Source organism: Euprymna scolopes, chromosome 9 (assembly GCF_053919585.1).
Source record: "Euprymna scolopes isolate OS-2025 chromosome 9, ASM5391958v1, whole genome shotgun sequence".
In the NCBI taxonomy this organism is placed as follows: Eukaryota; Metazoa; Mollusca; class Cephalopoda; order Sepiida; family Sepiolidae; genus Euprymna; species Euprymna scolopes.
The window spans coordinates 158,714,898-158,786,986 of record NC_136490.1 but is presented as its reverse complement, the minus strand read 5'-3'; the positions used below and the strand labels follow the sequence as shown (position 1 = coordinate 158,786,986).

The 72,089-nt window shown below is 32.4% G+C and overlaps 1 protein-coding gene across 1 annotated transcript; it reads left to right on the top strand.

The window, feature by feature from the left end:
• Nucleotides 1–38,584: 38,584 nt before the first annotated feature.
• Nucleotides 38,585–71,588, top strand: LOC145284944 (metalloproteinase inhibitor 3-like). Its single transcript, XM_080134042.1, has 5 exons — nucleotides 38,585–38,978; nucleotides 48,244–48,314; nucleotides 60,011–60,128; nucleotides 67,293–67,414; nucleotides 71,300–71,588. The coding sequence occupies exons 1-5, from the start codon at nucleotides 38,864–38,866 to the stop codon at nucleotides 71,444–71,446; spliced, it is 573 nt and encodes a 190-aa protein (XP_079990168.1). The 5' UTR covers nucleotides 38,585–38,863; the 3' UTR covers nucleotides 71,447–71,588.
• The last annotated feature ends 501 nt before the right edge of the window (nucleotides 71,589–72,089 follow it).

Sequence of the window (72,089 nt, the reverse complement as noted above, 5' to 3'; positions counted from 1 at the left end):
AATTATATATGACAAAATTATATATGGCAAAATTATATATGACAAAATTATATATGACAAAATTATATATGACAAAATTATATACGACAAAATTATATATGACAAAATTATATATGGCAAAATTATATATGACAATATTATATATGACAAAATTATATATGGCAATATTATATATGGCAAAATTATATATGACAAAATTATATATGACAAAATTCTATATGGCAAAATTGTATATGACAAAATTATATATGACAAAATTATATATGACAAAATTATATATGGCAAAATTATATATGACAAAATTATATATGGCAAAATTATATATGACAAAATTATATATGGCAAAATTATATATGACAAAATTATATATGACAAAATTATATATGGCAAAATTATATATGACAAAATTATATATGACAAAATTATATATGACAAAATTATATATGACAAAATTATATATGCCAAAATTATATATGGCAAAATTATATATGGCCAAATTATATATGACAAAATTATATATGGCAAAATTATATATGACAAAATTATATATGGCCAAATTATATATGACAAAATTATATATGGCAAAATTATATATGGCAAAATTATATATGACAAAATTATATATGACAAAATGCAAAAACAAACATAGGCTTAAATTTTAGGTATGACAAATGAACTTTTTGTTTTCAACTTTTAGAAACGATTTCTATTTCCTGTCAGTGATTTTCTATTTATTAATTATTTAATGATGCATGAAAACTATTGCAATGAGAAATAAAACATTAACAAATTGTTAACATTATAATGATGAGCAGAAAAAAATGTAAAAAAAATAACATTTCTGCGTTAGGCCACTCAGTTTCAACACTAATATTCAACAAAACCCATAAAAAGCGTGAACACATTATTCAATCCATTCACAGCACAACACTAAAACCTACTCTACCTTACTTTGATAAGCTAACCATAGCTAAGTTCCAGCATTACTGATCTTGTCTTACAATCTACTTAAAACTTAACCCTTGTCATAGAGTAGCTTTTTTGTCACGGCGTTTACTTTTGATTAGCTTAGGTCTCTCGAAAATCACGAATAAAATTGTTTTAGGGTAAATAAATTGTTTTAAAAACATAAGCCGACCGATTGGAATTAACAGATCGATTGAGATAAATTCAATAATTTTCTCATATTCCTTCATACCCGTTAAAGTATTTACTAATAGTAAAAAAGTGATAACTACTTATATGTACTATTGATGAGTTTAAGAGCTGGAGACCATTAAAACAAATTCTGAAACCTCAGTAAGAGTTCAATGTTGTTTCAGTATCTTAAATGCTGTTAGATGTGAGTTGGAGAATTATGACGGACATATTATGGCAGTAGCAAGCAGAAAATATTACAGCAGCGTTTTGTACTGTATGCGCTCAAGGTAATTTCTCAAAAAGCTAAGACAAAATATGCTAAAAGATCCCGTTAAGAAAAATCGACTCTTGACGATTTTGAAGAAAGTGCTGATCGAGGATTTTCTGTACTTCTCAAGGCAAAATACTCAATCCATTATGAAATCCAAAAAGCTCCTTACTGGAGTTAAAAAGTTAGTCAAACAGGTCATGTTTTAGTTCGTCTCAGGAAGTGGTTACTTTATAAATTTGATGATCTTTGGATGTGTTTTCTGTTGAGACAACGCTATTACAATTTTGTGAAAAAGATCCAAGCTTAATTTAATATTATAATCTATTGTTGTGGTTGCAGAACTCAGTTCCATATTATACCGGAAAAATGTAGGAGTGATTGTCTCGATTTCACCAGCCAACTATCGGACGCCCCAACCCTACTTATTGCAACCTCATGGAGTATTTGGTTTGGAGTGAAATAGCGAAAGATACCAACCGTTTCGAACATCAAGACCCAGCTAAGTAACATGATCAAACAAGCGTTTTTGTAGGCCGCGATAAAGGCTGCCATGAAGGCCGCTATGAAGGCCGCAGGTTTCAAATTCGAGTCACACCTGGATGCCATGATGAATACTCATGACGGCTTCTTCGATGTAGCTGTATTCTGCAAAACTCAGAGCTATCATTTGGATGTTTTTACAATACACCAAGACATAACGTTTAATTTTTTCCTAAATGAAAATACCTCACCTGTACTTGTCTCTAAAATCGTCTTATCGCCAGATTAAAAATTATTTATTTGTCTGCTTTGGTTTTGTCGTGTTGATCGGATTTTTATCTATGCATACATTAAATGTAGACAAAACTCTTTGACATATCATTCACTATCGCGTGTGAATGATGTTCTGACGGCCACCGTTTTCTCAATTATAAAGTTAGATATGTTTATAGGTATATATATTTTTGTATGTACAGGGTTCACTCCTACAATAATAAATCATTATTTCTTAAGTTTGAAACAGAACTGCGTAGTGTAAAGTGTACAAATGTATACTATGTTTAGTTCAATTTAATTTCTATAAAATGTTCGTCGTGTGTGTGTGTGTGTGTGTGTGTGTGTGTGTGTGTGTGTGTGTGTGTGTGTGTGTGTGTGTGTGTGTGTGTGTGTGTGTGTGTGTGTGTGTGTGTGTGTGTGCATGTTTACACGCGTTCAAACAAATTTCACAAAACATGGTCAAGGTAATAGTCATTAGTTTGGAACGGGTTCAATAAACATGACACGTAATCACACACAATTAATAATTTGAAAACGGACTACTAACTTTAGGTTGTGGCTCCCTTAGTGATTTGGACATTGCAAGAAAGCATTTCACTGTGAAGCAGTAACAACAAAACTTCTTTTTGTTTTTCCTCGTTTATTCTCATTTTCACAGTTAGGTGTTTCCCTTGGGGATTTAAAACGTTTTATCCCTTTAGTCTTTACATCGTCTCTTAGTTAACCTAATCGAATGCTTTCACGACTGACAAAGTCAACCTCCTCTCATGAACGACTCCCACATTCTCTCTGACTCTTACTTGTATCTCTTGTCCATATATCAAAACCTATTCTTCTTTTGTTATCAGGTAAATTCCATTGTTTATTTTTCATAAAATTGAATTCCTAAATCTTTTTATTACATAAATATCACTGCAATATTTTATTCATAAACATTCCTAAATCTAAGTTAAAATCCCTTCGTAAGATTTTAACATAAATATTTTAGCTAAACATTCCCCTCTTTCAAAACATTCTCTCCGCATATCGTTTTCTATATAAAAGTTAACAAATTAATAATAATAATCTTTCAGACCTTTGGCATTTACCCACAACATAACACAGATACTACGCTGTGATCATAACCAAAAGACCCACCAAGTGATGACTCATTTGTAAAAATTCACAGGATATTTTTAGGTAATAAACACAAATTCACCTTTCCCTCTTTCGTCCATACCTCACATAGCACATCAAATTCAGGCCGAGCCTCGTACACAGAATATATTATCAAAGGAATAAAGGGGAGAATTTTATGGATTCAATAGAAAATGCAGAAGAGTTGTTTGTTTTATTTGATATCTAAATAAATAAATAGGAAAGAATATATTTGACGTTAGTCGAACAAAAAAGCTTCGATGCGATCCCATTAATCTTATATATAAATGAACAAATTGATTGATTGGTTTAGAAACGAGTGTTGCGTTAACAAAGAAGTTACGAATGCTTATATAACCAACTTTAGGGACAAACCACGTTTTTTTCAATGACCTCATTTTTCTATTCTATTTGTTGAGGAATCATTTATTATACAAAAAGCAAGAACATTCTTACGATACGGCCATTCAATAGAAATAATATTTCAAGCTTAAACGCGACAGGCAGACGAAATTGATTTGTTAACTAAGGTCAATGAAATGCTATTTCAAACATAAGCTGAACTAACGAAAATGATATTAAGAAAAAATAAAACGTTTAAACGTAAGAGTAATTAACATGCTAGTAAGTAAAACTAACAGAAATGGTATTAACAATATAAGACTAACAAAAATATTATATTCTATACTAAAATAAATGCTATTTCATACATAAATAAGATTAACGGAAATGCTATTTCAAGCAAAGCATAACAAACCGGTGTAATCTTGATTGCACAACACAATGCTATTTAAAGCTGAATCATATCATATAAATGCAAAACAATATGTTAATATGTGTGGCCGACAAAGCAAGGCAAATAAATGAAACTGATATTTCAATATATGCAACACACAACCAAAAATGTTATTTCAAGCAAAATGTGACAGACCAATGGAAGTGTCATGCATGACCGATAAAAATACAATTTCAAAAATTAGTATGGTATTAGGTTGCTGCAAAAATAATGTCGTTTTTTGAAGTTCAACTTTTATTAATCGAAATAAGAACCATTAGAATCAGCACATTTTCCAGCGTGAAACAAGTTTATTTATTTCATTAGCATAGAAATCCGGAGTTCTGGAAGCGATGAAGTCATTGAAGGCCGATTCGGCATCAACTCAGCTGTTGAAGCATTTTTTGTACAGTATGTTGTCGAGATGCTTGAATAAAATAATCGGTGGGCGAGAGGTCCGGTGAATATAGCTGATGAGGCAGAGTCTCGAAGTCCAATTCGTTCTTCTTTTTCAGGGTCAGTTGAGCAACATGCGGGCGAGCCTTGGCTATGAAGGAGAATTGGTCGCATCATATTGACCAATCTTGGTCACATACGTCGGAGCTTCTGACTTATTTCTAAATTTCTTGATTGTAAAGCATATTTGATTCATTATTTGATTGTAGAAAATATTTTATTTATTATTTGTATTGTAAAAAGTATTTGATATATTATTTGATTGTAAAAATATTTGATTTATTATTTGATAGTAAATAAAATTTTATTTATTATTTGATTGTAAAAATATTTGATTTATTATTTGATTGTAAATATATTTGATTTATTATTTGATTGTAAAAATATTTGATTTATTATTTGATTGTAAAAAATATTTGATTTATTATTGGATTGTAAAAATATTTTATTTATTATTTGATTGTAAAAATATTTTATTTATTATTTGACTGTAAAAATATTAATATTTATTATTTGATTGTAATACATATGTGATTTATTATTTGATTGTAAAAATATTTTATTTATTATTTGATTGTAAAACTATTTTATTTATTATTTGATTGTAAAAATATTTGATTTATTATTTGATTGTAAAAATATTTGATTTATTATTTGATTGTAAAAAATATTTGATTTATTATTTGATTTTAAAAAATATTTTATTTATTATTTGATTGTAAAAAATATTTGATTTATTATTTGATTGTAAAACTATTTGATTTATTATTTGATTGTAAAAATATTTTATTTATTATTTGATTTTAAAAAATATTTTATTTATTATTTGATTGTAAAAATATTTGATTTATTATTTGATTGTAAAAATATTTGATTTATTATTTGATTGTAAAACTATTTGATTTATTATTTGATTGTAAAAATATTTGATTTATTATTTGATTGTAAAAATATTTGATTTATTATTTGATTGTAAAAAATATTTGATTTATTATTTGATTTTAAAAAATATTTGATTTATTATTTGATTGTAAAAATATTTGATTTATTATTTGATTGTAAAAATATTTGATTTATTATTTGATTTTAAAAAATATTTGATTTATTATTTGATTGTAAAAATATTTTATTTATTATTTGATTGTAAAAAATATTTGATTTATTATTTGATTGTAAAAAAATATTTTATTTATTATTTGATTGTAAAAATATTTTATTTATTATTTGATTGTAAAAATATTTGATTTATTATTTGATTGTAAAAAATATTTTATTTATTATTTGATTGTAAAACTATTTGATTTATTATTTGATTGTAAAAATATTTTATTTATGATTTGATTGTAAAAGATATTTGATTTATTATTTGATTATAAAATATATTTTATTTATTATTTGATTGTAAAAAAATATTTTATTTATTATTTGATTGTAAAAAATATTTGATTTATTATTTGATTGTAAAAATATTTTAAATTATTATTTGATTGTAAAAAATATTTTATTTATTATTTGATTGTAAAAAATATTTGATTCATTATTTGATTGTAAAAAATATTTGATTTATTATTTGATTGTAAAAAATATTTGATTCATTATTTGATTGTAAAAAATATTTGATTCATTATTTGATTGTAAAAAATATTTGATTTATTATTTGATTGTAAAAAATATTTGATTTATTATTTGATTGTAAAAAATATTTGATTTATTATTTGATTGTAAAAATATTTTATTTATTATTTGACTGTAAAAAATACTTTATTCATTATTTAATTGTAAAAAATATTTTATTTATTATTTGATTGTAAAAAATATTTGATTTATTATTTGATTGTAAAAATATTTTAAATTATTATTTGACTGTAAAAAATATTTTATTTATTATTTGATTGTAAAAATATTTGATTGTAAAATACTTTATTCATTATTTAATTGTAAAAAATATTTGATTTATTATTTGATTGTAAAAATATTTTAATTAATATTTGACTGTAAAAATATTTTATTTATTATTTGATTGTAAACATATTTGATTTGTTATTCGATTGTAAAAAATATTTGATTTATTATGTAATTGTAAAAAATATGTGATTTATTATTTGACTGTAAAAAATATTTGATTTATTATTTGTTTGTGAAAATATTTGATTTATTTTTTAATTGTAAAAATTTTTTATTTATCTGCTTGTAAAAATATTTGATTTATTATTTTTTGTAAAAATATTTGATTTATTATTTGATTGTAAAAATATTTTATTTATTATTTGATTGTAAAAATATTTTATTTATTATTTGACTGTAAAATATTTCATTTATTCGATTGTAAAATATATTTTATTTATTATTGTTTTGTAAAAATATTTTATTTATTATTTTATTGTAAAAAATATTTGATTTATTATTTGTTTGTATAAAATATTTTATTTTTATTTGATTGTAAAAAATATTTTATTCGTTATTTGATTGTAAGAATATTGTATTTATTATTTGATTGTAGAAATATTATATTTATTATTTGATTGTAAAAATATTTTATACATTATTTGATTGTAAAAGATATTTTATTTATTATTTGATTGTACAAAAATATTTGATTTATTATTTGATTGTAAAAAATATGTTATTTATTATTTGATTATAAAGATATTTTATTTATTATTTAATTGTAAAAGATATTTGATTTATTATTTGATTATAAAAGATATTTTATTTATTATTCGATTGTAAAATATATTTTATTCATTTGTTTTTTAAAAATATTTGATTTATTATTTGATTGTAGAAAATATTTTATCTATTATTTGATTGTAAAAAATATTTGATTCATTATTTTATTGTAAAAAATATTTGATTCATTATTTGATTGTAAAAAATATTTTATTTATTATTTGATTCTAAAAAATATTTGATTTATTATTTGATTGTAAAAATATTTAAAAAATATGTGATTTATTATTTGATTGTAAAAAATATTTGATTCATTATTTGATTGTAAAAAATATTTGATTCATTATTTGATTATAAAAAATATTTGATTCATTATTTGATTGTAAAAATATTTTATTTATTATTTGATTGTAAAAATATTTTATTTATGATTTGATTGTAAAAAATATTTGACTGTAAAATGTATTTTATTCATCATCTGATTGCAAAAAAATTGTATTTATTATTATATTAAAAAAGTATTTAATTCATTATCTAAGTGTCAATAATATTTTAACTATTATCAGGGTGTGAAAATGTATTTAATTCAATATCTACATATTAAAAATATATTCTATGTATTATCTAACTGTAAAGAATATTTATTCATTATATGACTGTAAAATATAGTTTGTTCATTATTTAACTGTAAAAAAAACTATTTCATTTTTTTATCACTGTAAAAAATCTTCATTTATTATCTGACTGGAAAAAGTATTTTTTCATTTTCTGACTGTAAATAACAGTTTTTTTTCTTTTACATGGGTGTCACCACTGATCAAGGCCCAGAAGCCACTCGAGGATAAGGATTATTTTGTGTACAATAATCGGATAGTGTTGCAGTATTCATTAATATTGGAGATTTGATAAAGTGTCATTACTTAAGTGGGCGGTTTATCAGGAATTTGTTTATATTGGACTTGAAGACATCAATGTTGAATTCAGAGGGGAAACAAGCAAACGGAAGAGAATTCAACAGGCTTGCACTTCTCAGAAAAAAGCTATGTTCATGGAATCTACGTTTTGATTTAGGCACAGATAAAGAGTACGGGAAATTACTGACAGTGGTTTTAGCTAGACGGGTGTTTATCATGAAAGATTGGCGAGGGGAAACCAGAGATTGGAGCTCAAACGAGCACCTGTCATGGAAATAACGATAAAACAAAGACAGGCTCGCAACGTCTCTTCTGTGGGAGAGAGGTTGCAGGGAAGAGAAAAGGCTCCCCACTAAACCACGAAGTCTATTTTGTAGGCAGAATAGGCTGTTTTTAGCAGCTCCTGCCTAGATGTGGCAGCAGTATTCCATCCTTGGACGTACTTGGCTTTTATATAGATAGAGAGTTGCATCAGTAGTGAGATATCTTCTGGGGCGGTAGAAAGATCCCACCATTTTCCAGCGACCTTGGCAACAGACTTGATGTACATGTTCCATTTCAGATCAGGAGTAAAAGTCAAACTCAGAAGCTTGTCAAAACATGGGGCTTCTCCTAGACGAAAGCCATCCATTTGAATTGATGCCAGATGGGGATCAGAGCGTTGCTGATGTAAAGATAGAAGCTTGGTTTTAGATGCATTAAAAGTAACCAGCCACATCTTCCCCCACTGAACCACGCGCTCGAGATCAGCGGAGAGAAAATCAGAGAGAACTTTGTCGTTTACGGCCTTTGATGTGTTGCCGTAGATGGTCGTGTCATCAGCATAGATGTCAACGAATGATATGAGTATGTGTTTTGGGAGATCATTGATGTAGATCAGGAAGAGAGTTGGGCCCAGGATGGACCCTTGAGGGACTCCAGCATTAATATTGTGGGCCTCTGATTTCTGCCCACCAACGACTACTCTTATGAGCCTATCGGAGAGAAATGATTTAATGATTGAGAAAACATTTCCAGTTATACCGTAGCTGGAAATCTTGTGAAGTAGGCCCTTATGCCATACTTTATCGAATGCCTTTGATATGTCAAGAGCAATGGCCCTAGAAAGGAAGCCTTTGTCAAGAGATTCACTAATCCTATCAGATATAACCTTTAGTACATCTGCTGTAGATCTAGCAGAACGGAAACCATATTGCGTGTCATTAAGAAGGTTATTTCTGTTGAGGTGGTTGACTACTTCTCTATTTAATATGGATTCCAGCAACTTACTCATGACATACAGGAGACTTATTGGTCTGTACTGAGAGGAAGACGACTTATCACCTGAGTTCTTAAACACAGGGCATACTGATGAGGTTTTCCAGGGTGTTGGGAAGCACTTCTCTTTAAGGCAACGCTTAAACAGTTTTGTAAGTATGGGAACAAGTTCTGGTTGAAGCATTTTTAACAGTATAATTGGGAGTCCGTAAGGGCATGTTGCTTTAATGGACTCAAGGTTCTTGAATAGCTTGGCGACTTCACGCACAGATATTTGTATGTTACCTAGCGTGTTATGTGTTATAGGAGGAAATACGTGGAGTCATTATACGACTGTAAAATAGTTCATGCATTATCTGACTCTAAGACATCTTACTGTAACAAAGTATTTCCTTCATTTTTCTAACTGTAAAAAAAATTTTTCATACATTATCTAAAAATAAAAAATATTTCATTCCTTTTCTAACTGTAAGAAATATTTATTTAACTATGAAAAAGTGTTTAATTAATTATCTGAATAAAAATATTCATCGATTATCTGACTGTATAAAATATTTATTCATTATCTGACTGTAAAAAATTGTTTATTTATTATCTGACTGTAAAAAGTATTTCATCTATTATCTGATTGTAGAAAATAGTGTATTCATAATCTTCCTGTAAAAAAAAATTGCTGCCATTATCTTACTGTAGATAATTCTTTTTAGTATTTGACTATAAAACTGATATTTCATTCAATATGTGATTGTTCAACAGATCTTACTAGCTTGGACCTCAGAAATGACGTTATTTTAAAGTAAATTAGGTAGTTGCTATGTATTTTGCGTCAGTCATGGCATGTATTACCGATTTAGATGACACCGTGGATGAAGGATTTTAGCCCGAATGCCGGTGCTAACCATTAATGTATCTTGTAATAAGACGCTTCAACTTGAAATTGAAACATTACAAGCCGTTTGACTGACAAAGCCTCTACTGTAAATAAGGAGACACTTTTTTTAAAACTGCACACAATTTTAATTGGAAAACTTGTCTGGTTTCTTATAAGCACAGAACAATTGCTGCACTACGGATTCCGTTACTGTAAAAAAAAAAGATGTTGAATTATTATAAATGTCGTCTGCTTATCGATTTCCGCTCAGGCGTTTTACCTTCTTTTCTATCTTTTCAAACATATTTTATCTCTGGTGTCAAAGGTCAGGCAACGCAAGGGACGATTATAAGAAAACAAATCCGAAGTCCCAGTCAAGCAGTGGGCGGTCGCTACTGTCAAATTGGCGGATGAACTGATTACGAAAATAAATATCAAGTCCCTCTTGGCATTATTTTTCGTACGCTGATAACACCCAGCGCCTGTGCTAACAATCCATGCTCCTGATCTATGATGGGTCCCATTTTATTTTTTCTATTTTGTAGACGCTCATGTTTCCTAGCTATGTCATCGGATTACGTGTATTTTAAGTCAAATTTTAGAAATTAAAGTTTCTATTAGTTCTGTTTTACGTACATTTTGAAACATTATTGATTATTAAATAAACTGGTATGCTATAAACGTATATATGTTTAGCTCTGTTTATCACCTGAACCAATATCTTCTCTCATTTTGAAAAATTAAATAAAATGTATAAACACTAGCAGGCTGCCTGGCATTGTCCGGTCGTAAAATATGCTTAAATATGATATTATGATTAATGCAAATTTCGTATTTGTTATTATACCTGCTGTACCCGGCCACGTGTTGCTGTGGCTCAGTTTGTTTAAACTGGAAACAAACAACAAAAATAGAATAAAATGTATGTTTTGTTATAATAAGGAAACATTGAGGCAAACTATTTTTTATTATAAAAAGTTATTCTTACGTTAATTAATAAAGATGATAGTTTAATTGTTTATTTGCGAACTGTTATCCTCATCTTCATAGTTATTGTTTCACGACGTTCTGACCAACTATTCCTCTGGTTTTCGTCAGGTCGTTAACCGCGACGGGATAGGAATGTTGTACGTCTTAACTGCATCCTCATCAATCACTGCCTCCATACATGTTGTTGTTTCAACACGTTTTTAGCCAACTAATCCTCTGGCCGGCTTTTTTTTTTCTTTTTTTTTTACATTTTCACCCGAAACAAGGCACATTGCCACTTTGGTGTAGGGGGCTACTATCAGGGGAAACATCTACTGGGGTACTATGTAGGGATTTGGGCCGCAAGATGTTGGTTCACGTTGCACTTGAACTTATGCATGTCAGTACAGTTGGGGAAACAGTGACCTGGAATGGAATTCCAAAGTCTAGCAGTTCTGGGGAAGAAACTACTGGAGTAGAAAGATCTTTTACATCTAGGGATCTCTACAGTGTGGGAGTGGGATTTTGCAGCTTGTCGGGTCTGTCGAGGGTGTTCACGTCGTGGGGGCACAAGTGCTTGCAGTTCATCAGAGCATTCACCATTAAAATACTTGTAGAACAGGCAGAGGGGTGCAACGTTTCGTCGATGGGACAGAGGCTAAAGCTTAGATGCCAGTTTAGGGCCTATCAGATTTGCGACTCTCTTTTGAACCCTGTCAAGGAGCGAGAGACTAGTAGCCGATGCACCAGCCCAAATATGGCTTTGGGTGAGATTGAAACCGCTATCTTCAGATAATGCTCACCTGGAACGGTAGAAATTCAATATTACTATCCACTGCGTCAAGGGCCAATTCGCTAGATATACGTGGATCTAGGTCGCCTTATGCTCGTGCTCGTGGATAGAAAGCTAGACGGCACCTACACCTACGGCCGTGGCCTTCGTTATAAAGATGGCCGGCCAGCTGAAAAAATGACGTCATCGCCGAGGTCCCAACAAGCAAGATATGTGGAACTCTTAGACTGTCAATAATGAACAGTAATTTTTACAGACAGCGTTACAAAACTTCAAAATTGGATTAAAATAAAGAAATAAAGAAAGAACACGATTTATACTGAAACTCATCTAATATTAATAATAAAATAATAATAAAAAAAAACAAGTTATTTGTTTAAGTATATTATAAGCAATTGAATATTTCGTTGTATTATAGATTTTAAAGATTAGAATGCGTTCTTTAATTACTTATAAATTACATTTTAAAAAAGTGAAGGAACACGATTTGATTTGAACTAAACTTGAAGTTTATTTAATATAATTAAATGAAAATTATGCATGTAAGATTATGAATATTTGAAGCAGAACACAAGCAAAACATTTGATATGAGTTAAGACAATAAACAAATATTAAAATTAAACTTTTTTTAAAGCAAAATGAATATTTTTTAAAATCAAAATGAATATTTTTTAATCAAAATGAATATTTTTTAATCAAAATGAACCACAATATTTTTTTCAAAATCAAAAACAATATTTTTAATAAATTCATGAAATATTGCACAGTAAAAAAATTAACCTAAAGAAAAAATCATGTTTTTTATTTAAGATTATTTCACCACATAACAAAAATAACATGCAAAATCATTTTTTTATATCCATATTTTCAGTTTGTTAAAATACGTGGGTTTGTATTACTGTACACATAGATTCGAAAAAGTTGTCAAAAAACAAATATATATCAAATAAATGTTATCAAAGGCAAGATAAGTTACTTTTCTACCAAACTGGATATATTTTTCGTGTTTTTATTCAATGTAACATGTTTATTCAGCTCGAAAAACATAGTGTTTACCGATGTATTCGAAAATTCCAGATGGCGTCTGATTCTCTCTTTAACACGGTAAGTTTGGGAAAATGTGTTATAAATACAAAACCGGATAAAATACTGTTAAAAACTCGCTCAATATATGTTTCCGTGACATAGGTTGACATATATTCGGCGGGTTTTTAATAGTATGTTGTATAGTTTTTTATTTATAACACCTTATCCCAAACTTACCGTGTTAAAGAGAGAATCAGACGCCATCTTGAATTTTCGAATACATCGGTAAACACTGTTTTTCGAGCTGAATAAACATGTTACATTGAATAAAAACACGAAAAATATTTGGTAGAAAAGTAACTTATCTTGCCTTTGATAACATTTATTTGTTATATATTTGTTTTTGACAACTTTTTCGAATCTGTGTACAGTAATACAAACCCAATTACGTTAATGAAATGAATTGTACTTATTTACTATGCCTCCCCACGGGACAGAGTTAGACACCAGGGTCGTTTTTTAACGTGGAGAAAAGGTACAAAAATAAAAATTGTCTCAGTCGTGAAGGATTTCTCCTCCACCGAAAGAGAACAAGAAATAGAATGCAGCATCTGGAGAACAGATACTACACTTTGATCTGGTCCCGAAGGCCAAGACTGTTTAAAACCACGAGTGAACGCGCGTTTTTTTTTTTTTTAGTTTAGTTTCATATATATATACACATATATATATATATATATATATATATATATATATATATATATATTATATATTATATATATATATATATATATATATATATATATATATATATATATATATATATATATATATATATATAAAATAAGTATTTTTAAATTTTATCTTTCTAGCTTTAAAAAAAGTTTAAAAATTTTATCAGCCGGCATAATTTATTTTTAAATATTGAAAAATTTCAGGAAAATTAATTTTTGTTAGATTTTTAAACGTGTGTCAACAGCTTAAAAAAATCGTGTTTTAAAGAGTCGATGTTGTCTCGCATTTTCATTAGTTTTGTATGCTGTAAAAAATTTTTTTTTAATATTAGCAATTTATTTGAAGCTTCTTTTGAATGGTAGAACATTTAGGATGATAATATTGAATTAAATTATAGTTACATCGTGTTAAATACAGGGGGGGGAGCACGTTAAAACTTACTTTGCTGAATGGAGATGGTGTAAAATCTTATTTTTTTTACTGCATTATAATTCTTTATCTTTCGGAAATGAAAATACTGTCACTTTTTGGTCCTTTACGATAATTTCCTCAGCAAGTTGGAACGACGCACCGTGAAGGCATTTTAATAAAAAAAGAAATATTACACTGACTTCAAGACGTTACGAATGCCTACCGGTGACTACCGGTGTCACCGGTATGGACTATCCGTGATGACGTCAGCAGATTAAATTATTTTTGCTCACCGGCCATCTTGTCTTTTAAGACGGTCTTGCCTACGGCTACGAACAGCTTTACAAGATCATCCCACGAAGCAGTAACTTTATAGCAACCTACCTGCTACATCTACTACCATTAGGGAGTGACGTGTACAATTTGACTCTGCGGGACGCGCGCACGAGCATAGGACGACCTAGATGCATGTACATCCAGCAAATTGCACATGACGCCAACTGTGATCCTAATGAGCGGAGGCAACTCATGAAATACAGTGAAATCTGGAGAGAAAGAGAGAATCACATTCATCCGGGCAAGGAACCCGACGAGATAGATAGAAGACAGGCTATCAAAATCAACTCTAGTAAAGATATCCTCTTTTGGGAGCACAATACTCTGGCCCACAGCGCAAATGTCGTCAGAGTATAAGCACGGGCGTGTGACTATGAAATCTCCCTCTATCTTTACTCTCCACAGATTAAAAAGACTTCTCTTCCACGATTGAGGACAAAAGATAAAGTGTAGTATCAGAACAAAAACATTTTGAATTTTCTATTTGTTAAAATGTATATTTTCATTAAGTTGGTACAAGGATGTTATTATTCGTTATAATTTTGCGGGCGAAAGAAATTCACAGTAAAAATAAAAATGAAATGAAATGTTATGACTTATTGAGAAAATGTCTTCTTTTCTTTTAATTAAAATATGCCCGATAAGTAAAGTTACTATTCGATTGGCGCCATATTTTTCTCGAAGTCATTGTATTTCTGTGTTAAATAATACGTAAAAAAACACGTTTTCTTAATATTTAGTCATCTATTTTTTTTAGATTTCTTTTTAAAAACAAATATCATTAAATTTAAGAATTGTTATCTTTCTTTTTCTCCCTTTGGATTGGTTGTTTCTAATAAATATGAAACATAATCGATTATTGATTAATGGTTTTCTTTTATCTACGAAAACAATACACATCTACACTTTAACAATGAAAATAAGCAAATAAACTTTTTTATTTCTCGCTTTAGATTCATAACTTAAAAAGATCATTGTTTCTACTAGGTGGAACTGGTCGTGAGTTTTCGTTACGCACTTGAATTAGGGAGAATTAATTAAATTAGGGAGAATAAATTATTAGGGAGAATTAACGCTTCAAACCACAACTTTCGTTGTGGTTTGAAGCCTTGATTCTCCCTAATAATTAAGTAAAAAAAAAATAATCTGTATCGAAATACATACGGTTTGTTAATTATCTAACATACTTAATTAATGAGAGAGAAAATTAGTAAAAAAATAAAAAGGAAAGAGATAGATAAATACTGACTACGTCTTCATACGTGTACGTCGTTTCGCTTCTTAACAGATTCTCTAATATTATAAAAACAGTTTTACAGATCTTTAAAGTTGAAAGACTAACTTTCACCACATTACCGTAGCTACAAAATGTTGAGTTCTGTTTATTTTTTATTTTTTTAGTCACATTCACTCCTAACAAAACATACCCCCACTTGGACGTAAGGGGCAACTATTTGGGACAATGCATAGGAAAGATTAACAAGATGTTAATTTACGTTACATTTAAGCTTCTGCATATCAGTACAGTCAAGCAAACAAGCAGCAGGAAGCAGCTTGAGGGAAGAAACTATTAGAGTAGAAAGTTTTCTGGAATTTAGGGACCTCAACAGTGAAGGGGTGTGATTTTGTCGCTTGTCAGGGATATGTACGTCGAATGGACACAAGTGCAACGAGTTCACGAGAGAACATTCCATTAAAATACTTTTTTAGCAATTACGGGTGTCGTAAACTCACACTACATCCAGGTATATCAATACGATTTATTTTTTATTGCATTTTACCCCAAACAAGTTACAGTGCCATTTTGATGTAGGAGGCTACTATAATTTGGAGGGGTATTGTGTAGGGAGTTGAGCAGCAAAGTGTATGTTTAGGGAGGAAACTATAAGAGTATAAGACTTTCTTACATCTAGGGATTTTTACTGTGTAGGGGCGGGATTTTGCTGCTTCTCAGTTTGTTGGGGTATTTACGTCAAGGGGGTACAAAGCCTTGCAGTTCATCAGCACACCTACCATTAAAATACGTGGATAATAGGCAGAGGGATGCAACATGTAACAAATATTCAAAATATAATAATTAACCAATAAATGCGCATCATGATGATGAGGGGAGGTTTTGTCACGATTTTTTCATTGCTTATGACCCCACTCAGATGGTTGGCGAACCCACCCGAGTACCCGATAGTGACGGTCAGTATGCAAGTCTTCTAGATCTTTTCCTCACAATTTGCCCTGAGCTATGTTCATCTTTCGTTCTGTCTCCACTGGGATCTTCCGACCACTCTGTTGTGTCAGTTAAAATATAAACGAAATGTAATAAGTCCTCTCCATCGTACAGTATATCGATACTCTATGGTTGACTGGGATAGCTTCCGTACACTTATATCAGTTCATCTCTGCAGTCCATGTTTAAAAAGGATGTGTCCTCTGTAGTATCAGACCTTACAGAATGTTTAATTGTAAGTAGATACCGTTTTATACCCTCGAAAAATTTCTAGCTAAAACCTAACAGCCATCCGTGGTTATCTCCGGAATGTGCTGCTGCCATTGCGCAAAAAAATCAATTTTTCTATTGCTTCCAACATAACAGATGCACTGTGACTTAAGCCGCTTTCAGGACTGCCAGTAACTACTGTAAAAGAATATTGAAGAACGTGAGAGATTTGTATGGTCGGTTTGTCAAGTCCAAAATTGTATGCTCAGTCAGTCAACTCCCACCAGTTTTGGAAAATAGCAAACAGAATCATAAACAGACGCGTGTGCTCTATCCCAATTATCATCAGCGGACTCGAGGTAATCTTGTTAACATCAGACAAAGCAAAACATTTTGCCAAAAACTTTGCAGCCAATTCTACCCTATGCGACCAAGGCCACCATCCCCCAGTATTTCCTCCTGTATCAGAAAACATACTATGCGACATAAAAATATTTGTGCGTGATGTTGCCAAGCTAATCAAAAACATTTATTCCAGTAAAGCAACTGGCCTTGACGGCATTCCAATTATAGTGCTGAAAAAGCTTCAACTAGAACTAGCTTCCATACAAATTTGTTTAAGCGTTGTCTTAAGGAGAATTGCTTCCCAACACTCTGGAAAATCTCATCAGTATGGCCTGTATTTAAAAATTCAGGTAATCGCCCATCTTCCAATAAGTCTCGTGTGCATCATGAGTAAGTTATTGGAATCTGTGTAAAATAGAGAAGTAGTTACTGGTTACTTTAAATGCATCTTAAACCAACCTTCTATTTTTACATCATCAAGGTTCTGATCACCATCTGGCATCAATTGAAATGAATGGCTCTCGTCTTGGGGAGGTTGCATGTTTTCATAAGCTTTTTGTCTTGACCTTTACTCCTGATCTGAAATGGAACACATGCATCAAATCCGTTGCCAAGGTTGCTAGAAAAATGATGCGATCCTTTTATCGATCCAGTAGATATCTCACTGCTGATGCAATTCTCTACCTGTATGACAGCCAGGTATGTTCAAGGATGAAGTATTTTGCCACATCTGGGCAGGAGCTGCTAGGAAGATTTTATCCTGCTTTGATAGAGTTTAAAATAAACTACGTAGCGTAGTGGGAGTGGCCTTTTCTCTTCCCTGCAACCTCTTTCCTACAGAGGAGACGTTGCGAGTATGTCTCTGCTTTATCGTTATCTCCATGGCAAATGCTCGTCCTAGCTGCAATCTATTGTCATCCCTTGCCAAACATTCACGAGCAACACTTGTCTAACTGAAAACACTATCAATAATTTCCCCCACTCTTTATCCGTGCCCAAACCTAAACGTAGATTCCATAAACAAAGCTTCTTTCTTAGAACTGCACATCTGTGGGGTTCTCTCACATTTGCCTGCTTTCCAGCTGACTACAATATGGTCGTTTTCAAGTCCAATGTAAACAAGTTCTTGATGGGCCGTTCTCCTGAAGTAATCCAATTTACCCAATTTATACTTCTAACGATTAATATAATGCTGCCCATTTGACTACTGAACACTTCTTTAACCCTTATCCTCGAGTGGCCTCTTGGCTTTGCTAATGGTGATTTCTTTGTAAAAAGAAAAGCTGTGGATAAAATCGGCGACAGATTATTGTTCTGTCACATGTGTGATGCACATCACTCGTTCCGCTTAGCACTAGACAAAAACTTCCAATGAAGCATCCAACTTGAGAAGGGTCTTTACGTTGTCAAATATTTGTCTTTATCAAGATGTAGATCAAATGCATTTTTCTAAGAAACAGAACAATTGTGAAGCCAACAATTGTGACTCTCTTTAGGCAATCTGCGTTCTTAAGTTATTCATGTTGAACCACATTTATCATTAAAACATATTTAAACAAGGTCCAACACTTTTAGCGTATCATGCCACGTCACCATAACGTAATGATTTTCATAAGTCTAAAAGCCTAAAATTAATAAACAGATAAACAAACAGACAGAACCGTTTCTCATCCATAATAATAAGAGATGCTTGTCATCAAAACTATTTTTAACCAATCAAACGCATGTTTCGGATATTTTTGATTATCTATACTCCTATGAATTTGAGTTTTTTTATGTATTGATATCAATATTAAAAACCCTTTTTAATTATTTAAACAAAAAATACTTTATTTTATATGGGTTGCGGAATTGCATTTATCTGCAAAAAATCTAGCTAATTTGCATATTCTTTTAAACATTCATTTTAATTAATTACTTATTAGTTTTTTTTCGGTTTTCTTATGGGATGATCATCTTTAGTTAAATATTCCGTGTAATTTTATTCATGCAGATATTCTACATGATTTATACTTGCGTAATATTTGCGTAAAAAGCTTATAGTAAACACAAACCTCTTTCTATATTTTTATGTATGCGTAATTATATTTGTTTTAAAAAATTACCTACCAAACTCCACTGTCAGTCTTTGGTCTACAGATATAAAACTTAATATATAGGGTATTCAAACCCATGCGAAATTTGATATTTGGATTTTAGCCGGGGAAACTCGGTGCAAAAGTGTGAAAATCAAAAAAGTAATTTTCAAGGTGAAGGTCGAACGACGGCATTACGAATATGCATGTGTAACGTAATAAATATTGCAGAAAACATGTCTTCATAACTCAAGTAACGTCAAAGGAAAAAGAAAATCGTCAACTAAACGTTTTGGTTTCGATTCTCAGTGGTGGCGCACGAGTTTTTTTTTTAACTTTTTAAATCATTACTATATATTGGGTCAAATATAATATAATAATAAATAGGAAATCTGCATTAATCGAAATATCATATTTAAGCGTATTTTACAACCGGGCAATGCCGGGAGGCCTGCTAGTTTATATTATTTGTATTATATGTATTACTTTTCTCATAAAGGATTTCTGATAAAATGGATGAATATGATCAGTATGATAAGTTTTAAGTGGCAGTCCTCTAGAGATTGAAGGTTCAATCCCCAGTGTGGGCAATATAAAGAATACAATTAAGAATTGCTTCATACTTGGTCATGGTTAACAGTATGAAAGCGAACTACCGCCGTGATTAAAATATAAAGAGTTCTGTTCGAAGTTCTGCACAAATTCTCGAGGTCGAAATAAGGATTCCTGAATCTTACAAGATGCAACTGAAGAAGCTCGAAAGTTACATTAGTCGGAACATTGCGACAATAATATCTAAGAATTAGTCGAAATAATCGCCCTTATACAAATGCAAATGCATACTCCTTACTGGGGAACTGTATAAAAATCAGTCTGAGACTTTTGATGATGTACTCTTTCGTAGTTTCATTTTACTTCAGTTGAAGTTCTCAGAAATCAAGAGACCCCTTCCTGGAATTAACACTTGATCTCTATATGAAATACATAGATATTCGAATATTGCATTGAAGTTTTTTTCACATCTCAAACAATGGGTAAAGAATTTGGAAATATAATTTTCCCCTCTCAGTTGACCATTTTAGTTATAGTGTACTTTTCTTGTGGTCTAATAGTCTTGCTGGAATCCAGGATAACAATTCCTTTCGTCTGAAAGAGTATCCAGCTTCGTGCTGTTATCTGAGGTAACATCATTTAGAGAAGGTGTACCATTCCTCATTAAAACGAGGAGATGTTATTTGGGCCGTGAATACTATTAGATTTTGAATATTTAGTCAGGGATTATTTGTAGAAATGAAAATTCTCATGTCAGGTTTTCCTGACAAACTTCTGTATAGAGAGAGCTTAGACACTCGAGGATAGTGTCTAGTAGACATTCAAGTTCTCTCTTTCAGAATGCAGCTCAAATCTTACAAAAGATCGGTTTTCCTCCACAAACTTTCTTTAAAGTAATGCAAGATATTTGTAAATCCCATTTCATATCCAAGCGTAAATGTCGATATTAAATAGTTTATCAGTTGACCTATAGCAACAGCAATCAACTGAAAAAAGCGAACTTCAATCTATTATCAAGTCACCCCGGTCTCTGTTATTTATCTTGGAAACCTTCTAGATATGCAAACAGAAGCGACTTTGTTTTGTTTTTTTTTCCTTCTTGTTGTTTGGTAGTCATAAGACACAGATCATCTGTACAGTGTCACACTATATAAAACATATAAACCTGAACAAAAACAACGATAAAATAAATATCCATTTTGAATTGTTTGCATAGAATGAAACGAGTTCCCCTTGAACGTATTTCGTAGCTCTGTGTTAAGTACACTTCAATGCGGTGTTAACAAAGGTTTAGGAATTAAGAACGCCAACAAACTGAGAAATGATTGTAAAAAATGGTGATCCAGGATTAAGCAAATTTACTAAAGCTTAGTTATAAAAAAACGGTGCATTGCAGAAAACGAACCATGCTATTTCGTGATATTTCATCGGCCTATTCCAACAGGTTATGTAAACTGCTAGGCGGTGCTGAGACATCTAGCTAATGAAATCGCAAAAGCCAATAAATGGCAAGGGCGGTGAAAATATCGTGAAAACTGAAATTTCTTTGAATTGTTTTTTTTTTTTTTTAAATCAACATGAATCTATCTGGGGTAGATACTTCAGTTTCTTGAATCGCCGATTAAATTTTGTCTTAAAACGAGGAACTGATGGGCTAAAAAAGAAAGAGTTGCCGAACACGCGCACATACTATAATGTTATAAAAAAATATATTTAAATGTAACAGATGTTAATAGAACCTAACGCTAACAGAAAAGCAACATAACCTTAATACTAATATATATTCGGTACGGGTAATAATAAGTAGGTGAAAAATAAATACATTTTTTTTCAGAAAATTCATTTTAAAAATCATTAAATATAATTTAAAAGTCATTTAAAAAATCAGTAAAAAACAATTTAAAAAATCATTCAAAATAATTTTGAAAATCATAAAAAATAATGAAAAAATCATATTAAAAAGCATTTTAAAAATCATTAAAAAATAATTAAAAAATCATTTTAAAAAATCATTTAAAAATAATTAAGAATAATTTAAAATATCATAAAAAATAATTTTTAAAAGTCATTTAACATTATTTTAAAAATTACAAAAAATAATTTTAAAAAATCATTAAAATCATTTTTAAAATCATTAAAAATAATTAAAAAATACTTAAAAATAATTTAGAAAATCATTAAAAATAATTTTACAAATCATTAGAAAAGGTGTTTGCAATCAGTTGTTACATTACATTTTCTTCATAAAAATAAAACAATAAATATCTATCTATTGAAGCTGCCATACAATAAGTGTTTGTTTTTCTTTGATATTTTCCTTTAACTTTTTTATTGTATTTTCTTTGTAACAAAAATATGTTTCATTTAAATTACAATAAGATGTTTGTGTGTGTGTGTGTGTGTGTGTGTGTGTGTGTGTGTGTGTGTGTGTGTGTGTGTGTGTGTGTGTGTGTGTGTGTGTGTGTGTGTGTGTGTGTGTGTGTTTAAATTTTCATTAATGTGTAACTGTTTGCTAGCGTTTTAACCATTAGTCAGCGTTTTGATAAAAGAAAATCCCGAAGTCTTCGTTCGGTACCTTCCGGCAGTAAACGTAACCTCCCAGAGTATGCCGACGTATTCGTCATAAGTATCAAAGAAACATATGAATAGATAATAATGATAAAAGAAAATAGTATTACATACCATTAATTCCGTGTTATTTTTATTGCCCTCATCCCCCTTCATGTAAGTAGATGATAATGCAATCTACCTTACTCTAACAGAGCACATATCGGCGGGTGTGAAAGAAGGATATTAGCAGTAGCAGTCGTTAAAGCACGTATGCAAATTAGCAAATGGGTGCAAGCTTGCGTCATGAAAAGGAGCGAAAGTGCACCACATTTTCGAGGATAGACACAAGTTGCGACCGGGCAAGATGGACATGTAAAGTCGAGAGCGAGAAGGCGTTGGCTGACGAGCAGCACAAGGTGGCGAGGAGAAAGACTTTTAAAAAGCACATGTGAGTGTGAAAGGACTTTTGCAAAATAATGAAGTGCATAGTTTTGGGGGAACCACGAATAAATGCATTCCATTAAAAAAAATTATTTATTTCTTATTTATTTATGTTTGTTTGTTCCTACGACGCTACTATTTTTTTTATCAATTTTCACCCCAAACAAGGCACAATGAAACTTTAAAGTAGGGGTCTACTATCTGGGACATAATTTGCAGGGGCATTATGAAGGGAGATGAGTAGCGAGATGTTTGTTCACATTACACTTGAACTTCTTCCAAAGACTTGCAGTTCTGGGGAAAAACTATTGGAGTAAAGATTTTTCTTAAACCTAGGGATCTCTACTGTAAAGGGGTGGGACTTAGTTTCTTGCCGGGTTTCTTGGGGGTACTTTTTTTTATCTCGAACAAGGCATAGTGTCACTTGGAACTGTGTCCAACATTAGACTGCAAAGAGTTAAGAAGTGAAATTTTTTGCGCACTTTACATTTAAACTTCAGCAGATTAATACAGTCAGGGAAGCAGTAAACATGGAGGGATAAAGTCTAGCAGTCTGAGGAAAAGATATCTGAGTAAAAGATTTTCTGGCATCTTGAGACCACAACAATGGTCGGATTTTGTTACTTTTCGGGTTAGTCGGAAGTATTTTCGGCAACGTGGGACAAGAGGCATGCGTTCATTAGAGAAAATTCAATTAAAGTATTTGTAAACGGAGGACGGAAACGCGATATTGCTGCGATGGGACAGAGGTTGGAGCTTCAGCGATAGTGTGGGACCTATGAGATTTTAGACTTTTTTTATCCTATCAAGGAGTGAGTAACAAGTGGTAGATGCATCAACACAGATGTGGCATCAATATTCCATGCATGCGCGAATTTTAGCTTTGTAAAGATATAAGATACTCTCTGGTGTGAGTAATTTTCTTGCGCGTTAGAGAGAGTTCACCTTATTTACAGCATCCTTGGCAATGTCTTCACTGTATTTATTCCAATTCATGTTATCTGTTAATGTTCGGTAGCTGTAGCTTTGTTAACATGCATATTACCAAACAGCCTTTTATTTGGCAAGAAAACCATTTCCTTGACATTAAAACAAAAGATATTTATATGACTTCCGCGACCTTTAAGGATTGCAAGAAATAACACCAACAGAATGTAATTAACAAGTAACTGTATTAATAGAAAGAAGTGAGAACTACTTCATAGAATTAAGAATAGTCCATAGTGACGGAATAAAGTAGATTATTGTAACAGTTTTGGAGATAGACATTCATAACTCTAACATACTGTTGAATAGCGGAGGTTATATATCATGAGTTTATATACTACGTACGTGTCTATGTATGTCTACATTTTCGTATTCATACGGATATACAATAATTTACAAACAATTCTTACTGAGTAAATAAACATCTCTCTGAGAAATTATTCAGACCAAAAAAGAACACACCTAGTTTATCGGTGATCTAGATTTAAGAGTTTATAAAAGCTGCAAGGAAGATTCATCCTAAGGAACAACAATCGACACTATGGTTATGTTTACATGTAACTTTCAGTTTCTGATATTCACCGTCTCTGGGGTTGCAGATCCTTATTCTACATTCTTGCCATTTCCTTGCGCCTGATAGCTCCATGGCTTAACGATCCCCAACCAGCGGAAACTGGCCTGTCCCGTTTCTCCTTCTAACTCCTGACTCATCTCCTCTCTCTTTCTTACTCCTAACCCTGCTTGCATATATTCAAATTAATCCTTTATGCTTTTATCATTCGACTACACAAAAATCTAAACGAGTGACTAACCAGTCTCGTTTTCTCTGGCCCAATTTTATTGTTTTATCTCTAGGTTTGAAAAATGTATTCTTTATGACCACCACATTCTTTTCTATTAAAACATACCTGTTTATAAATATAAGTTAAAATTCCTTCTTCTTATCGTCTTAATATAAATATTTTAACTAAACATTCCTTTCTGTCAAAACATTCTCTCTGCATACATTTTCCTACATAACAAAATAATAATAATGTTAGTTCAGGCTTTTACAAAATAATAATAATGTTCGTTCAAGATTTTAGCATTTCCCGCTACAATATAACACAAATACTACGCTGTGATCTTAGCTTAGAGTTCAACATAATAATGCAAATATATAAACACATGCGTTCATATTACTTTATGTTATTATACTAAAAGTCTGGATTTGTGTACCATCGTCTAAAATTTTAACATCATGACGTCATTTCTAACAAACTTTTCAAACTTCACGACAAAGACTATACAGCTATATGCTTTGGTTTCTATTCTAGCTAATGGCACCAAAATCATATTTAAAAAATTTTTGAAACCACTACTATATATTGGGTACAATATAATATTCAATAGAGTATTATCTCTGTAATAATAAATACAAAATTTACATGAATTAAAACATATTTAAGCGTATTTTACAATGGGATCACGCCGAGTGGTGGCACTGCTATATATTGGGTACAATATCATATTCAATAAAGAATTGACTCTATAATAATAAATACCAAATCTGCATACATTAAAATATCATATTTACGTATATCTTACGACTGGGCAACGTCGGACGGCCTTCTAGTGACTTTACATGAATAGAAACTAACGGTTTTTGTTATCTATTAGATTTGAGACTGCCCAAATGTGGCAACAATACTCCATGCATGAGCGAATTGTGGCTTTCTAAAGATATAGGATGCTCTCTATTTAAACGATCGCTGGGGAGGAAATGGATGACTTTATATGTTTCCGATGTGGTTCGTGAAAGAGCCACAATAACCTGCACAACATTTGAACACGGCACGTTGAGTGCAGAGTCCGATCTGTAACATCTGTACTGTTACTACGAGTAGCATTTGTAATATGTTGGCGATTTTCTTTTTCATTTTATCAGCTTGCGTTACTTAATATATTCGTGTCTAACCCCATTTATCATTTTGACATTTTAAACAAGCCTCTTGTCAGATCTGGTTTATATTTCCTCGCCGCCATAACGTAATACATATTGAAAAATGACAAATGTCATCAGATATTCGGGGTCGTTTCTGTCACTTCATTCTCTCCCCCATGACAATAAAGATAACTCAATACTTAGATTAATGGTATATATGTGTACATTGAGATAATGCAACTGCGTCTCCAATGTTTGCAACATAACTTTGGTCTATACTATCTACTAGTTTGCATTACTTGGCCCTATACTATTTAATAGTTGGCATTACGTAGCCCTATAGTATTTAATAGTTGTCATTACTTGGGCTTATACTATCTACTAGTTCGCATTACTTGACCCTATATTATCTACAATTTGTATTACTTTGCCCTATACTATCTACTAGTATGCATTATTTGTGACGCTACTATCTTCTAGTTTGTATTAATTGGGTCTATAGTATCTACTAGTTGGCATTACTTAGGCCTATACTATCTACTAGTTCGCATTACTTGACCCTATATTATCTACAATTTGTATTACTTTGCCCTATACTATCTACTAGTTTGCATTATTTGTGACTATACTATCAACAAGTTCGCATTACATTGGCCTCTATTATCTACTAGTTGGCATTACTTGGGTCTATACTATCTACTAGTTGGCATTACTTGGGTCTATACTATCTACTAGTTTGCTATACTATACTATCTACTAGTTTGCATCGTCGTTAAAATCTACTGGTAGCTGTTTTACAACTTGACACTTTTTGGGTTTAAATTTAAGTGTCTCTCTGGCATGTTATATTTAAGGATGGTTTTATTTCCGGGGAAAAAACAGGTCCTAAAAAAGGGACACTGTGGGTTAAGAGAAAAATAATTAAAAAAATCATCCATTTAGAATGATTTCTTATCCACGGACTGAGAAGAGAAAAGATGAAGTCTATTATCAGAATATACTACATTTCCGTCCTGTCTAACAATAACAATTATTAATGATTTATTGTATGTGATTAAGTAAACACAAGTTGCTATAATATATTTCCCGACAATACGTTGACACATCGGTTTCTATAAGGTAACTGAGGTTAAGTAGCATTTGGCCCGGTTAGTATTCAAGTATTTAGATGACGATTTGGAAATACCTGGCGCTGCATGAAAAACCTTATCCTAGTGACGCTAGCTATCCATCTACAACATCTGGGATGTGACAGTGGCACAGTAGTTAACTAAAGATGCAGAATGACAACCAAGGTCGAATTCAGTTCGTTTCACGGAAACCTTTTTTACTTAGAGAACGTTGGCAACCTTCATGTGATCCCTCAAGTAAGGATCCGATATCGTTCTACAAAGAAAGATATCGGAGAAACGAATGCCAACAAAATCATCATGAATGATGCTCGTCAACAACAATCTGAAACGTTTGGATTGTTCAGAGTACTGTTCTCATTTTGTCAACGTTTCGGCCGATGTAATGTTTCGACCGATTAATGAGAAAATCTAGCCCCCCCCCCCAAAAAAAAAAAAAAATTGGGGCACTCTGGATTAGAACAAAAATTAAAATTGGATCAGTTTAGAAGGAATTCTCCTTCATTGATCGAGAACGAAAGAATTATATCAGAACTGATGCTACACTTTGGTCCTAGCCAAAAATCCAAGGGAATGGTGATTGTTTGTTATTTATACAAAAGAATGTGCACTCTTCTCTCAATGTTATAAAACAATAACAACAAAATAGCAGTAAAATATAGAAAATATAAGAGTAACCCGACAAGGGTGATACATGTTGGGGACCAATAAGAAAAAGAACGATGACTGTAGTTGGAAAGAAAGGGGAGAAATGTAACACTTTACTAAAAGTAATTGTTTATCTACCTGTCTTCGCGTGGTAATTTTTAAGAACAGTAAGATTAAGCGAGGCTTAGAGATGAAAACAACGCCGCCAATCCGAATTGAATGTTGTGGTCCGAACAGCAGGAGGGCCCCCTCACTAGTAACCGGGGTAATGGCATAATTCGACGCACTCGGTCAACCCCAATGAGACAGGAACACTTAAGATTAAACGAGACAGCCAAAAGAAAAGGGAAAATGAATGAGAGTTTATAACGAGGACTTCTAAATAAAATATCAGCTGAAACACCACAGTGATAATTTTTTTTTTTTAACTTTTAAGATACGTTAAAAAGTTGAAAACAAAGGAAATAGAAACGAAACTTTAAAAATGATTCTACCACAGATGAAGTTATAAACGTGTTGTTGTATATTAAGAAATAGCAAAATTTATATTTTTATATATTTTTTACTCGCTTTCATCGCTAACAAAGCATTTGAACGAAAGGAGCTATTATTTAGGACCACGCCTAGGAAAGATTAACAAGATGTTGGTTTACATTACATTTAAACTTCTGCATATCACTACAGTCAGGGAAGCAGGTAGCAGAAAGGAAATTCCAAAGAAAGCTTTCTAGCATTTAGGGACCTCCACAATAAAGGAGTGTGATTTTGTTGCTAACCAGTTTTGTCGGGGATATGTAAGTCGAGGGGGCACAAGTACAATGAACATGAAATAGTAGGGTCAGTATATAGAAAATACCTCTTCAATCCCCCCCAAAATTGTAACAAAAGTTTTCTAAAATAATTCTTGTAGGTTTTAATGTATTTTTTTTTACAAGGTGATCACTTATCAAGACCCGGAAGCCACTCAGGGATAAGAGTTATTGTGAGTACAGTACGTTAGTGTAGATATTTAATAAAGTGTCTACTTAAGGGGCTGTTCACCAGGAATTTGTTTACGTTGGACTTGAAGACATCCAAGTTGTAGTCAGGTGGGAAGCAGGCAGACGGAACAGAGTTCCACAAGTGTGCAGTTCTAAGAAAGAAGCTTTGTTCATGGAATCTACGTTTTGATTTAGGCATAGATAAAGAGTGGGGAAAGTTTTTGACGGTGGATTCAGCTAGACGGGTGTTTTTCGTAAAAGATTGGCGAGGGGGAACCAGAGATTGGAGTTCAGACTAGCACCTGTCATGGAAATAACGATAAAACAAGGATAGGCTCGCAACGTCTCTTCTGTGGGAGAGAGGTTGCAGGGTAGAGAAAAGGGCATCCCCCATTAAGCCACAGTCTATTTTGTACTCTGTCAAGGCAGGATAGGCTGTTTTAGCAGCTTCTGCCCAGATGTGGCAGCAGTTTTCCATCCTTGGACGTACTTGGCTTTTATATAGATAGAGAATTGCATCAGTAGTGAGATATCTTCTGGAGTGGTAGAAGGATCCCATCATCTTTCCAGCGACCTTGGCAACAGACTTGATGTACATGTTCCATTTCAGATCAGGAGTAAAGGTCAAGCCCAGAAGCTTGTCAAAACATGGGGCTTCTTCTAGACGAGAGCCATCCATTTCAATTGATGCCAGATGGGAATCAGAGCGTTGATGATATAAAGATAGGAGTTTGGGTTTAGATGCATTAAAGGTAACCAGCCACGTCTTCCCCCACTGAACCACTCGTTCGAGATCAGAGGAGAGATAATCAGAGAGAGCTTTGTCATTTACAGCCTTTGATGTGTTGCCGTAGATGGTCGTGTCATCAGCATAGATGTCAACGAATGATTTGAGTATGTGTTTAGGGAGATCATTGATGTAGATCAGGAAGAGAGTTGGGCCCAGGATGGACCCTTGAGGGACTCCAGCATTAATACTGCAGGCCTCTGATTTTTGTCCACCAACCACTACTCTTATGAGCCTATCAGAGAGAAATTATTTAATGATAGAGAGAATATTTCCAGTTATGTTTAACATACTAAAAGTTTGCCAAAGTATGTCCCCGGAGAAGTGCTTCTTTCAAGGAATTAAGCTACTGTTCATAATTCTATGGTCATAAACAAAAACGGGGTTAGGGACGAAATGAGCGAGGCAGTTGATTTTCTTGCGGCGTTTGAATATTCCAAGAAAATAGACTATGAGTTTGGATCAAAATTGAGTGTGGTCTTCGTGCGCTTTGGTTGGAATATGACTTGTGCTCTGCTTGTATAGTGTTATAATGCAGTCTCCCACAGTGACCTCCACTGAGCTCTGTGAGTGAGTTAGAGGGGCCCTGCAAGCGTTTTCTTAAAGAGGACTAAATGCTTTATATGGAAAAATTTAATGGCTGCAGACTAATTATTGATCTTTTTTACTGGAAAGAGATATGATACATAACTACAGGTGTAAAAAATTTCAGGGTGGTTTATGAAAAAGAAAATTAAAATAAATTAACAAAAAATACAACAATTTTTGATTAATCAAAAATCAAAAAATGGTTGTAAATAAGAAAATACAGTAAAATAGCGAACAGGAACAACTAATGAACAAATATAAGTTAAAAATTGAAATTATTTCAAAAAATACAGTAAAATCACGAACAAGAACAACTAATGAACAAATATAAGTTAAAAATTGAAATTATTTTTTTCATATTTATTTTAGAAATTATCTTGTTAGTACTCTGTGAAAAAAACCTTTGTGCTGCTAAGGAGCTCGATGGTGTTATGACGTCTGGAAACCCTGTTATAAAGCGTTTGCTGAATGTTTACGCAACTACGGTTGTGATAGGATCTGTAGTGTCCGAACAGATGAAACAATTACAGGATTTGCATCATATGGGTGTACGCAGATGAACACAGATGTGACGAGATAAGCAGTTTATAAAGTCGTTCGACGCTGCGACTGGTGTCAATCAACCGATCTTCACCAAGAATTCATGAAGTGAAAAAAGTCAGAGGAGACACTGATAAACGCACACAAGTTATCGACGTGAGACGCCATAGGGGTGAGTATAACTGTTTATAATAAGCTATGGTCCTGGGTCAAAAGGGCGGGGATCTATCTGAGACTGCTAAACGAGACTATTTCTGAAACACGAAGCAGTGAAGGTGTCGTTGATGGACAATGGCAAGGCCTTTCTTCCTGGTATCCTTTAAGAGACGTTGAACAGGTAGAACAGGCGATACTGGAGGGCGAGTTAGAAACCTAGTAACAAAAGGGATCGTAGAACGAAATCACTGATCAATAAAAGCTATTGCAGAGAGAGTAGATATATTATCTGCCAAATGTATGTTCACCAAGAATCTGTTAGAAAGTTTATTATATAGAATGAAAAAGGATTTGGAGAAGATTTATTGTAGTGTTTTTAGGAACCTCCTCACAAAATAATTGAATTCAAAACACAGGTGAGGAGCGTTTTGCGTCGCCCCATTGGATTTCAAAGAAATACACAAACGCACATATGTATAGATTTGAAACACGTACTACATTAAAAATAAAACCTTAAATGCATCTTTGGACTTTGGAATAATATCTACAAATATATATATATATATATATATATATATATATATATATATATATATATATATATATATATATAGCCATCCATATACAGTACTGTTTCGCTGTATCACAGCTCATTAGTGCGGTTAAACTAGTAACTACCTAAAACCACGGGTGAAACACAACCGCGCAAATGACAGTCAGCACTTCTCACCGTTGCGCTATTTAACTGCTGCTGAAATTGCAATCTTATAAACAATGTCCAAACGGCGTGTATATATATATATATATATATATATATATATATATGTATATATATATATATATATATATATATATATATATATATATATATATATATATATATAGGAAATTTATAACTGTTTTCACCACTGGTAAATAAATATATATATATATATACTAGCTGTACCCGGCCACGCGTTGCTGTGGCTCAGTTTGTTAAAATGGAACACATGTGAAAGTAGAGAAAAGTTTGATTCTTTTTTTCAAGAGAATGTACAAATTATTTATTTTTTTAACAGATGTTAAGAAAATAAACAGAAAAATACTTCCATCATTAATTATGCAAAAAAATAAATAAAATGTTGATTTAGTGTTTCAATATGCTTATAAATTACGATAAAACTTGCTGAGTATGCACTGTTTTACGGTTGTTGTAAAAATGGAACGGAAACTTAAATTTCGCTTCATTTTAATCTTTCTTAATTTTTTAATTGTGCCCCCCCAAACGAATATAATCAAAACAGTAACATTCAACAATTGAACTTTATGTATATAAAACACAAAATATTTATTAAAAAAAAAAAATTTTTTTTAAAAGTTAATAAATAATTCCATTTTTAAACGAAAAAGCCAGTTTACCTAACTTACTGTATTAATGCTATTTTTTAAGAAAGAAAAAAAAAAGGTAAATATCCAGATACGCTACAACAGAACACCGACCACTCTAATTTGTTTTTTTATAGGTAATTGAGGTCGCTGACAACGAATCTGATAGTCAAACTTGGGGCAAATTTACCGTTTGCATGGTATTTACCCCTGAACCCACGAACTTTTTTCCACCATTTTGCAGCTTCCGTTTATGCTACGCGTATGCATGCTGTAGCATAAACGACGGGTTCACTAAGCAAACTACGTTGGGGGAGGGGATTTTTTTGTTCCAGGACATAGAATTTTCTAATTTTCAAAAATACATTATAGCGCTTTTTGGGCGGAAAATTTAAAATTAGCTGAAAAAGAAATAAAATAAGAAAAGGAAAGCACACCAAGTTGGAGATGGGGGGGTAATTTATCTGGGTTTTTTTTTTTTACCTGGAACATCGAATTTTCAAATTTTCCGTAAGTAACGCACCGACATTTACCAATTAGAACACCATTTAACATTTTCCGAAGATTTTACTTTGTACATTGGGGGCGCGAGCGGGGGGGGGGGCGGATGTGATGCTGGGGCGCGCGCGCCCAACATCACATCCCCCCCCCAAAAAAAAACAAATTAGAGTGGTCGGTGTTCTGTAGTAGCGTATCTGGATATTTACCAAAAAAAAAATATTTAGGTTTGGCTATAAATTCCTAAACTCATTTCACCCTAAATAATTTAGGTGACTGAAATAGGAATCTAATTGAATCTTTAATTTCCTGAATAGTATGCTAGAATTCATTTTTCTTCGAGTTATATCGAATACATTAATACGAACTTTAGGGGCTTTTTTCGTAATGTTACTGTAAAAATTATTTTTTATTGTTACAAATTACGATGCTTTAAAAAAAAGCAAAAATAAATTCTTGCGTTTTTTATTTACTACTAAAAACCATAACTTTAGTAAAGGTATTTTTTGTTTAAACAAAATAAAACATTTTAACTAAGAGTTAAGTAAAAATAATTAGTTCATTATATTCTGCGATCATTATTTGAAAAATACTGCAATTTTCATTAAAATTCGTTAATTTCCTGATTTTTGGTGAATTTTTAAGTAAAGGGAGGAGTCAAAATGTGTATACACTTTGAGCGTCGGCATTCATTTTGCGACCACGTGTGGTTAATTTAAATTAAAGTTCAATCACGTGGTTACATTATCAATAATCATGTAATTAAACCCATTGAAAATTTACCGATATTGTAAACACATTCTGTTTACATTTAGCCTGTGGTGTTTTTTTAGTGATACAATGTTGTCAACTGAGATTTAAAAAAAAAAACCCGCGAGATCAGGAGAAAGAAATGTCCAGAAAATCGCTAGATTTTTAACTTATCGGGGTTTGTATTACTGTACACATAGATTCGAAAAAGTTGTCAAAAACAAATATATATCAAATAAATGTTATCAAAGGCAAGATAAGTAACTTTTCTACCTAACTGGATATATTTTTCGTGTTTTCATTCAATGTAACATGTTTATTCAGCTCGAAAACCATAGTGTTTACCGATGTATTGGAACATTCAAGATGGAGTCTGATTCTCTCTTTAACACGGTAAGTTTGGGAAAAGATGTTATAAATAAAAAACCGGATAAATTACTGTTAAAAACTCGCTCAATACATGTTACTGTGACATAGGTTGACATATATTCGGCGGGTTTTTAATAGTATTTTGTATAGTTTTTTATTTATAACACCTTTTTCCAAACTTACGGTGTTAAAGAGGGTGTGAGACGCCATCTTGAATTTTCAAATACATCGGTAAACACTGTATGTTTTTCGAGCTGAATAAATATGTTACATTGAATAAAAACACGAAAAATATATCCAGTTTGGCAAAAAAGTAACTTATCTTGCCTTTGATAACATTTATTTGTTATATATTTGTTTTTTGACAACTTTTTCGAATCTATGTGTACAGTAATACAAACCCCTTCGGAGATTGGAATGCCCCCCCCACCTAAAATGTACTTGGAAAAATCGATTTTATAGTGAGATTTAAGAATGGTTAGTCGAAAAAAAGGTGAAAAACAAAACAAATAATCAATAAATAATTGTTACCAAAGACAATAAATGCTACTTCTTTTTTACTTACATGAATGAGTTTATTTTATGTTTTAAAGTATTTTCAATCGCTTTTCGGGTTTTCTTTATTTTTTTATAATCTAATGCGGGTGTGTGGGTGCCAAATATTTCCAGATTTTCTAGAATTCCCTGCTAGATTGCAAACGAAATCTCCAGATCTAGCAGGAAAACCGCTAAATTGTAACACTGGTCACGTGACAGGAAGCAGTAATAAATAATTGTCCCTAAATAAAAAAAATGGCCTCTCGGTACAAAGAAAAACACCTATTTATCATAGAAAAATTAAGTATAATGTTATAATTAAAAAGAAATATATAAAAACACACATGGATATAGTAAACATATTATACCAAAACGTGGAAGCCATCCGTCCAATGGTTTTTAGACAATTAATTCCTAACGAACCAACAGTTACATTTATATATATATATATATATATATATATATATATATATATATATATATATATATATATATATATATATATATATATATATCGCAAAGATTAAGGGAGTAAACCCCGAGAACAAAAATCTCGTCTGGATTTGCGATAGGCGAATGGTGAAGCTCTGCAACATCTTTCCGAGCTGGTACTGACTGCATTGGCTTGTCTTTCCGTTGGAGTCTGCCTGCAACGCCGGGAGGGAGACCCTGATAAATGGACAAATCAAGGTTATTTTATTGCCTGCTCAGGCCTGCACCTGGTTAGTCACAGTAGACGCTGTAGAAAACCAAACTAGATGCAGAATGCCATTGTCTCAAGAGATAATAGGTTGCGTCTCTCTCTCTCTTTCTTTCTCTCTCTCTCTTTCTCTCTGTATATATATATATATATATATATATATATATATATATATATATATATGATTACTTAATTTAATCACATAAATCAATATACGAAAGTATAAATTTATGCATAAACTTTAAGTTTTTACTTCAACAGTGCTCAATACGCATGTAGAGCTAGGTAGTAAGTTATATATACATATATATGTATATATATATATATGTGTGTGTGTGTGCATAAATATATATATATATATATATATATATATAATATTAGTACTTTCTACGGACTTTGCTTTAATATTTTAATAAAGTTCGAACTACTGTTTGTTTTTGCATTTTTATTTTATTTTTATTCTATTTTTTATAGAACGTTTTTACTTGTATTCCTGTATTTTCCTTGTAATTTTTACGCACTATTATATTTGTTTATGTTTCTTTCCATTATTGTACTTATTCATCCTTTTGGTACATATAAATTTTTTCTACTCTTGGTGAGAAGCATTAGACTTCGAAATGGCATTGCTTAGAGCGTTTCTTCTTTTTTTTCCTTTTTCTTCTGATGATTTAATGGTTTTATTTAACTTTTAATTCTCATAATATATTTCTTATATATACACACATATGTGTGTGTGTCTTTGTATTAAGAAAGGGGTCAAGCGTGTATTATTACGCTTAATTCATTGATTTTTGATATTTAAACAAAAAGTTCTTTCTCGCCAATCTTTTTTTTTTTTTTTGCATTGTTAAAATCTCAACCACCCACGCGATTGTTTACATGTCGACAGAAACCTAGAAAAGAGCGAAATTACTTGCATACGCATGTACGATTTGGGGCTTTACTGCTGTCCACTGGCAAGAGCAACAGTTAATGATTGATTCGCGTTTAAGCAGACAAAAAAGGATAAATGTAATAGTGTAAAAGGTCAACTCGGTCTCTGGGGCAGAGGTCAAGTGTGTAGTTCCGTCTTTTAGCTGATGGAGAAATCCCTTAAATAATCAAATAAGCCTCAGTAGAGTAAACAACAGAATAGCAGAAAATTAATTTGTTGAATATGACAGTAATCGAATATTAATTAGATTTTTGTTCTCGTTGATTTTTTTTTACAAAGGAGTTACCACTTATCAAGGCCCGGGGGCTACTCGAGGATAAGGGTTAATAGGTATACATTAGTTATGGGATTAAGCGTAGTAATCATAAGTAGTGGAGATTTTGTAAATTGGATTGCTTAGAGAGACGGTTGTTCAAAAACTTGTTTACGTTGGACTTGAAGACAATCAAATTGTAGTCAGCTAGAAAGCAGGCAACCTAATGAGAGTTCCACAGGCGTGTAGTTCTAAGAAAGAAGCTTTATTCATGGTATCTACGTTTAGGTTTAGGCACAGATAAAGAGTGGGGGAAATTATTGATATTGGTTTTGGCTAGACGAGCGTTTTCCGTGAAAGTTTTGCGAAGGTGGACCATAGATTGAAGCTCAGATGAGCACTTGCCATGAAAATAACGATAAAGTAAAGACAGGCTCGCGATGGCTCTTCTGTGGGAAAGAGTTTGCAGCGAAATAAAAGGGCATGCCCCACTAAGCTACGAAGTCTATTTTGAACTCTGTCAAGGCAGGATAAGCTGCTTCTAGTAGCTCCTGTCCATATGTGGCAACAGTACTCCATCATTCGCCGTACCTGGCTTTTATATAGGTAGAGAATTGCATGAGGAGTGAGATATCTACTGGAGCGGTGGAAGAATCTCACCATTTTTCCAGCGGCCTTGGCAACAGAGTTGATGTAAATGTTCCATTTTAAATCAGAAGTAAAGGTCAACCCCAGAAGCTTGTCAAAACATGGAGCCTCCTCAAGACGAGAACCATTCATTTCAATTTATGATGTAAAGATAGGAGCTTGGTTTTAGATACATTAAAAGTAACCAGTCACCGCTTTCCCCATTGCATCACGTCAGAGAGAACTTCGTTATTTACGCCCTTTGATGCGTTCGAAGTATATTCCAAATGGCTCTGTCCGTCATCCAGTCGGGAACTTTCGGAAAAGGAGGGTGGCTTAGTGGTTAACGAACTTATGCCCTGGTGTACCAAGTTCGAATCCAGTTTGTTCTACAAATACACTTTTACTTAGATACGTTAGCAAGCTTCACGCAAGTATCCGGTGTTAGATTTTAGAAAAAATCTTATTACGGATTGGAACATTAGGGAAACGAGCGAGTAGAGCTTACTGGGTAAAGATACAATTTACACTGCTAGCCATGACTGAAGCTTGAGGAATTTAGTAAATATCAGGTTAACAACAAAGTTCTTGCGATTTTTAGCTTTTAAATTCTAATGATCATCTTTCGGCTCAAACAAAAAATGTATTGATCGAAATAAGCACCATAAGAATCAACGGATATTTACCAACGCAAACAAGTATGTTTATGCTAGTAACGTAAAAATCTTGCATTCTGATGAAGATGAAGTCGTTGAAAGCGTTTTTTGATATCGCTTAGGTTTTTCAAGCAATTCTCACGCAGAAAGTTGTCGAAATGCTTGAAACTATACAAAATACTATTAAAAACCAACCGAATATATGTCAGCCTATGTCACGATAACATATTTGAGCGAGTTTCTAACAATAGTTTTTTTTCAATCACTTTTCCCAACCTTACCGTGTCAGAGAGAGAGTCGGGCGCCATTTTGTATTTTCTAATACATCGGTAAACATTGTAAGCTTTTCGAGTTGAATAAACACGTTACATTAAATAAAAACACTAACAAATTATCCAGTTAGGTAGAAACTTATCTTGCCTTTGATAACATTTATTTGTTATATATTTGTTTTTTGACAACTTTTCGAATCTATGTGTACAGTAATACAACCACGAGATGTTCAAGCTAAAGTCTATAAGTGCCAAGGACACTGAACTGTTGAGGTGCTCAATCAAGTCTGTCTAATTTATTTTCCTCTTTTAAAATTTGAGGTTGCCATGATGGGAAAATGTCAGTCTCTGTTATTTTTATTTATTTTTATTTATTTGAATTTATTTTCTTTAAAGATTGGTCTGTTTTCTTTCCTTTGTTCAAATTGCAGATGGCCTCCTTTTGGAAAATGCCGGTTTTACAATTAAAGGTGGTTCATTTTTGGAAACGGATCATATGGTTTTGTAGCAGCTATTTATTTTTAACCGACAAACGCATGTATACTTATATTTAATATATATTATTAAGTTGGAGAGATGTGCAAAGTTTGGCTTTAATAAGAATTTATCCGACAAAATTAATTCTGACTAGATTTATACTGTTTCATAAGCTGTGTTAATTGCGCTGATATAATTTGTTTTAGTTTCTTGAAGATATTACTTGTTCCAACTAGGAATTTTAATGAAATGGCTACATTTGCTCTTACGTACCTATATTCACGTATTTCAGATAAAATCACTATTTTAGATTTTCCTCAGACAACACTGGTACACGGAGATTGTTAGTTGATTATTATTAAAATGAATACGAATGAAGACATTTGGAATTATCAATCATTTACGGAAATTAAAACGAAACGTCAAAAGAATATCGTGACATTCATAAATGAGGATGAAGTGTTGAATCTATAAAATTACTCACGTTTAATTGTTTCTAAGATTAATCTGACGATCAATTGTTTGTCTCCATCTCCTCGTCCAGATTTGAGCCAATCAGCTACAATTTCAAAGTTGGGGACATTTTCATTCTGGTGGCTCAACCTACAAACGCATTGTGTATATACACGGAATAAATTCGGGTTATTTACTATGTAAAAAGTGTAGAGAACACTCTTGGTTTCTGTTTCAAGTAAAAATCTATTATTTGATTTTCCTTCAAAATAACAACCAGTTGGTCTATTGGAAGGGAAGACACTGACAACATAATGTTGACTAATATCTTGTGGCATTTTTTGATACTTGAAACTTTTGTAATCGAAATTTTATCTACAGAATGTAAACGAGTGCATACACAAAAACTGCACTGCACTAGCGACTATGGTAAGTAAACCACTGCATATATATATATATATATATATATATATATATATATATATATATATATATATATATGTGTGTGTGTGTGTGTGTGTGTGTGTGTGTGTGCGCGCGCGCGTGTGTGTGTGCGCGTGCCTGTTTGTGTGTGTACATATATGTATATATCTACGATTATATATATATAAGTCACTTTGTGTGTGAGAAAGTTAATTCCTCATAGGTTCCGAAACGGCTGAGCCTATCTTTTGCAAATTTCACACAAAGGTAATTTATATGTCTGGCAGTGTTCTTAGATATGTTTTGTACAGAAATTCGTCTGAAAAGTATCGAAAATCGAAAAAATCCGAGCCTAAAAATAGTCTTTCTTTCTTATAAATAAAAAAAAATTACAGAGAATATTTTAGGTTGCACCGACAAGGGAGATAATATCTTTTTTAGGAAAACAGATTTGTGTATATCTGGAAACATAGCACACAGGTAGAGGATTCGAATACAGATTGAACGATTCCGTGTTCAAACACGGGTGTACCACAGCATCTTATCTTCTTTTTTTTTCTTATTAATGAATTCAATTTACGATAAGAGAAGAGGACCATTTAAAATCGCCGCAAATCATTTCTTTGTTTGCATATTATAAGACTAGACATTAATTCGAAGTGAGTTTCCAGGGCATTCATCGTCCGCTGACGTGATATTTTAAACAAAAATAGACGGAATTTGATGGACTTCATTATCATTATTATTTATTTTATTTTTGCTTTTATTTTATTTTATTTATTTTCTATATTATTATTATTATTATTATTATTATTATTAATTTACTCATTTTTTTTTTTTTTTTTTTTTTTTTTTTTGCGAAATGGTCCACCGGGTAAATTATTGCTCGTAATATATAATATTAAATTGAGGATTGATTCTATACTAATATATATGAAATCTGCATAAATTTAAATATCATGTACGACCGAGCAACGCCGGGCGCCAAGCTAGTATATACATATATATATATATTACATTTAGCATGTATATATATATATATATATATATATATATATATATATATATATATATATATATATATATGTATATTATGATCATCATAATGGTCATCATTATTAATTTTGTTGTTGATATTGATATTGCGTACAAAGGGGAGCCCAGAAATTAGTAAAGAGTAGATGACAGTATATTTATTTATTCATTTATTTATTTACGGACTGTGATCTTCATTTCCATAGTTGTTGTTTCACGACTTTTCAGCCAACTATTCATCTGGCCTTTGTTAGGTTGTTAACCATGATGGGGTAGAAATGCTGAGTCTCTTAACTGTATCCTAGTTGTTGCCGTCTCACAATGCCCTGGCCAACCAATTCTCTGGTCCGCTTTGGGTAGGATTGAAACTGCTATCTTCAGACAATGCTCAGGGCGTTGTGTGAAGACAAAAACTATGGAAAGCAGTAATTACTGAGGATACAGTTAAGAGACTCAGCATTCCTACCCCGTCGTGGTTAATCACCTGAAGAAGGCCAGAGGATGAGTTGGCCGAAACGGTGGTGAAACAACAACAACTATGAAGATGAGGATAACAGTCCGCAAATACATAAATAAACATACAAATTAATCATCTCAAGGGCTTCCAATAATAATAAAATAATAGCTAACCAGTATATTTAAATTTTGTTCTGTTATTATGGTTTGTGCGATTGTAGAAACCGTTTCCTTATTTAATAGTTGTGGATTCGATAAGACTTCTAATTAAAATTGAAAGAGTAATTCGATTGCAAAACGCGCGAGAAAAGTGCTAGTAAGAAATTATTGTTTATATATATATATATATATATATATATATATATATATATATGTGTGTGTGTGTGTATGTGTGTGTGTGTGTACAGGGTGACCCCCCCCCAAAAAAAGCTAAATAGAGGCCATCTAGAACATATGCTGTAGATCGGAGAAAAATAGGCCAAAGACCCTAATGTTTTGATGTGATGTTTTGAATATAATATACTAGTTATGATCAAAGTTTCATTTCATTTGGACAAAACACTAAGACACTGGGCCTAATTAGAGTTGGGCCTGTTTTTGGGGGGTCACTATATATATATATATATTGAACAAATCTTTTTGTTAGGCCGTTCCGTTCCATCTACGTATATTTGAGGATTGCATGTTACTTTGTTGTCCTTAATTTGTCTTATTGTTAATGAAGTGGTTTGTATTGTTTATTCAGAGTGTTACAGGTTTCTGTGCCATTGGTGTGGGTGGGCACGAGATGTCTGTTTAATAAAGCAATTTCGGGGTGGGGGTGCTTAAGTGTATTATAGAGCTTTTTATAGCGTTTGATGTACAGTATGTGAAATATTTAGAGTGAGTTAGTAATGTGCTTGAGATATTGATGACTGTAGAAACTAAAAGGGTTTTAATTCATCACTCGCGTGAAGAGGACTCATGGAAGTCGAAAACGTTCGCGACGATGGAAAATTTCTTTTTACACTCGAACAGAACGTTCGAACATTGATCCGCCAAATAGTTTTTGTGTGTGGATTTCTGATATACCTCAAAGCTAGGGTCTTTAAGCTACGATTCGGTCGGCGAAAATCTTAAATCTGGAGCAGATAGCTCTTTTGAAAAACGTAACAATGTTGTGAAATATTTTTTTTAATTAGAAATGTGTGAGAATAGTTTTTTTTCTTGTTGTTTAAACAATAATTAAAAGAATGAGGTTTTAGTGAAGCAGTTTCACTAACATCAAAGCTAATGAGCAAAGCCGTATAAAACACGTCCAGATCATATTTTTTATTTTGACCTGCGTAGCTCTAAAATATCAACAATATGGAAACCCGTTCTAAAACAGTGGAGGGTGAGATTTTGTTGCTAAACGAGTTTGTACGTCGAGGGGCCACAAGTGGAACGAGTTCATCAGAGCACATTCAATTATAGATACTTGTAAAACAGGCGCAGAGATGCAGCACTGCGGCGATAAAACAGGAATTGGAGCTTAGTTGACAAAGTGGGACCTATTAGATTTTTTAGACCCTATCCAAGAGGGAGAGACTAGTGATAGATGCACCAGTCCATACGTGGCAACAATACTCCATGCATGCGCGAATTAGGGTCTTCGAGAGGTTCAAGATACTCAGGTGTGAGTAGCCTTCTAGTTTGATAATGGGAACTCACCTTCTTTGCAGCAGCTTTCGCAATGTCCTCGGTGTATTTATTTAAGTTCATATTGCCTGCGAATGTTAAGCCGAGGAGTTTGAAGGAAGAATTCTCAGGCAGGATGTAATTTGTTATGGATATCGGTGGTTGGAGGGATGTAATTGTCAAAAGAGGGCAGCTTAGTCTCACTAGCATTAAATGATACTATCCATTTTCGGCCCATTCCAATACGGTCTGAAGGTCATTTTCTAACGATTCTGCATTTGTCTTAGATTCATGTACATTCGTTTCTCCCTCGTGCATATTGTAGAGCGTTGTATCATCGGCAAATATACTCATCTCGAACACAATATAATCAGGTGGGTTGTTTATGAATATCAGGAATAATAGTGGCCCAAGGATTGATCCCTGAGTCATTCCCATATAAATATTATTTCTTACGTCCATCAATTACAACCTAGAAAGATCTGATTATACTCTGTATACGTCCTGTTATACCGTACGATTTAAATTTCATTAGCAACCGTTCGTGCCAGACTTTGTCTAAGACCTTGGATATATCATGGGTTATAGCCCTAGCTTCGCCCGCCTTATCTAGTGCATGGTATATGCGTTCATAGATGACTGTTAAAATATCTGCAGTAGAACGTCCAAAGGTATCTTGTACTTCTACAAGGCTACCATTCGCCCAAGTATGGAATATTGTTGCCACATTTGGGCCGGTGCATCTGCTACTAGTCTCTTCCCCTTAGATAGGGTTCAAAAGAGAGTCGCCAACCCAATAGGTCCCGCACTATCAGCTAGGCTTTAACCGCTGTCCCATCAACGAAATGTTGTATTCCTCTGCCTGTTCTACAAGTATTTTAATGGTGGATGCTCCAACGAACTACAAGCCCTTGTGCTCCCTCGACCGAAATACCCCCAACAAACACGAAAAGCAGCAAAATCCCACCCCTACACAGTAGAAATCCTTAGATGTAAGAAAGCCTTCTACTCTAATAGCTTATTCCTAGGACTGCTAGACTTTGGAATTCCTTTCCGGATTCTTGCTTCTCTGACTCTACTGACATGAATAAGTTCAAATATTGTATTGTCGGGGTTTCTTTTTATGGCATTACGACCTCAGAACGAATATATTAGGTTGTGGGGGTTTTAAAGCCTATATATATATATATATATATATATATATATATATATATATATATATATATATATAAGACGCTGAGTATATGATGAGTTGTGTACATATTAACGTTCCTTTGTGTCGTCTAATATTTCTAAATACTTACATATAAACACATATATACAGTTCAACATGACATAACAACAAAGAAATCATACCTTTGTCATCCGGATCTTGTTTGGTGAATCTGTCAAAAGCCGAAATGATCATTTCTTTCAAAGAAACAACTAGGAGTCTTCGTTTATATTTCAGATAGCTTTTATTTCACTATGTTTTCTTTGTTAGAAGATTAGACGTTTGTTTTACTCTGCTTCCCACCCGAATAGGACCATTACGGCTCTGTCTCAAACACTCTCCCCGTCCGTCTAGTCTTCTCCTTGCGCTCTCTCTTTGTCTCTCCTCTTGTATATATGTAACTATTCATTTGTGCTTACGTCACTCGACCAGGATATATGGCATAATCACGTTTGACACACCGGTTTCTGTCAGATCACCGAGTTAAGCAACGATGAGCCTGGTCAGTACCAGATGGGCGACCATTTGGAACTTTCAGGTGCTGTATGTGCTCTTCGCTTATCTCGGCATTGTTTCCGGTCGGCCTGGATTCCTCCTTGCCACTGGTTTCAAACAGTGCCGATTCAGGAGAGGTTTGGTGGTTATTGCGCAACCCTTGTCACATAATTATACGCGCAGCTGCCCCTATAGGGGGTATCCTTTGTCTTTCGAGACTGAACGGAGGTATCATTTTACGTCACTCGACCACACGAAGATCCAGCATGCGACCTTCGATTATGTTTTCTGGCCAAATTTATTGTTTTTATTCCTTGGTTTGGAAACCCACTCTGCTTATGTAAACCACATTCTTTTCTTGTTATTGTTTTAAGTTAAGCAAACTATTTTACTAAAAATTCCTTTATTCAAAACATTCTCTCTACATACCTTTTTCTACATAACAATTACAAAATAATGATAATGTTCATTATCTAACATTTTACTTTTTTTATAATAATAGTCGATGTTCTAAATTGACTATCAGCAAAGCAACCATAAATTGTCCCGGCATAATATAGCACAAGTGTAATAAAAGCAGAACTCTTGCTGTTCAACTCCCTACATAATACCCCTACAAATTATGTCCCAGATAATATCCCACTGCATCCAAATGACACTGTGCCTTAATTGGGGTGAAAATGTAATTTAAAAAAAACGACATTGCCTAAATCAATACTGTTTGTCAGAAAGATTTGCTTTTGCGAGGTGGTGAAGTAATGTTTGATTAATTAAGGTCTCAAAGATTTTAGCGAATAGAAGGAAGGAGACTGATTGGGTAATAATCGAGAGGGTCAGTACCAGAGATTATTATTTGATTTTTTTATAAATAGAAATGAATCATGTTGTTCTGTTTCATGACTAAATCTTATGTTCTGTTCCATTGTGTTTAGCTCTTCTACTTGAGTGCTTTTCGTCAATATCTTTGAAATACATCCATACATACATATATATATATATATATATATATATATATATATATATATATATATATATATATACTAGCAAAAGTACCCGTCGTTGACTGGGTTACAAAAACAGCCTACAGAAAATGGACTCTGATTTATGAAAGTATGATAGGTTATGAAAAGGAAGGGTTGTAAAGAGATAGATTCGAATTTGGCGGTATCAAAACCAAAGCAAAATATAATGAAAGTAAAAATAAAATAGATAAACCCGATAATTGATTATGCCATACCTGTTCACACTGAAGCACTTATCACAATATTCTGTGGATCTATATTAAAAAACCTTTGTGACATCTTTCCATTCTATGGAGGTCAGGCGCGAACGAACACCCCATAATTTTATTATACCATATTTCTTCAAACTGAATCATAATTATCAAAGTATACTTACGCAGATAGATATGAAAAGTCTTTATTAAAGTTGGTGCCTATTTCCATTCTATGGAGGCCAGGCGCGAACGCAGACCCCACAATTTTATTATACCATCCCTATTTAAGTTAAAACATACTTATCAAAGTATTATTATGTACATCTATATCAAAAACACTTGTAAACGTTTTTTTTTTAATTTTTAATTTTTTTATTTCCATACTTTGTGTACCAGTCGCGTACGAAGACCCCACAATTTTAATGAATCGTCATTATACCAGATCAAACATACCCATTCCTGCGTCTCGATACATCTTCTATCATTATATGTGATCAGTTTTCTATAAAAGTCAACCATATAGGAGCCTATTCGTGACGATCACACACACAGAGACGTTCAGCTTTATATTATATATATATATATATATATATATATATATATATATATATATATATATATATATATATATAGTGAGAATATGTGTGTAAGGACAACTTTCAACCTATACACTCAACGAAGTTTTTATCTACAAACTTGAAATTTGGTATATAAGATATTCAGACATGAGGAAAACTTTTTAAACGTTTTTACACCGGAGAAAAGTGCTGCTAAGGAGTGAAAACTGAAAAATTTGAACGTGGCGATGATCAAATTTTTATATGTTTATCAACTGTTTCACGAATGCGCATGCGTGAATCGTCCCATTAAGGATTATTTTTGTTAAGAATAAGCAAATTTGAAAACACTTTTTGAGTATCGTCTCAAGCTGGCCTGATGGTTTTCATAATTGACTCACTGTCTTTAGATTTTGGTTTTGATCTCAGGTTGAGTATTTTTTTCTACTTATAAGAAGTGGACTGTTTAGAAAAAAAAAGTACTCGCATGAACATGTCTCAGTTTCTTTCTGTTTTTTTTTTTACTCCATTTTAAAGGACGTTAACGAAATGTTTAATACCGAGCAACGCCAAGTCCATCTTCCAGTGTGCTATATTTTGAATTTGATTCTAAGAATTCTAAAAATAGACAGGCGAGTACCCGACTAAGAACGATACTAGCATAGGGAGTTCAAATATTTGTAGAAAATATGGTAAAATTGTGAATATGCCCGGGTGTTTGGAGGTGTATGTTGAGCAAAAAAAAAAGCTGTCAATTTTTTTTTAATTTTGACCCCTATTATGACCCCTTAACATTAATTGTTTTGGGCTCAAATCAAGTTATTAAGTAAGAAGGAACCTATATCTAAAATTTCATATGTTTAGACCCAAAATTGTCGTGGAGTTTGGTAGAGTTTTCAAAGGTCAAATCGTTGAACTTTGACCCCTTAACAGCCAAATTTCTGGTCGAAAACCGATCACAAAATTTTTTCCAATTCTCAGTACCCGCTATATCAAATTTCGAGTCTGTAGACTAAAAACTGACAGAGTTATTGCGTATGTACACAGACACACACACAGACATGTTCATTTTTATAGATATATTGATACATATACTAGCATTTCAGACCGGCGTTGCCCGGGTGTTAGGAGGTGTATGCCTAGCGAAAAAAGTGGTAGTAGGAAGGCAGACTCGAACCCGTACCGCGAAGGAGGAAAAGAATGGGAAAAACGTGACGTCTTTGCTGTTACAAACCGGAAGTGACGTAGGTTTAAATTAAGTCTAGACAATCGAAAAGAAGAGATGACTTTCGACAATATCGACGAAAACAACCACCCTTCCCTGTAGAAAAGTGTCCAGTTGAAAGTGAAGAAATTAATGTTTCTAGCCAATTTTTCGATATTTGTCGTCTGAAGGGTCGAACTACAAAACGATACTGATCTTGTGAAAATCCGTTGCCTCTGTCGAAAGTTTTAGGCAGACATGCAAACATAGATACATTTATATATTAGTAGCTCAAATTTTTGACCCAAACCGATTAAAGTCTGCTTATCTCTGAATACGCTTTCTGTAAAATTTCAAATGTTTAGACCAGAAATTGTCTGAGTAATTTGGTAGAGACCGCAGAGGTTAAATTTTTTAAAATTTTGACCCCCTATTATGACCCCTTAACATTTATTGTTTTGGCAGAGGAGTTTGGTAGATTTCTCAAAGGTCAAATCGTTGAATTTTGATCCCTTAAGGGCCAAATTTCTGGCCGAAAACGGATTACTAAGATTTTCCCAAATCTCAATACGCTGTATATCAAATTTCGAGTCAGATAGACATGTGGTAGCGAGAGACTTTTAAGCTGGCATCAAGACGGGGAGAAAAATAAACGGTAATAAACGATTTATGTTTAAAAATGGGGAATAACCGTCGGATTTATATTTATTTTTGTTTGTTTGTTTGTGTTGTGGTAGGATACACCTAATTAGCATATGTGGAGTGTAAACCATACAAATATGGTTGGTACCGTAAAGACGGATGAGACCCAATGAGAGACTCAGAGAGACAACGAGATCGAGAGTCGACGACGACCCAGCCGAAACCTTCTCCAGGGACGGTCTCCTTATGACTATATTAGTGGATTCTTTGTAAATATTGTATAATCTTTCTTGCTCTCAATGTATCTGTTCTATTTTACTTCTGTGTCGTAGATATTTATTTCCATGTGTTCAGTCGAGTTTCAAAAGGTTGTTTGTTCTTGCGATGTTACAGGACTAGTTTACTATTTTATCAATGGATATTGGAGAAAAAAGAAATGGCTAGATAATTTCCAATCTATACCATAGAAATTAAGCAAAGAGTGATAGAGAAGTCTATCAGTCCGCGGCCTAATTCCCCCCCCCCCAACACTTCTACTCATATCATTGATGTTATTAAGGGAATATCTACCGGTTTTATTGATGTGTTTGACAAAAAAAAGTTTTAAAAACTATAATATATATTTATATAATTATATAAAATATAATATATTATAAATATTCACCAATTTCCATTTCATATTTAAATAAGTTGCTTCAAATAAGTTGCTTTAAATAAGTTGCTTTTGTCATATGTTATGTGAAGCGATATACCAATATATGTTTGCAAAAATTATTCAATTATTTCTTTTGCAGTGTTTATTGCACGTCTGACAGAACAAGTAAATGTTACAGAATACCGTATCTCTATTATGAGTTTATATAAGGTAAGTATATTTTCCACTATGGTCGGCAACTTACGACACGCAGGCCGGATCCGACTCGCGAAGGCATTTTGACTGGTCCGCGAGCCTAATTACCATTTTGAACGAGAGACGAGGTTTTCGTATTCAGCAAAAGTTCTACTATAAATAAATCCCCCAAATTTAACCGTAAAAATCGTAGGCAGCATACTCACTCACAATTGATATGTGAGAGTGTCGATAGGAAAGAAGTGGATTTTTGTCTCGCACGCGCGAGTGCAAATCTTGCAGGCATTGAAATAAAGTGCAGAATACATGTGTTTATATATATAGAAGCATTTGTCTGGACAAAATTTGAATGATATTTTCGTAATCAGGATAGACGAAATCCTATAAAAGTGTATCGAAAGATGCGGAGGTAGACATAATATAAAAATGTACCCCCCCACACACACACAAAAAATGTTAACGTGAGCGCGTGTAAAAGAAATCTAACCGTCTAGAGTACTAGTAAATGGAAAAAGGCAAAAGTCGTAATTGTAACGAAAACTGTTTTATTTAAACCCCCCCCCCCCTGAAAAGATGTTAACGTGTGCACGTCTAAAGAAATGTAACTTTGAAGCTTACTAGTAAATAGCAAATGCAAAAAAAAAATAAGCAAAGGTAAACATGTTTTGGTTGATTGTGCACCTTTTTCACCTCGCTAGTTTTAAATAGTTTAATCAGATTAATTTCAAGCCTTACGATTTCTTTGTTTTTCTTAAATTGTAAGGTGGAAGCACAGAATAGTTATCAAACACCTTCTCCTCACCATGTTAAGAACGCCTTTCAAAATAATAACGTTATTATTTCAGCACGATGTCTAAAGAGCAGAAGTACCCATATTTATTTTTCGTGGAAGATTTTTGTTTAAGAGGGTTGGGCCGATACTGCCGTGTCGGTAGTTCGAACATGTCCATCAAACATAAATATCCAATTGAAAACTGGAAAACAAAATGAAACGAAGTTTATTTTTTTTATTACCAGAAAATATGTATTTCCCCTGGTATTATTTTAGTAAGAACGAATTACTAATTCGTTATTTTCTTACTAAAATGAAATAAAATTAATAATTCTTTTTTTTTTTTTTTTGCCTACGTACTTGAATAAAATTCTCTGAAAATGTAAGAAATAAATAACACGAAGGTCAAGGAATGAAAATCGAAAACTTTCAATCTTTTAATTAAGTGAGACTTTGCTAAGAATTTTTAAGCCGTGAATTTTTACCTATTTCGTTTATTTTTTGTAAACAAAGCAATTTTAATCGTTTGTTAGTAGTTACTTCGTGACTCCTCAAAAACCTTTCAAATGTCGAATAAAAAGTCATTGTTTTAACATCCTTAGCAAATTGTCATAATAAAAATAATTTCGTTAATTTTTTGTAAACAAAGCAATTTTAATCGTTTGTTAGTAGTTACTTCGTGACTCCTCAAAAACCTTTCAACTGTCGAATAAAAAGTCATTGTTTTAACATCCTTAGCAAATTGTCATAATAAAAATAATTTCGTTAATTTTTTGTAAACAAAGCAATTTTAATCGTTTGTTAGTAGTTACTTCGTGACTCCTCAAAACCTTTCAACTGTCGAATAAAAAGTCATTGTTTTAACATCCTTAGCAAATTGTCATAATAAAAATAATTTCGTTTATTTTTGTATAAACAAAGCAATTTTAATTGTTAGTCAATAGTTACTTCGTGACTGTCGAATAAAAATCATAGCTTTGTAAATTTTAGCAAATTTTCATAATAGAAATATACTTCGTTTCATTTTGTTTTCGAGTTTCTGAATCTATGTTTAAGTTGGATGGATGCGGTCGATTATATTTAGTGTTGATTTGGCCAGGATATTCCGATATCGACATTTACACAAATATGTTTACATTTGCAAACCATGTATGTGTTTAAATTTGTTTTGAGAATTCCTAATGTGCAAGCATAGACGGAGAAGACTGTATATATATGAATTAATTTACTTGCGCACTGTAGTTCTATGAAATAAGGCTATCAGTAATTAACTGACTGTTTATGAGCTGTTATATTTTATATTTTTAGCACTCGCTAGTGTGTCATGTGGATAGTGACAAAAGTGAAGGAAAATTGGAATGTATGTATGCACGTTTTTACCTGTGTATGTCTGTGGCGATATATGAGGTTAGTAATATGTAAATGTCTAGTTATGAGTGATTAATAATTGGTAAATGCTGTTACTCTTAACGTTAGTTTATGTGGAGAGCGACGCCATGTTTGACAACTCATAGAAGTGTTCGTTAATGTAAAAATTCGTTCCATTCTGGAATATGAGAATGTTCGTTTTCAGCCAATTGTAAGGGCCGGAACATTGTCGGGAAGAATTTATTAATTTTTATGCGGAAATAGAAAGGAATATCTTATTTCTATGTATGTAATATTCTAGTTACGGAGGGTGTAATCTCACTGTAATAGAAAAATGCAGAATCGTTCCCGGTAACACCTGGTAGCAGTGGTAGGACTTAATATATAGAGAGAAAAATAGGGACACCTTCCTCTTATAATGTTGCGATTATGATGATGGTTTTCCGCGGATGGAATGTAGAATTTTAATATCACGATTGAATGTGTATGTAACGGCGTTCAAAAACTGCATAAGATGGTGGGTACGTTTAGAAATAATAATTTTATATGTGGCATCTGTTAATGCAAATATACGGTTATTTGGTCCAGAGGGGAATTTCTGCAATCAAAATATTGTATACAGGATAAATGCATTCATATTATAATTTTTATAATGTAAGATTTTAATTCATAATATTCTTTCTTGTCTTTAGGATTTATTTTATAATTTAATTGAATTCTATTCATTACTTTTTAGCTAAATGGAACTGTACTTTTATATGTGTGCATTTGGGAAGGCAAAACGTAATTGAAATATGTTATCTAACATTTTTTTACAAAAAATATTTATATTAACTTCATTGATACATCCATGCAATTTAAAATATTTCGCATATATTATTCCGATTGTTTTGATTGTACATCTATTATATATTATATTAGGTTGACAAGAAAGTTCTTGCGTTTTTTTTTTTTTTTTTACTTTTGAATTCAGATGAACATATCTTGGTTTAAACAAAAATTTATTGATCGAAATAAGCACCATCAGAATCAACACACACATATATTTTATCCATTAATGTCTAAATCGAAATATACACTTATGTGTGTGAAGCCCAAACGTAATTGAGACAAATTATCTGAAAATAATTTTTTGGTGCACGTATGAAAGCGGTGACCTCCCTCTTTATGCTTTTATTACCATTTTTTTTTCAATTTTTCAGCGGATTATTATCGAATGCACAATAATCTACCAGATTATCAAAAGATAATTTTTTAATGTCAATATTTAAATACATGTGCTCAGTGTCTAATGCAATCGATAAATCGATTACCTATTTTAAAATCACTCGACGTTTTAGGCCAACTTTTGCGAGATTAGCCTTTTTTGGGGGATTATTTTAAGAAAGTGAAATTCAGAAAAAGGCTAAACTGCTTAAAAGGGAATAAATTCGCGAACTTGACCAAAAAACATTGAGTGGTTCTAAAATAGGTGATCGGTTTAATAGAACATTGCATTAGAAACTGAGCACCCCTACAAATATTTAAATATTGATTTGATATCTTTTTGATAATCTGGGAACTAGTGTTATTCGATAATGATGCGCTGAAAAAACTTGCAAAAAAAGACAACAGCAAAAAAAAAAAAAGGATATTGCTTCCATACGTGCGCCATTTTTTTTTTTTTTACAAAATGTATTCAAATTTGTTTTATTTATATAACGTTTTATGCTTTTATATTTTATGGTGCACTTGTGCGTATTTTACTTTACCCTTATTTCACTCCAAACAAGGGGCTATTATTTGGGAGCAAGTTTACTGAAAAACTCTGTATGTAGTTGAGTAGCGAGATATCTGTTCACATTAAATCGAATTGCTGCATGTTAGTACAGCCAGGAAAACAGGGATCCGGGATCGAATTTTAAAAATCTAGTTATTCGAGGAAAGAAGCTATTTTGGTAGAAGGTATATAGGGATCTCTACAGTTTATGGTTGAATTTTATTGCTTATAAGGTTTGTCGCGGGTATAAACGTCGACAGGATATAATTACTTGTAGTTCGTCAGAGTGCTGTCCATTAGGCTGTCAAGAAAGTCACTGAAAAGTTGAAAATATTTGTAATTTTACCATTAATGATTATTATTTTCTCTATTTCAGATATTTTACAGATAATATTTTGTAAATTAATTATGCATAAGTATTGCATTGAACAACGTACGCAAGTTGTAAAATTCTTTTACCAAAATCAGGAGAGCTTTGACAACAACATTATCTCTCGCTATTGCAATGTCAAATGGCCACCACGTTCTCCAGACTTGACTAGCCCCGACTTTTTGTCATGGGGATATCTTAAAGAAAGCGTCTATGTTAACAAACCCCAAACCCTACAAGAATTGAAGGAAAACATCAGGAACGAAATGAGCGAGTTAAATCGCATTCCATGAATAATATTTTGGAAAAAAGCACAAATATGCAAAGCTACTAATGGGCAACATTGAAAAGACATTATTTTTCATGAATAAGGATTGTTTAAATTTTGCCGTTTTTTTTTTCTAGAACGCTGAACTGAATCTAAAGTGATGTATATCTTTAATATTTTTCATTTGAGACGGAAGCTATTAGCTAATAAGTTGTTTAATTGTAATATGTATTTTGTTTTATTGTAGGCAAATGTTTATATCTATATTATATATTATATATTATATATTCTATATTATATATTCTATATTATATATTATATATTATATATTATATATTCTATATTATATATTCTATATTATATATTATATATTATATATTATATATTATATATTCTATATTATATATTATATATTATATATTATATATTATATATTATATATTATATATTATATATTATATATTCTATATTCTATATTATATATTCTATATTATATATTATATATTATATATTATATATTATATATTATATATTCTATATTATATATTCTATATTATATATTATATATTATATATTATATATTATATATTCTATATTATATATTATATATTATATATTATATATTATATATTATATATTATATATTATATATTATATATTATATATTATATATTATATATTATATATTATATATTATATATTCTATATTATATATTATATATTCTATATTCTATATTATATATTCTATATTCTATATTATATATTATATATTATATATTATATATTCTATATTATATATTCTATATTATATATTATATATTATATATTATATATTCTATATTCTATATTATATATTATATATTATATATTATATATTATATATTCTATATTATATATTATATATTATATATTATATATTATATATTATATATTATATATTATATATTATATATTATATATTATATATTATATATTATATATTATATATTATATATTATATATTATATATTATATATTATATATTATATATTATATATTATATATTCTATATTATATATTATATATTATATATTATATATTATATATTCTATATTATATATTATATATTATATATTATATATTATATATTCTATATTATATATTATATATTATATATTATATATTATATATTATATATTATATATTATATATTATATATTATATATTCTATATTATATATTCTATATTATATATTATATATTATATATTATATATTATATATTATATATTATATATTATATATTATATATTCTATATTCTATATTATATATTATATATTATATATTATATATTATATATTATATATTATATATTATATATTATATATTATATATTATATATTATATATTCTATATTATATATTATATATTATATATTATATATTCTATATTATATATTCTATATTATATATTATATATTATATATTATATATTATATATTATATATTATATATTATATATTATATATTATATATTATATATTCTATATTCTATATTATATATTATATATTATATATTATATATTCTATATTATATATTCTATATTATATATTATATATTATATATTATATATTATATATTATATATTATATATTATATATTCTATATTATATATTATATATTCTATATTATATATTATATATTATATATTATATATTCTATATTATATATTATATATTATATATTATATATTATATATTATATATTATATATTATATATTATATATTATATATTCTATATTATATATTCTATATTATATATTATATATTATATATTATATATTATATATTATATATTATATATTATATATTCTATATTATATATTATATATTATATATTATATATTCTATATTATATATTCTATATTATATATTATATATTATATATTATATATTATATATTATATATTATATATTATATATTATATATTCTATATTATATATTATATATTATATATTATATATTATATATTATATATTATATATTATATATTATATATTATATATTATATATTATATATTATATATTATATATTATATATTATATATTATATATTATATATTCTATATTATATATTATATATTATATATTATATATTCTATATTATATATTATATATTATATATTATATATTATATATTATATATTATATATTATATATTATATATTATATATTATATATTATATATTATATATTATATATTATATATTATATATTATATATTCTATATTATATATTATATATTATATATTATATATTCTATATTATATATTCTATATTATATATTATATATTATTGCAGTTTTTAATCGATACATTTTTATTTGGCTTGTTTAGTACATTATTTATTTAAATTTCAAAGAAAAAGAATCTATTTAAGTGATGTTGCCAAGCTAATCAAAAACCTTGATTCCAATAAAGCAACTGGCTCTGACGCGTTCCAATTATAGTACTGAAAAAGTTTCAACCATAACTTCCATACTTATAAAGCTATTGACTTGAGGAGAATTGCTTCCCATACCCTGGAACGTCTCATCGGTATGCACTGTATTTAAGAAGGCAGGTAATCGGTCATCTCCCTCTCAATACAGACTAATAAGTCTCCTGTGCGTCATGAGTAGGTTACTTGACTCTATGTATAATAAAGAAGTACGCAAAAATACCCTTCTTAGTGACGTACACTATGATTTCAGTTCTGCTAGATCTACATAGGATTAGCCAATTACTCGAGAGAGGCTTCCTTTCTAGGGCAATTGCTCTTGACGTATCAAATGCCTTTGATAGGGTATGGCATAAGGTCTACTTCACAAGATCGCCAGCTATGGTATAGCTGGAAATGTCTTTTCAATTATTAAATCATTTCTCTCTGATAGGTTCAAAAGAGTTGTGGTTGATGTGCAGAAATAAGATGCTCATAGTATTAATGCTGAAATCCCTCGGGGGTCCATCCTGGGTCCAACTCTTTTCCTGATCTACATCAATGATCTTCCAAATCACACTCGAAGATCATTCGTTGACATTTATGCTGACGACACTACCATCTATGGCAATACATCAAAGTACGTAAACAACCAAGTTCTCTCTGATTCTCTCTCCTGTGATACAATGTGGAAAATCTGCTGATTACTTTTAATGCCTTTAAAACCAAATTCCTATCTTTACATCATCAACGTTCTGATCCTCATCTGGCATCAATTGAAATGAATGATTCTCGTCTTGGGGTGGCTCCATATTTTGATAAGCTTGTGGGCTTGACCTTTACTCCTGATCTGAAATGGAACGTACATTAAATGTATTGCCAAGGTCGCTGGGAAAATGGTGAGATCCTTCTATCGATCCAATAGATATCGAGCTACTGATGCAATTCTCTACCTATATAAGAGCCACATACGTCCAAGGATGGAGTATTGCTGTCACGTCTGGGCAGAAGCTGCTAGGAAGACTTTATCCTGCCTAGAAAGCGTTCAGAATAGACTTCGTAGCCTTGTGGGGGATGCCCTTTTCTCTTCTCTGCAACCTCTTTCTCACAGAAGAGACGTTGCGATCCTGTCTCTTCTTAATCGTTATATTCATGGCAAGTGCTCGTCTGAGCTCAAAGCTATAGTCACTCTCACCAAACATTCACGAGAAACACTATTAATAATTTCCTCCACTTTTTATCTGTGCCTAAACCTAAAACGTAGATTCCATGAACAGAGCTTCGTTCTTAGAACTGCTCATCTGTGGAACTCTCTTCCATTTGCTTTCCAGCTGATTAAAATATGGTCGTCTTCAAGTCCACCGTACACATTTTCTTGATGAGTCATTTCACTTAAGTAATGCAATTTACCAAATTTATATTTCTAACGATTACTATATTATCCTTTTTGACAACTGTACACTCTTTAACCCTTATCCGCGAGTGGCTCTGAGCCTTGATAAGCGGTGATTCCTTTGTAAAAAAAAAAGTTCAAAATCCCTCAGTGACTTTTTGGATACGCTGTACTTGTAAAACAGGCACAGGGATGCCACATTTTTGCGATGGGACAGATGATAGAATTTGGTTGCTAATGCGGGACCTATTAGGTTCACAAATCTTTGTTGAACCCTGTCTAGGAGTAGGAGACTAGTGGCAGGTGCACCAGCCCAGGTGCAGTAACGATTCTACAAGCATGGGCGAAGAGTGGCTTTGTAGATATACAGGATACTCTCAGATGTGAGTAACCTTCTAACTCGGTAGGAGCCCAAGTTCTTCACAGCAGCCTTGGTAATGTCCTCAATGTATTGGTTCCAATTCATGTTGTCTGTATATGTTAAGCCAAAGAGTTTGAAGGAAGTTACTTTCAGGTAGTTCATCATTAGCCATATGATGAACTATGTTAAGTATTCGTCTGTCCAGTTATACAATATGATTTAATTTTCATGAGAAAACTCTTGCACTCAAAGTTAAGAAAGTTTCTTGTGGGTAAAGAAAAGAAGCTTAGTCTTAGCAGCATTGAATGTCACCATCAATTTACAGCTCGATTCAACTACACGATTACTATATTATCCTTTTGACCACTGTACACTCTTTAACCCTTATCCGCGAGTGGCTCTACAACTGAAGGTCCTTCTCTAAAATTTTAGCCATTTTCTTAGATATGTGTTCGTTCGTTTTCTCCCTGATTCTGTTATAGAGTGTAGTGTCATCAGAAAATATACCCATTTCGGAGATAATTTTATCAGGTAAGTTATTTATGAATATTAGGAATATTAAAGGGCCAAGAATAGACCTTTGTGGCACAATCGCATGTATATCATATTGTTTTGACATACACCATCAAGAACAATCTGGGGTTTGTTTCTATCTGAGAAGGATTCGATTATGTTAAGTATTCGTCTGTCCAGTTATACAATATGATTTAATTTTCATGAGAAAACTCTTGCACTCAAAGCTAATCTAGGGCTACTAATTTAGCCTTCCCATTGCATAGTATATGCGTTTGGAGATCACAGTTACAGTATCTGTGGTAAAACGGACTTGTCTAAATGTATACTGTCGGCCGGAAATAACTTTACTACATATGAGGTGGCGGACTAGTGCTTAGTTCATTAAACACAAGGATTTGACGAAGAAAGGAATGGGGCTAATGGGGAGATAATTCGAAAAGTTGGCTTAATAATGCGCTGCGTCTAACCACGTACCCCATCTTGTTACAATGGGATTGGGTAGAAGGGCCAGTCCTGGGGCTAGTTCCCTCAACTTTTCGATCCAATTAGGTGTTTTAAAATATACTTTTTACAGTAGAAATTAGTTTATTTACTTTTGGATGCGCTTGCCTGACTAATTCCGCAACCCTGTGCACACCATGGGCTAAACACGTGACGTGTATCATTTGAGAGGATAATACCTGAAGAGAAGTCATTGCTTTTGATATACATGATGCCGCATCAGTTGTTACGAGGAGCATATTATCGTAAAGCACTTGCTGCAGCCACAAAAACTGCAACGAATCGCTGAAAAAATGCCGCAATTGTAGAATGATTTATTTTTGGCAGACATGTAAGGCTTCCCAAATATCACTTTCCACGTTCCTCTTCTATCCCTAGAATGCCAAACATAAAGCAAGCAATGAAACGCTGTTCTGTGTCAGTAGTTTCATCAGTGGAGACCCACAGTTTCATTCCCGCAGCCTTTTCTCTGAATGACTTAACTTTTGCTTCGTACACTTCACTAACGTAACATTTCCTAAGTGTAGTCTGATCCGGAATATGTGTATACTCATGTACAAATTCTCTGAACACGTTGTTGCTCAGTTTATTGAACGGAATATATGTAGCAATCAACGCTTTGCATAAGTCAGCATTGAACGAATTGCTTGTACTGGTCTCTTGACAATCACAATTAGTTGCTTCAGTAGGAACTGCGTTTAATGTTTCTCTGAATTACTTAATCTTTGCTTCGTACACTGCACTAAATAACAGAAGCAATTTTCAAGTAGTAAGGAAAGCAAGATTCGGTAAGGCATTTGTTGTAGAGTTTGGAAAGAACTGGGGCAATTTTAGTGGAGCATTTTTGAATAGACTAATAGGGATAAGATTAGAGCTGCACATCTTCGAGGCATGTAGGTTTTAATATCATCACAAACATGGAAAGGGCGATTTTCAGATCATCGTGTGTGGCTTTTGTCTGCAAAGGGAAATTTAGGATGTAGTGGTTAATGGGGTTTGAAGTGGAATTGGAGGTAAACAATCGGGCAAATTTCTCGGTTGCCCTGCAAACAACTTCAAGATTGTTGGATTGTGGAGAAATTGTTGACTGCCCATTATTTATTACACTGTTATACATTTTGTAGAAATCGTGAGTTCCTAAATTCAATGCATTTTCTGATGACTTCGGAATGCCTTCTCTTGACTGCGGCTATTTTACTCTTACAATTATTTCTATGTTCTACGTACTTTTGCCAATGTGTACTGGACTCATGTCGAATAAGTCTGCGAAATGCATGCTGCCTTTAAGAGATGGCAGTTGCACAAGTATAGGTGAACCATTGGAGAGTGCAGTTTACTAAAGAGTTTCCATGTGGGAAGGTGTGCTTTAATTGCACGCTATTCCACAGGAGGAAAAAAGATACTAGATGTCTTCCCAGTCAGTCTTCTGAAAGTAGCTTGTCGTTTTGAATAATGGCTCTTCAATTTGGGGTCAAGAGTTTAGGATGATTTCTACCAGTACCGCCAGGTGATCAGCATTCCCGAATGGGATATGGCCATTTGTACGTGTGTTTCTTTGAAACTTCAGGTTCAGACGTCTGTACCCATCCACATATACAATTTTGTAGCCATGTAATATAACTAATCGGTTATTGAGGTCCGAATCGCACGTTACATGCAGGTTCACATTGCCTCGCTTTATTCAGTTTCATAGTTTTGTCTCATTGAATTAATTGCCGCCGCCAAAAAAAAATTCGCTGGCTGAAGGATGTGTAGCTATCCATAGTTGTGATCAAATCATGTTTAAATCACAGAATTGTTTAATCAAAAATCTATTTCAAAACTCCTGAAATATAATTATAAAGTCCATATTTGAACAGGAATATGGTTGACATATATATATATATATATATATATATATATATATATATACTTACTAACTTTATATAACATTTTTTCACTTGCAGGGAAATAAAATGGAGCTGAATATTACTGAGCACTCCAATCAGAATTATCACAGTTCTGTTTTCCTGAACACGGATAAGCCTTTAATTATGAAGCCGGGAACAGAATTCCTTATTTTCGGTAAATAGCAAAAACAATTCTATTTGTGTTTACTCGAAAATTAACTTCAAAAACAAATTTAAAAAAAACGAAACATGAACTGTTGCATGAACGTGTAGATATGTTTGAGAAGTATTAGTTTTATTGTGTATCACCCTATTTCGGCAGATATATTTAAGTTGTAGTTGTGCTATTGTGTATCAACCAATTTCGGCTGATCTATTTAAGTTTTATTTGTTTTCTTGTGTATCAACAGATTTCGGCTGTTCTGCTTAATGTGTGTTTGTTTTATTGTGTATCAACCAATTTCGGCTGATCTATTTAAGTTTTATTTGTTTTCTTGTGTATCAACAGATTTCGGCTGTTCTGCTTAATGTGTGTTTGTTTTATTGTGTATCAACCAATTTCGGCTGATCTATTTAAGTTTTATTTGTTTTCTTGTGTATCAACAGATTTCGGCTGTTCTGCTTAATGTGTGTTTGTTTTATTGTGTATCAACCAATTTCGGCTGATCTATTTAAGTTTTATTTGTTTTCTTGTGTATCAACAGATTTCGGCTGTTCTGCTTAATGTGTGTTTGTTTTATTGTGTATCAACCAATTTCGGCTGATCTATTTAAGTTTTATTTGTTTTCTTGTGTATCAACAGATTTCGGCTGTTCTGCTTAATGTGTGTTTGTTTTATTGTGTATCAACCAATTTCGGCTGATCTATTCAAACTGTATTTGTTTTATTGTGTATCAACAAATCCTGGCTGATCTGTTTAAGATGTATTTGTTTTATTGTGTATCAACAAATTTCGGTTGATCTATTTAAGCTGTATTTGTTTTATTGTGTATCAACCAAATTTGGCTGATCTTTTGCCGAAGTAAAATAGTTTTTACAGACCTTTCCCTTATTTGTTTTCTTTGCCGGCCTTTTCTCTATAGCAACGCGGTTCCCAGAAAAACTAAAATACTCAGAATTTACCAATTTTTCTATTTGTGTTAAAAAAACAACTTTAACATATGGTTAGGCTTTAAAGAAATTCATTACGGAATAGAAGAAAGAAAACAAATGTTAGTCGCACTTCCAAACCAATAATATTAAACAAGCACGCCATAACATCACATTGCAAAATCGTTATGAAAAAAATACCATTTATCACTTTGCAGCAACATATTCAACATTATTTCATCATAAATTACACTAGAAGTTATATTACATCTCCTCCACCCAAAAGAAAAATTAGCCCATCAGGGGAATGATTCTTTATATACACATACATCAAAAGTTCGATCTATCTACAGGTTTCATAGTATGGCATAAGCTTCGTAGTACAGACTCAGTTGTTTTTACAGTTTCCGGAGTAGATTGAGCAGTACTCGGCTCCAAGACATGCTCAACGCTTTTCATGGGAGAGTTTTAGGCACTTCACTAGAAGTCTCATTGCTAAGTGGATGGAGATGGAGCTAAGTGCTTTACAGATGCAGTAGTCTTCCATCAGGATACTTCACATAAGCAAAATTCAGATTTGCCTGTACAAGTTGTACCTCATCAACCAAACGTTCACAGAGGAGCATGAACTGGAATAGATACATTCAGAGCATGGACCAAGGCTGCTGTGAAAAAGGTGGGCTCTCTCTCTCTCTCTCTCTCTCTCTCTCTCTCTCTCTCTCTCTCTCTCTCTCTCTCTACCGTGCTAGAAAACTACTTACGCCTTAAAGTATCCTGTACTTCTATAAATCTACCATTCGCCCATGTATGGAGTACTGTTGACACATTTAGGATAGTGCATCTGCTACTTGTCTCTCATTCCTGGACAGTATTCAAAAGAGAATCGCCATCTAGACTTTAGCCTCTGTCTCATCGACGAAATATTGCATACCTCTGCCTGTTCTACAAGTACTTTAATGGTGAATGCTCTGAGGAACTACAAGCACTTGTACCCCTTCGACGTGACTACCCCCGACAAACCCGACAAGCAGCTAAATCCCATCACTTCACAGTAGAGATCCTTAGGTGTAAGAAAGCCTTCTACTCCAATAGTTTCTTCCCCAGAACTGCTAGACTTTAGAACTTCCTTCCGGGATTCTGCTTTCCCAACTGTACTGACATGCAGAAGTTCAAGTGTAATGTGAACAGATATCTTGCTATTCATCTCCCTTCATAATATCCCTGCAACTTATGTCCCCGATAGTAGCCCCCTACTTCAAACTGGCACTGTGGCTTGTTTGGGGTGAAAATTGAATTTATGCTTCTCACCAAGCCAACTAAGTATGTAGGTGAGTGTAAGACATCAGGAAACACCGCTTGTTAATACTGTTTCGGCAGATTCTTAGATTTTAGAGTCATAGTAATAGTATTCCAGATAACGTTATTGTAGCGCGCCACCTGTCCATTTCCTTCAGGATTGTAAGCTGTAGTTCTATTGCAAAATATACCCTTACTATGCGTAAAGGTTTGTAGATCCTGGCATAAATGATGAACCCTTGTCAGCATGGACATAAGTTGGTATTCCAAATATGGCAAAAAAAAACTGTGTAAAAGACTTTATAACAGTTTCAGCGGATAAATCATTAGATGAAAACACAAAAAGGAATCTCGAGTATTGATCAATAATATTTCGAAAATACTTGTTCTGATCAGTACTTGAGACGGGGCCTTTAAATTCAATGTTTAATCGCTCAAATGGTAATCTCTGCATTAAAAAAAGGATGGAAAAATTTATTTGAATCGAATTAACATTTATTAATTAACGAAAGAATTAGATGGAATAGATGGTTTATCTTCACATTCAATGAAATTTTAATACGGCTAGTTTTTACGTCATAGAATTTGAAAAACAAAGCTACTATTTTAGTAATTTATATAACAACGCTAATATATCAGTCAAATATCTTGCAAATTTTAAGTGCTATAGCTTGTACTTACCTGAATATTGCAGTATTTGCAGGTTAAGCAATTACCAGTTAACTGTGTTCTTCAAATTTCTCCGTAAATCTCCCATTCGTTCGGCAGGAGTGCTTATTAATTTCGGCATATATTTTTTTGGGGGGGGGAGATCTTGTAAATTCGTACTGGGTATTAACACGTTTTGAGCATCTACGAGGACGGACGAGATGTCTATACATATTTATATATCTGCCTATAATGTCACTCTTTTTCTACAGACCAAATTTTAGACACATTTTTATGTAAATTCACACCTATTAAGGGTTATACCAAGTTTAATTTATCTGAACAAAAAAAAATGAATAAATTAAAAACTCTTATCCAAATATTTTATTTCAGCATATTTTTGGCACAACAAAACTTATTCCATAAATATTTGACATATTCTTTTTTTAAAGAATCATCTGTAACCAAATAAATGCAAAGAATATGTTTTTTAAAGAATCATCTGTAACCAAATAAATGCAAAGAATATTTTTTTAAAGAATCATCTGTAACCAAATAAATGCAAAGAATATGTTTTTTAAAGAATCATCTGTAACCAAATAAATGCAAAGAATATGTTTTTTAAAGAATCATCTGTAACCAAATAAATGCAAAGAATATTTTTTTAAAGAATCATCTGTAACCAAATAAATGCAAAGAATATGTTTTTTAAAGAATCATCTGTAACCAAATAAATGCAAAGAATATGTTTTTTAAAGAATCATCTGTAACCAAATAAATGCAAAGAATATGTTTTTTAAAGAATCATCTGTAACCAAATAAATGCAAAGAATATGTTTTTTTAAAGAATATTCTTCACATTGCTTTACTCATTACTGTTTATATTCTTTATATCTTGTGAACAATTACACATGAAACTTAAATATTTTATGCATTGCATTTTGCCCCCCCCCCGACAAAAGGAGGGTGGACCTGTAAATTCACCATTGTCCGTTCGTCCGTTCGTCTGTCCGCACTTTTCTCAATAGCTACGCCTTCAAGTTTTGGAAATGTTGCACAAACATTAAACATGATATGAATAATAAAAAAAGTAACAAAACGGATTTTCCGAAAAAAAAAAACTCCGGTTGCCCTTCTAGGGGTGACTTTCGGGTTAAAATGGTTAAAATTGACACTTTTGTGCTTATTAAACAAATAGATTCCTTGGATTGAGTAGTGTCTAGACGTGGTAGCAATACGAAGTCAATCCACTCGACGCTGCTATATCTCCTGGGGTGGTGTGACTATATCACACTCTGGAGTAAGTTAGCCAATGTCGCTACTCTTGATCTTCCTTCGAAGGACTTGGATCTTGCTCAAGTTACAGAGCCATTAGTGGTGGTGCATATTACGGAGCGAATAGCGCGTAAAATAGAAAGTCCTACCAAGCGTTAATGGATAACCGTCGGGGTTAGTAACATCCTTGAAGCAAAAGTCAGTTGCAAGCGATTCAATGCCTGAAAGTGTTAATTCATGAATTCATTTCCTAATTGTAGAAAGTGGATGTTTTGCGTGAATAAACTTTGGAAGTTTATCGTAAACGGTTTTTAACAATCCAATCAGCAACAATAGCACTAATGTAAAAGTATAAGACTTCAAATTTGTCTGGATTTAAATGCTCAATGGTAGACATGGTTTTGGTGCCAAGGTTGCCGAAGTTTGCTAGCCTGAAGGTCTGAAGAAGATACGTCGAACCTGCTCAATCGAAGAACATTCTCCACGAAAGAAATTAGTAAAAAAAAAACATCTTTTGAATAAATTGTAGTGTAATTAAAACAATAAGAATAAAGAGCTTAACAAAGCTTTATTCAACTGACTTGTACATAATAAATTTAACTGAGGTAGGAGGCCAAAGAATATATATACAAGAATAAAAAGGGGCATTTAAATAAAGACGAATACGTAATCATGTGAGCAAGAATTATAACATTTACAAGAATAACTAAAGACGATTGTTTCCATACACACCTATGGAATAGAAACAACAAACAAATGTTAGATGCATTGCCAAACCACCAAAATAAAACAAACACGCAATATCATCACATTAGCAAAAAACTAAAGCAATGAATAACATTCATCACCTTACGACAACATATCGAGCACTGTAATCATAAATCACACTAGAATTTATATTACGAGTGTCACGATCCGAAGCTGGAGGAGGACGGGGGAAGAAAACTGAGACTCCAGGTTGGACGTAAATCAAGCCGCGGACGTAAGCCTATGGCAGAGCGACCGCGACGCTGCTAGGGGCAGGTTATATGGAATCCATGCGAGACCATGCAAATGTTCTAGGGCATACGAGCAACACGATTAAATTTGCTTACACTCGACGTAGCCGTCCCTGGTGGTGAATTTCTTTACCCTTCTTTAAGCTGGATGCACGCATTAACCCTAAGTCCGTGTGCTGGAGTTAAAATTACTGCTGTGCATTTAAACCCGAAACAAGGATGTAACACAAGGTATAAAAAAAGTGTCTGATGTACGAGGGTGGTTCTTATGTTTTTAAATCAAGAACTAAAACATTGAAGTGCTACAAAAACGTGAGTAGAGCTATCAAAACAGACGACCTTTTGTGCTCCAGAATTTATTTTTCTACATAGTTCCGTCCATACTCAATGCACTTTTGCCAGCGATAGGATGATGATTGTACATTGACGTCCGAAGCGCACTTTGTCACTCACATCTCTGTTGCCACTCTGAAACCGACGAACCCATCTCCCAACTGTGCTGGCGTCAACTACATCGGTTTCATAAACGTTCAACAGGCGCCAGTGAATATTGATCGGTTCAATGTCTTTTGTTGTTTTGTTTTTTGGGGGGGTTTTTTCATTATAAAATTCAATGGCGAATCGTGACATCAATGACAGGTGTTACTTTTTGAGAATCTCATGTCGTTAATATCTGATGCAGAGAGATGAAACTTTGGGATTATTAATGCATAACTTCAGTCATCATAAAAATGCAATTTGGAATACCTTTTGATCACTTCGGGTGGAATAAAAAAATAGGAAGCATTACTTTTGGAAAGTCCCTTAAACCTTATGTAAACCTTATGTAAACCTTATGTAAACCTTATGTAAACCTTATATTCTGTAACAAAGACAAATTTGATTTGTTGAGAAGAGCTTTCATACCTTTCGTTTCCTAAACTCATCGGAATTAAAAATCGTAGTATCGTCTGTATACATGACTTACCTGTAATATTCCATTTAAGTTGAGTTTAAAACGATTAGTCCAGCGCATAACTTTAATCTGTATGGTGGAAACGATTTGAGCCAAGCTTCATCTGTCGACCAATACTGGAATAGACTTCTGATTGGCCGATTTAATCATGTGACTAGATAGAAAAGATTTGAAGCGTTGAGTTGCAGTTTTTAACGATGGAATACTATATTATTATTTTGTTTTTACTCTTGGTCACCCCCAATTAATGCATATTGCCACGTGAAAATAAGAGACAACTATTTGAAGTCATGTTTACAGGTCACTATCTAAGGAAATTAGTTGCTTGTCGATTTACATTTATACTTCTGCATGTCAATGCTGTCGGGGAAGCAGAAAACATGGAGGGAATTCCAAAGTCAAGTAGTCTGAGGAAAAAAGTTATTAGAATAGTAGGTTTTGCAGCATCTAGTGACTTCACTAGTGAAAGGGGAGATTTTGTTTGTAAACGAGTTTTTCGGGGGGGGTTCAAGTGTGCTGAATTCATCAGAACACATTCTATTAGAATACTTGCAAAACAGGTACAGCGAGGCGACATTGGTAGGAGCTTGATAGACAGTGTGGCACCTATCATATTTTAGATTTCTTTTTACATTTCTAAGAGTAAGAGACTAGTGGTAAAATGCTCAGATATGATAACAATACTTCATGCATATGCAAATTGTAAAAATATACTCTCTGGTGTGGGTAGTTTTCTAGCATGGTAGAGGGAGCTCACCCTCTTGTCAATGTTCTTCATATTGCTTGTTAGATCGAGGAGTTTCAGATTTAAAAGATGTGATTCCTCATTGCAATAGTTTTTTTTTTTCAGTTGTTAGACTTTTTCCGCAAGCTAAGTCTTAAGTAATTCGGAATTGTATTTATCGTCCACAATGAAGATTGAACCTTTAACCACTAGAAGTGTAACTTGTACAAGTGAATTTTACTAATAGTTCATCCACTTCACCAGCTGGTAAAAGTTCAGTTGTAAAAGTTACAATATAACGTTTGAATGTAAGCATATGTACTTAATCTGCTCTAATTTTGTAAATATTTTCAGCTCGTAAAAAAAATGGAAACGTTTTTGCTGAGAAATGTCCAAGGATAATGCAATGGACTTATGTTACCTCCCTACAGCGCGATGGTGTGGACAAGTTTTACCAACCCGGTTGTGATTGTATTGTAAGTATCTTTGCTCAGTGCACGAATGCTTAAGAAATAAAGTTGTTTCATCGGTTAAATATCTGAATTTCATGGTCAATCGTAGTACAGGGTGAAACGTGTCGCTATAAAAAAAAAACAATACTACACCTTTATTTTTAAACTAAAAAAATCAATTCAGGTAACTTGATTATGTAGTAAAGCTGATATCTATTCAATGTAGCGTCCTTCAACTTCAATCACCGCCTCAATACGAGTTCGAAACTGGAAACATGACTTTTCACATTACCTACTTCATGCGAGACTATAAGAATTGAAGTAAATACAGGATGTAACAATAAAAGTGTCGCCCTAAAATAAAATAAAAACAGCACTAAATTTCAAGCTGACTTCGAAGATGTGAGGTGGCATGATGTGGCCCTTACTTTTATTGAAAAAAATCTATTAAAGCTGGCATCTACTCAATGTAGCCGCCTTCAGCCTCTATCACTACCTCGATAGGGTCCGGAACTGGAAGTTTTTCACATCCAGTTACACTTTGGTGATGATTTTCAAGCCGACTTTGAAGATGTGAATTGGTATTATGTGCCATTACTTGAAACCACAACAAAGACCATAACTGTGGCCGGAAACTTCGTCACTGTTATTCCTGGAAATCCAGCGATACATTTTAAGGGTGCTGGCAATGGTCCTGATGTCATAATTGGGATCACTAGAAAGCATGGGTGTTATAGCGACGCATTCCGATCTCGCTAGTTGAAAATTGTGTCACTTTCAGTCATGATAGAAGGCTCCTATCGCTGTTGGGATTTGTACACAAATCACAACTGGCAAATTAGTAAACGGTCTGAAACAACCGGTTTTCCTCAAACGGAAAAGGAATCATGCCATCTTTGCTAGAGCGATAGTTTTATCGTTCCACTGTTCCATGTGATCAAGAAAAGAAAAACTTTCCAAAAATGCGTGTATCTATCCTTATTAACGTGATATATTAAAAGAAAAATATTTATAGCTTTTGTATTGAATTATCTAAACATGAACTTTAAAGTTATTCCTTGTAATCAATGTTCCAAGTAGTTAAATTGCATACAAGCAATTAGCTATATATATATATATATATATATATATATATATATATATATATATATATATATATATATTATATATATATTATATATGTATATATAGAAAGAGAGCGAGAGAGCATGCCAAATGCCATCGATTTTCCAAATACCCTGCAGACCCAACAAGTAATTCAACTGAATTTCTGCATATATATTGATGTAATGGAATAACCTAACATCCCTTCATAGGTGAAATGAACTATGGATATATTGACCCTCTCACGTGACTGAGGGAGAAGGAAAAAGACAGGAAGAGAATATGAAAATATGTCGAGTAACTCTTATATCACATGTATTCCCTTGTAAGTAAACCCCTTTGTCTTTCACCATAACCTCGTGTTTCTTGCTGTATTCTATTTAAAGTAAGGATATAACATATATATATATGTGTGTGTGTGTGTGTGTGTGTGTGTGTGTGTGTGTGTGTGTGTGTGTGTGTGTGTGTGTGTGTATAAACATAAATATATCTGTGTGTGCATATATATATATATTCTCTTGTCTATAATAAAGGAGGTGCATTTTTCCCTCTGGACAAAACTATCATATGTTGACAACAACAGATGACATATAAAACTTTATTACGTTTACGCCATTAGTCATTACCTTATTTAACTATATATAGAACACAGTTACATACATATTAAAACATTACATCGTCGTAATCTACAGAGGAAGTAGCTACATTTTCACTCACACTTACACAAGTCATCTTCCGACCCCATTCTACACCGCATCCATTTATTCTATTTTTACTTCCTTGGGTCTTCTCCGTCATTAACTGACTACGGATGTCCAGCGCAATCTCATATTCTTACCACCTTCGATCGACACAAATAATGATTTCTCCCTTCTTTACATCCGGCCCATCTGATTGGCTTCTATAATTCATTTATTCGGTTAATCAGTCATTAAAAGAACAGTTCGAAACTAAATAACGACGGCATTTCTGTACGTACACAATATTCTTACGTTTTATTTATATAATTCAGGACATTTTCCCGCTGAAAAACTCTTACAATTTATTGTATATTTGTGAAAATAATACACTCCAAAACAAAAAAATATATATATATTATGTTTTTTCAATACGTAAGTTACATTTATCGTTGACTCAATTGCGAATTCGTTACTGCGTTTTCTAGCACGGTACCGTTCGAGAAAGAAAAAGAAAGATCGACAGAGAGATATATTTATATCTATTTTTGTTTTCATTTGGACCCTTTTTATTTCCTTTAGACACATCTAACAATTTATTTTAAAAAAAAACAAAGATATTGTAAAATTTGAATTTAACTTGCAAATACTATTTACAAAAATAGCGCTGTACTTTATTTTATAAATTTCATTTCCTGAGGACTGTTTGAGTAAATTCACAAGTGTTGTGTAGTTATTTCTTTTAAAAAATAATACAATAACATAAAAAATATATATATTATCTTTTTTCCTAATACGTAAGCTACATTTATCATGTGAATCCATTAATGCGTTTTCGAGCATGGTAACGACTATGAGAGAGAGAAAAAGAGAGAGAGAGTGATAAGACATTTTTTAAAAGATAGGCTCAGCCGTTTCGGAACCTATGAGGAAGGAACACACACGCACACATAAAGTGACTTTGATATAATAGTAGAGATATAACACGATCAGCCGGTCACTGGCGTATGACCGGCCTCACGTGTTACACTAAATGTCTTAGAAACGGTCCCGTGAAGATGGGTCAGTCATTAGGGTCTGTGTAGCAAGAAGAAAATCATACCTAAGATGTTGGATGCGGGTGTGTGGCTCATTTTTTCTCTCAAGATGATATCTTCACCCTGGTGGCATTCTGGCTGGAATCTTCTTCCTTCGTCCTCCGGACCGCTTCGTTATTTAATGGAGACATTTATGACGGACACAAGAAAACACACAACACGACACAATCGTAACATATATGAAACATAATTAACTGTTTTATTTTACATTATGTATACAATATATATTACGAAAACAATTTACACTTGATATTCTTCAAAATTAAACAAATAACCTAACTAGTGATGAGAGGAGGGGGCTCCCCCTCCTCTCATTTACAGACAGAAACATACGTGCTCACCTCATGTTGTCCGGATAAAAAAGAAGTCAATCAAGAAAGGGAATATTGGGGCTGAATTTCTGTGTATCTTTACGCTTATGACCAAATCACCACTTGGCCATGCTGAAGAGTGTGTTTAACCGTGGCACTGAGAAATAAGTGCCACGGAGATAGAAGTATTATTTTTTTACTGTTATTTTGAATTCATTCAAATTGTAACTTAATTATTTTGCGGGCACGTGACATAACGGTTAAAATTATAAGATCTAGTCGTAAGTTACACTCCAAGATCCAATACTCAGTGGAGGTGTCACTCAAAATCCTATTGCGAATTACTTAGAACTTCTATTCACTCATGGAATGTAAGCATGTAACCCTCGTGGATTAAATAGAGTGTTCTGTCTGGAATTTACATAATCAAGTTACCTGAATTGATTTTTTCAATAAAAGCTTAAAAATAAATTAAAAAATAAATATGTCGTGCTGTTTTCTTTAAGGCGACATTTTCAGTGTTCCATCCTGTATTTACCTCAGTTCTCATTACTGTCTCGCGTGAAGTAGGTAATCTTAGAAACTATTACGGTAAAATTATAAATGGAACTGAAAAAATTCGACCACGACACTCCAGTATCTTTTAACTTAGAAATCCGTGTAATAATTCAATTAAATAAAAAGATTATCCGTATATTTATTTACTTATTTATTTTTCAGGACGAAATCGGTGACTATCGCATAACTATGGGGTGTGAATTCAAGTATTCGTACATGACGAAGTTTAAGGGAAAATGCTTCTGGGCAAGAACAAAAGACTATAAGAACTGCAAATGGAAGAATTATGCGTTTGGACGTCACTTGTGAAATACGATAACACGTGAATTGTTATGTTGGATATTTTTGGTTTCTTTTTATATTTTTGCCCGATCTAAAGAATGTGATCTGGCACTTGGAAAACAAGAGAAACTTTTTAACTCAACAGCAATAAATTTTCACAGAAAATATATATCAGCTTTGTCTTCCCTCTCATAAGTAAATAATATATATATATATATTTTTATGTTTACGTTTTTGTGTTTTTATATATGCTTAGGCATGTTTCTCCCCCCCCCCCCATTGATGTGTCTCCGTACGTTGTACAGGTGTACGCGTGCATGTGTATTTATGTGTGTGTATGTGTGTGTTTATTATTTACTTATCATAAACAATTCCTTAATTTTTTAATTTATTTTATTAACTTACTGATATTCTTACCTATCATTATACTATCAAAATAAACCTGTAACGTATAATTCATTAATTTATCCTCCTATTTTTCTTTCTCTTTCTCTTTCTTTTTCTCTTTCTCTTTCCTTTTTTATAAATAATAAACAACAAATATTTTTCAATCTCTCCCCGCCCGGCTAAATCACTTTAAACTCCATTTGCAACCCGTTCTTTCCTCCTCCCACCACACCATGCCCACTAACATTAACTCTCCAACCTGTTGCCATGGTGATCCTTTAAA

Coding starts and splice junctions, on each gene's coding strand:
- LOC145284944 (XM_080134042.1), top strand. CDS start 38,864: ATGTTGACTAATATCTTGTGGCATTTTTTGATACTTGAAACTTTTGTA. Junction 48,315..60,010: donor CTATTATGAGTTTATATAAG/GTAAGTATATTT, acceptor TTTCACTTGCAG/GGAAATAAAATGGAGCTGAA. Junction 67,415..71,299: donor AACCCGGTTGTGATTGTATT/GTAAGTATCTTT, acceptor TTTATTTTTCAG/GACGAAATCGGTGACTATCG.